This window comes from Pinus tabuliformis, chromosome Q, assembly GCF_031772625.1.
Source record: "Pinus tabuliformis cultivar Carrire ecotype Pingquan chromosome Q, CPIR1, whole genome shotgun sequence".
NCBI lineage: Eukaryota > Viridiplantae > Streptophyta > Pinopsida > Pinales > Pinaceae > Pinus > Pinus tabuliformis.
In genome coordinates, this window is record NC_142296.1 from 303,823,967 (window position 1) to 303,896,055 (window position 72,089).

Below are 72,089 nucleotides of genomic sequence, written 5' to 3' on the forward strand. Positions count from 1 at the left end.
AGGGCAGAATTGAGGTGATGTTTGGGAGACCTATAGGGCATGGATCAGATGGAGGGTGTGATTTCTGGTAAGTTGGTCTAACGCTAGAAGATATTTGTTGCATATAAACTGACAATCAACCAAGAAAATCAAGCAACCATTGAAATGAGTGCATCTTAGGAAAAACAGAGTTTTGCATTAAAATGGCGTAAACTATGATGTATAGAAGGAAATGTTGGGAAATTCTGTAAGAAAGGAAAGCATGCAAAAGGACTATTGTAAATCAAGAAGTGAAAATGATAAATAAGATCTAAATCAAATCAAAACTAGACTATTAACCTACTAGAGAGCTGCAAACACTTGAAGTCCTAGGAATGAGGAAAATCTGTGTTTTTGGGGAAGCAAGAGAGTCTTTGCCTCAAACCATGGTCCCAGAGGGAGGAAGAGAGGCCAAGGCAATATTCTAGCCTTTTGAATCTTCTCTAATCACTGATTAACCTGCTACAAAAATCACAAACGGAAGCAAGCTACTAAATCATCAAAAGCAACCCATTCTTAACCATAAGAGAAATATATCTAACAACAAACTAATCTACAAACTGAAGTAAAGCATACAAATACAAGTTAAGAGAAGCTTGGCTACTTGTATTGGGCCCTAATCCAAGAGCTTCATCCCTCTGAGGTAACTCAGTGCTAGCTCAAAAATGATTCCATCTTCATTATCAAATAATAACAAGATTACATAAAACTATCATAAAATATTAAGCTCAAAATATGAGCAGAGTTTACGCTAGCAAAAAGTTGACCCTAGTGATGCCCTAGGCCTCTCTACTTATACATCTAAAGCTACGAATGACTTCCTTAAAATCAAGGAGGCTTTGCTTCCAAAACTCGAGATAACTATCAATCATCTTCCACTTGCTCGGCTGCCTTCTAGTGCATGATTCGGCTGCTTGTACTCCAAGTTGAATGAAGGGAAATTCGAAGTGAGGAGAAATAAATGAGGGGAATTCCCTCCTATAAGTCCTCTCCTCTATCTACTTCGAGTTATTACTGTAGTTTGACAACTAGATCCTTGACATTGACCTCGAAATCCATCAATAATCTGCATTAAATACATGTTAGACCACATGGCATAATAACTAACTCAACTCACCATATAAGCATAAATATAATCAGAAAATCATACAATAAGCTAAGAGAATGGTTGATTTGACTAGGTCAGGAGGTAAAATGAGCCCATATAATTACCCATTTATGAGGCTCATCATCACCCCCTACTGAAGGTGTTTCTCATCCTCTGAGCAACCTAGTCAATCTCTTTATCTTTCATGGCCATGGTGGCCTCCCTAGCATTCCAGGCTTCTAATACAGTCTGCTCATGTTCTCCATAAAATCTTGCCTTTCTGTCTATGTCCTTCCACTTCTCCTTCTATTCTTATTCTCTTCTGCCTTCCAGCATGCCTAATATGAGTGGAGGACTCAGTTTGAGGCCAATCCAGTTGACCTTCAGCCTTTGCATAGAGCGCTTGTACATTGGCACTCTTTTAAATGCCTCCTTCAACCTCATGGGGGAATGGTACTATCTAATCTGTAAGCTATGGTGGGTGTCTTGGAAGGATATTCTTTCACCTTAGCAGATGGTGAATCTTCAATGTTAATGGCAGTCTTTGATGAGAGCTAAGGTTTTCCTATTTTAATTCTAGTACTCTTCCTTGCCTTGAAATACATGGAGGTTTTTCTTTTCTCTTCTGATTATGCTTGACTGGTGTACTGAGGGCAATGAGGGTACCTGCTGCTTCTCTTTCCAAAGTTTCAGGGGACTCTTCTCCTTGCTCTGCCCTCTCTGCCTCCTTTTCTCCCTCTTTTGTCTCTTTTTCCTCCTCATGTTCTGTCTCTTTAACTCTCCCCTCCTCTATTTCATTTCTTTCCTCCTTCCTCTCTTGCTCTGTTATGTCACCACTGGCTTCATCTTCTCCTCCTTGTTGTTCTCCCTCCTCACTAACAGTAGGAATGACATCATAGATTAATGCCTTGATGTCATCCTCAACTATCATATTTATGAAAACTTCCCATGCTATAGGGAGTGTAAGGGTATGGATGGCTTCTTCTACTAGGATATTGATTAGGCCATGGTGAGCTAGCTGCTGTGAATTTCCTTCTTGTACTTTGGTGCTGGAGTCAATGAGGGACTGAAGGAGAAAGTAAGGGATACTGAGCTTTTTAGGTGCTAGGGCATCCATGCCATATCTCAATTCTTGGAGGATTCTGAAATGATATCCATAAACAATGTTGTACCTCCCCTAACAAGAAATGTATTTGATCACTTGGTAGCTAACCTCATCCCAGGGATATGGTATACTAGCCCTCCTAATTCCATTTTTGTCTTCAACAGGGGTTTCATTATCTTGGAAAAATTTCTTCTTGGTAGCCTGGCCAATTGGTTTCTCATCTTTACTCCAAGGTAGCCCAAGAGGAAGGGTAGTGACCCTACTAATGAATTCGGGGATTATTTCAATGGAGAGGGCCTCTAATAGTTACAGTAGCATGAGTTCTTCTGTGAGGGACCAAAGAGAGAGCAAATTCATGGGCAATTTCATCATCAAACCCTATAAACTTCTCAAATAAATTCATCCAATTTGCCCTTGTAAATATTTCCACCACTTGAGGATGTGCATGGAGTCTAGTGGAGTTAATGGGCTCTTTTCTCATAAATTCCCTTGTCATGCTGCCTGTACTCCTTTTGACAAACTAGATATGGAGGTGGAGACAAAGAATTTTGAGTGAAATAGAAAAATGGAGGGGACTGTGGAACATAATTTTTTTTATGTATTTCTACCCTCTTAAAGACTCATCTCATCTTCAATTTAAGACCAAATCTTTCAAATTTTGATTTTCAATAGAGGTAATTCATGAACCCTACCTCTTCAAACTGAAATTCATGCCCAAAATCACATTTTCTCCCTTCAAAATGACTCACTGGCCCTCCTGTAGATGCCCATTGTCCCTCCTATAGATTTCCTGTAGGTGCTCCTGTAGAAAACCTGTAGGTATTCTGTAGAAGATGCCGAGAGCAAAAATATGGAGTAAATCGATGGAGGATGGTGGATACAAGGCTGTGGGGGCATAAGAATATTGTTGTGTGGTTGAGTTACGAGGAGAAGCTGAAGAAAAGGTGGTGAGAATGCATGGGGAGGAGTGCTCATTACCTTTTATGGGTGTTTTCGGTTAGGAATACTGAGCTGGCAAAGTGTATGTTGCCTAGATTAGGACCGTTGGTCCCCACTTGCTTGGTCATCATGACCCCACCTCGTAATCATCCCCTCATTAATGCATCAGAGTTAACTCTTCCTCCCACTACTTGTCCTTCGCATTTTTTTTGCTTTGAGTTCATTGTGCGCACGTGTGGGTGATATCTTGGTTAAGTGAAATCAATTAGATGAAGGTGGCCAAGTTAACCGGCCACCTTTCCCTCTTTCGATCTCAATCATATCATTTCCTTCGTATGATTCCTGTTGGAAATAATATTGAGAGGGGGGGTGAATCAGTATTATCAAGTCAAATATTTCCTTTTCCAATTTCAGATTATATACGCTACTTCTCTTAATAAAAACCGCGTATATACGCAACTATAGATAAAGAAACCCGCGTATACAAAGCAGACTTATAATTTTATTTATCTTTCAGATGTCAATTATTAATCTGTGATTCAGAGGAAAATAACCAGTAACCAGAAACAATAAAGCAGAGCAGAAAGACAATCGCACACAAGAACCCAAGATATAAGGTGGAAACCCAATGTGGGTGAAAACCACCTGCTGCAATTCGTTTCTATCTTTTCTTTAATTAGAAACTTCTTTTTACAAATGTACAAGTGCAGTCCTTTTACCAGTACACAGGCTGCAACCTGCAGAGAGCTACAACTCTCTCTCGTTTTCCAGCTTCTCCTGGAAGGGAGCTACAGCCCCCTTAGCTCTTGCACTAGCCAAGATACTAGTACGTAGGTGCTGGCCTACAGAAGGCTACAACCTTATCTTTCTTTCAAAGACCACGTTTCATAAATTTTCAGACTAGATCCACAAATAACATCAATCAACCATCAAGAATTTCTGCATCAACCAATCACCTTTTCACCAAAACTAAAATCAACATAAACAACTCTCTGACGACTGTACCCAGATCACAGTAACAGTACCACACACCAAAACTGAACCCAGAACAATGCAGCAATAAACAGAAGTAGCAAAACCACAACTCAAAATGTATACACTACTTTAATGGCCTGAAACCTGCGTGCATACGCTTCTGTGTATGGAACAACCTGCGTATACGCTGTTTTCGTTCACTGAACCTGTGTATATACGCACCTTAGCTGAACTGAACCTGCGTACAAATCTACAAACATAATTCTTTCAAGTATTCACGCACTGATTAACCCACATTATCAGATTTATAGATCACGCATGTGCCAGATATAACAGATCAAAATCATGCAAAGATATTATCATTCAAGCCAAGAGATTATGACCCATCAATAGAACTTATCCTTCTTTTCGCTAAGGTTCCTCCTTCATTCAGATCCAGATCTACTCCACAATGCTAATCACCAATATTTCAGATCTCGTACATTATCAAATATTCAATAATAATTCAGATGATACCTTGTCACATGATCTCCTTCCTCTTTTATAGTTTTAGGCCTTCCACAATACCATGGTCCAAAACCATAATAAACCAATACCAAGGGCCCAAAACCTGGGGTCAACACTTCTGACGAGATACCTTGGTCCAAAACCATAGGTTCAAATTCCAAGGACTAACAACCATGGACCAAAAATAAGTTTCCCACCATGTACGCGCTTTTCTGTGCATAAAAGTGCGTGTATACGCATACGCGACTTCTGAACGTATAACCCGCGTGTATACGTGTCTTCGGCAAGGTGAACCTGCGTATACAAGATTTCCTTCATTCTGAGCACCTGAACTGAGGTCTGACACCAAAGTGAGTTGCCATCAAGGACAACACCTGTACCATAGGGCCACACCTATGCCAAAATGCCAACAATCTCCCCCTTTGGACTTGATGGCAACCCCACGATCCTCAAAGTCATTCTCCCCCTTTGTCATCAAGGGCAAAGGGCTGTGCTCCCCCTGAGTACATGCTGATATCTCTGCTCTGCTGTGCTGAACATGCTCCCCGTGACTGTAGGCAAGATCTGCAAAAACATGTTCTTCAAGAAGAACCATATACATCATAAAAGACCTTCCTATCACCAAAAGACTCAATACATACAACCATCACCCAACCAAGTGGGGATCATCCAAGTGGGGATACATCAGAATTTTACATATGACAACCAATCACATCAATCATCCCAGGCATAGTGGGGAAACCAAAATAGGCCGTTACATGACCTTGATAAAATAATATACATGACATAGAGACGAAATATCAAGACTTATGCAAATGACCAATAACTACTATCAGCAGCTTCTGACAATCACTGTATATATCAACAACCATGTTCTCCTTCTGATCTCCTTTCTGCAGCTAATCCACCTGAACCAAAAACAGCTTGAGTACTAGAACCAAGAGCTTCTAAGGTAATGCCAACAATGCATTATTAGAAGATTATATGCTCCCCCTGAACCCGTGCCTGATGGTCTCTGACAGACCCATATCAGACTCTCTTCAACCAGAGTCTGTCCTTGCTGATTTTCTCGAGATACGCGACTGCACCTACATAAATCGGCGTATGTACATGGATTCCCCTCATCCAACTTGCTTACACCAACTTTTCTTTGATACAGACAAGCTTCAACAGCAGGATGAAGCATCAACTACTCCCAGCTTCTGTCTGAGATATTCAAAAGTTTCCCTGGGCAGTGGTTTGGTGAGGATATCGGCAATTTGTTCCTTAGAAGGAACATACTCCAACTTGAATTTTTGCTCAAGCACTTGTTCCCGAAGAAAGTGATATTTGATAGGTATGTGCTTGGTCTTTGAATGCATGACAGGATTCTTTGAAATGCTTATTGCACTTGTATTATCACATAAGACAGAGACAGGTGGAGTACATGTGATTTGAAAGTCCTGCAAGGTTTGCATCATCCAAAGAAGTTGAGTGCAACAAGATGCAACAGCCACATATTCCGCTTCAGCTGTAGATAAAGCAATCGAACTTTGTTTCTTACTGAACCAAGATACTAATCTGGAACCCATAAAGAATGCACCACCACTTGTGCTCTTCCTATCATCCACGCTTCCGGCCCAATCTGCATCTGTGTAAGCATGAAGTGTGAGATCTGTATCTCTAGGGTACCATAAGCCATAGTTTTGAGTTCCTTGAAGGTACTTGAAGATGCTCTTGACTGCCTGAAGATGACTTTCCTTTGGATTTGCCTGAAATCTTCCAACTATTCCCACTGCATGCATGATGTCTGGTCGGGTACCTTTCAAATAAAGAAGACTTCCAATCATAGATCTATAGGTTGGTTGATGCACTGCTACCGATTCATCATTTGCACTGAGGCTGCATCCTGTAACCATGGGGGTACATACTGGTTTTGAATCTTCCATGCCATACTTCTTCAGAATCTGCTTGAGGTACTTGGTTTGAGACAAGAAGATACCGCCTTCATTTTGTTGGATTTGCAATCCAAGAAAGTATGTCAATTCTCCAAGCAAGGACATTTCGAATTCTTTCTGCATCACCAAGGAAAAGTTTTGACTCATATCTTCTTCATTGCTGCCAAAGATAATATCATCTACATACACAACAAGTATTAGCAATTTGTTATTTTCAATTTTTATATAGAGATTGCTATCTGCTGATCCTTTTGAAAAACCTTGTTGATGAAGATATTTATCCAAACGATAGTACCAAGACCTTGGAGCTTGTTTAAGCCCATAGAGAGCCTTTTTAAGTCTGCATACAAGATTTGGATCATTCCCAAGGATAAAGCCATCTGGTTGCTCTATGTACACTTCTTCTTCTAAGTCTCCATTCAGAAAGGCTGATTTTACGTCCATTTGAAATACTTTGAACTTCTGGAAGCTAGAGAGAGCAAGGAACATTCTGATGGCCTCAAGTCTAGCAACGGGAGCAAAAGTTTCTTCAAAGTCTACTCCTTCCTGTTGAGCATACCCTTTGCAAACAAGTCTGGCCTTGTTTCTAATCACTTCCCCATTTTCATTCAACTTATTTTTGAAGATCCATTTTGTTCCTATGACATTTTTGTCTTTTGGTCTAGGAACCAACTCCCAAGTGTTATTCTTTTCGATCTGCTCAAGCTCTTCATCCATTGCCTTAACCCAACACTCATCTTTGCATGCTTCTTTTAAATCTTGCGGTTCAGTGGAAGAGAGCAATGCCAAATAGCTTGAAGCTTCTGCTATTGTTCTTCTTGTTTGTATACCTGCTTCTTTCTGCCCCAAAATTTGAGATTCTGGATGATTCTTCTGAACGTAGCTGGATGGAGTCTTTTCTTTTATCCTTATTTGTTCCTCTGGTGCCTCTTGGGGTTCTTCTTCATCATCTGTCTGATTTAGAGAGTAGTCTTCATCCTCATTGATATTTTCATGATTCACTTCCCTAGGGATGTATCCTTTTTCATCAACCACTACATCAATGCTGTCACAATTCTTCCAAGCCTTTTATTGTAACACTTATATGCTTTGCTGTAGGGAGAATAACCAAGGAGAATGCCTTCATCTGCTCTAGGTTCAAGTTTGCCAAGCTGCTCATCAGTATTCTTAATATAGCATTTGCTCCCAAAAATTTTGAAATGCTTTACCGAAGGAGTTTCACCATACCAGAGCTCATGAGGAGTTTGAGTGTTGTTCACTTGGACGTTTGTTTTGTTGAGAATAACAACCATTGCGTAAGCAGCTTCACCCCAGAAGGTTGCGGGAGTTCCAGACTCATCAAGCATAGCACGAGCCATTTGTTGGACTGTTCTGTTCATCCTTTCCACCACTCCATTTTGCTGAGGAGTCCTAGCTGTAGAGAATTCCCTTCTTATTCCATGTTCTTCACAGAAATCAAAAAATTCATTTGAGGTAAATTCCCCACCTCTTTCAGACCTGAGGCACTTAATTTTGTAATCTGATTCATTTTCAGCCAAGGCTTTGAAGGATTTGAATTTTTTGAATGCTTCGTCTTTGTGCTTCATAAGTCCTAACCAAACAAACCTAGAGAAGTCGTCAATGAATAGTATAAGGTATTCTTCTCCTCGAGGTGACCTTGTCCTAAATGGACCACATACATCTGTATGGACTAGCTCAAGAGGCCTGCTAGCTGATCCTTCCTTCTCAGGAAAGTTAGTTCTGGTTTGCTAACCCAACTGACATGATTTGCATATGGTGTTGTCTGGAATTTTGATATCTGGAAGACCACGAACTGCCTGGTATTTGCATGCTTTCCTTATTTGTGAAAAGCTTAGATGCCCCAACCTCCGGTGCCATAACCAGTGTTCATCATCCTTGCTTAAATAGCATTGTTGTTGTCCTTCTTCAAATATGTATAGATTATTTGGAGTTCTTCTGCCTTTGATCACTGTTTCTCCTGTATCAAGATCATGAACACTACATCCATTTGATCGAAATATTACCTCGGTTCCTTGATCGCACATCTGACTAACACTTAGTAGATTATGCTTCAATCCATCAACATACAAAACATTTCCAGCTTTGACCTGTTCTTTCAACTGAGCAGTGCCTTTTCCTTTTATGGCTGCAGGTGTATCATTTCCAAAAGACACCTTCTTTCCCTTTCTATTGCAGTATATGATTCAAGTTTTTCTTTATCCCATGTCATATGCTTTGAACATCCGCTGTCGATATACCATATATTTTCCTGTCCTTCTGCATAGAAGGCTATCCCACATCTTTCTGGTTGTGGTTCCTTCATTCTCCATGTTCTGGCACTTGAGGTATGTTCCTTCTGAGTTGTCTTCCAAAACCTGCTCCTGCATTCAGAATCTTCATGACCAAAGTTATTACAAATAGAACATTCAACTTCATTTTCAAGGGCCGAAAAGTTGTTATAAGTCCTTTTCGTGATTCCATTCATATTCCTTTGTTTTTGAGCTTCTCTAGTCATGATTGTCTTATAGGCAACACATTGAGCTACTTTGTGACCAAAATTATGGCAAGAGAAACATTGGCCATTGAAGAAACTCCTGCGATTATCAAATCTATCATCCAATCGATTGTAGTTTCTACTGACATCCATTCTTGAGGCAAATTGGGAAGATTTTACCTGTGGCTGATTGTAGCTTCTGTTTGTCCTTAAGGTAGCTTGTCCCCGATTTTCTTGATAGTCTTTATTCATTCTTGAGGTAAACTGTCCCTGATTTACCTGATGATTTCTATTAGGCCTTTGCTCGCTCTTCTTTGCTGCATCAAGATAACTTTTGGAGGTAGAAGCTTGAGATGTTTCTCCATTATATCCCAGACCTATCTTGATTAGTCGAGAACGCTGCACATTGATAATCTCATCTAGAGTTTCAGATCCTTTAACAAATTTAAGATTAATAGCTTTTGTTTTCTCAATCTCCTTTTTAAGACAAACAATTTCACATTCCAATTTTTCAAGATGTTTTTCCCTTTCAACCAATTGATATTGTAGAGACTCAATAATTGCACTTTTCTCCTCTAATCATATTTTGAGATTAGTCATTTCTTCAGAAAAAGCTTCTACATCTATAGCATCCATGTAGTCATCATCTTCAAAAGCCATTAAAAGTTTATATTTATTACCTCGTTCATCTTCGTCACTATTTGAAAGTCCATCACTATCTTCATGAGTGTAATAACTTTTCTTATTTGCATTATGTTTCTTGTTCCATCTAACAGGTTCCTTCCCTTTGTCAATCTTATCCTTGTTAGGACATTTGGCAGCATAGTGACCGACTCTTCCACAAGCAAAGCATTTGAAAGGTAACTTACCTCGGAACCGTCCAGTACCCCGTTGAAGATTTCTGACAAAATTTGATTCTTCTTCCTCTTCTGACACGCGTCCTAACTCATAGTACTCACCTTTGCCTGAAGCCTTGAAGGCAGCTTCTCTCCTATCTGATGGTCCTCCTTTCCTCATTTCATAAGTAGTTAGAATACCGTGCAGCTGTGACATTTTAAGGCTTTGTAGATTCTCCTTTTCTTCTATTGCAGAAACTTTAGATTCAAACCTAGGGGACAAAGATCTTAGAACTTTTTCAACCACAACAGCCTCTTTTATTTCTTCACCCAAATTTTTCATACAATTAACAATCTCATCTACACGAAGAAAATAGTTAGCCACGCTTTCATCATTATACATCTTGAGATTTTCATACTGAATCCTGAGGGTTTGAAGTTTTGCTCATTTTACCTGATCATCTCCTTCATAGCTTAGGACAATCTTGTCCCATATTTCTTTTGCTGATTTTAACTGCATAACTTTCATGAATTCTGATATTGGTGGCCACCTGCCAAGTCCACCTAGACCCCCACCATTGTCCCTCTTGACATTTTCAGTTTCCTTAATTATAGCACAATTTACTATTTTTAGCAGTTTTCGGGTCCTAAACTTCTGGAGCCGTTTTGAGGCCCTAAACGACGTTTTTTGGGAAATCCCGCTGCTGTGATATTTTAGATAAAAAATCGTTGTTTGCGTTATAGTCCTCAGAAAGATCTTTTCAACGGGCTATCATGCGCGTAAAACGGAGATCGTATGCCAAAGTTACGACCCCGGGAAGTTGATGTACCAATTTACCCAAACGGGGCCCATAGTTTGGCGTTTTCATCTTCTAGGGTTAGGTTTTGGAATGTTAAGGGTTTTCCATTGTTTCTCAATAATAAATAGGCCTTCGAGCCTCATTGTAAAGACAGTTCGGAACAGTTCAGAGGCATGTAGCCGACACATCTCTTCTCAGAGATAAGCTACCATCGCCCTAGCTGGGTCATTTCTATTTGTAAGCATATTTCAGTATTCTCCATTAGTGAAATGAAGTATTATTTCCGCTGCATCTCTATTTTTATGGTTATCGCATCTCTGTATTTATGGTTATCTCTATAATCTATTGCGTTCCTGCTTAAATCCGGATCAGTGGTATCAGAGCGGTCTGCTTTTTCTCTGTTTTTCTTTGCATGTCCCCGACGAGGTCGGGATATAAGGAGTTAGGGCTTGAGCTGGTTGAACCCTTGCAAGACCAGCCTCACAAATCTCGACGGCCTCCCATGGCGGATAAGAAGAAAGACGAGGGAGCAGGAGATCCCATCAAAATCTTGCTCGAAGAAGCCCTCGAGCGACAACGGAACGCGATGATGGACAACTTTGCCCAAATCCTTCAGCGGCTACCTAAAGGTGACGCATCAGCTTCCAGCAGCTACTCTGGAAACGCCACACCATTTAAGGTACAAGTTAATTTTGAAATCCCCATCTTCGAGGGTCAAATAGACGCAGATGCCGTAGATAAATGGTTAAATCTGCTAGATGGGTATTTTTCTGTTCATGAATTTTCAAGTCGGGAAAAGATTGTTTTCGCTCTTCTCAAAGCAGCCCCCCACGTCAAGGACTGGTGGGAGACCTACTGCGAGCAGAAGGATGAAACTACAGGCTCGCTATTCTCAGCCGCACCCACCTGGAATTCATTCCGAGATGCCATCAAGGAGCAATACTACCCTGTTGGAAGCTATGAGGATGAATACATAAAGTGGACCACACTGCGGCAGGGAAGGGATCAAGATGTGCCAGAGTTCACCAATCTTTTCCATACCCTTCGCACGAAGTTGGGTATCAAGGATTCGGAGCAGCATCTGATACTCAAATACCGTGGCTGCCTGCACAAGTACATCCAGGAAGAAATGGAATTCCTGAACATCTCATCGCTCGGCATAGCATACCGATATGCCGTCAAGATCGAGCAGAAGTTTAAACAAAAGAAGCGAGACTTTGGATCTACAAATCCAAAGCAAGGGAAAGGTGGTCCTAAACCACAGAACAAGGGACAAAGCCAAGGTGGGGCAGCCCAAGACAACCCGCAAAAGCTACAAGCAAAGAACAGTGCCGCAAAGCCGAAAAAGGACACGGGAAAATGGTGTGAGTTCCATAAGAGCTCCACTCACAACACAAGTGAGTGTCGGGCCAAGCAGTCACTGATGGCCGAACTAAAGGTTTCAGAATCAGATGCATGTTCTGACTCTGAGTCAGAAACAGACAAGGGGAATGACAAAGGGAAGCAGATCATTGATGCGGATCCCAACGCCACTGTTGCTACTGCCAAGATCCAGAAAAATGAACCCGAAGATCCAGAGGAGGAGGAGCGTCTCTTCCACTCCCAGATGTGGGTAAGGGGCTCCCCACTACAGTTCATTGTCGATAGCGGGAGCCAAAAGAACCTCATTTCGGCAGAGGTCGTGAAGCGGTTGGGCTTATCGACCACAGCACATCCACAACCGTACACTATCGGGTGGCTGCACCAAGGACGGGATCTTCGCGTGAGCCAACAGTGTCGCCTTCCATACAACATCAAGCCCTTCACAGATGAGGTATTGTGTGACATTGCTCCGCTTGAAGTTTGTGATGTATTATTAGGACAACCATACTTGTGGAAGCGACATGCTGTGTATGAATCAAGGCCCCGTGCTGTTATTATTACTTTGGGAAATCAGTTGTACAGGATACCAGAGGTAGCACCGCCTACTGCCATCTCTTTGATTACTGCAAAACAATGCAGTAAGCTCATTTCCAAAACTGGAAAATTTGTTTTCCTGATGATACGCCCTCAAGGAAAGAAGAAGACGGTGGCCACAACCTCCAGACAGGGCCCCTCTGCACGACAACTACAGATGGACAAGGTCGTGGAGGAGTACGAGGACATCTTCACCTCCCCCGTAGGGGTTCCTCTGCACTGTCAGGTCAAGCACTCCATCGATCTGACCCCAGGTGCACCCTTACCTAATGGACCAATTTATCGGCGCTCCGTTCTGGAGAACGATGAAATCAAGAGGCAGATTCAGGAGCTTCTGCAAAAAGGCCACATCCGTCCGAGTTCATCGCCTTGCGGGAGCCCAATTGTGTTGGTACAGAAGAAGGATGGGACTTGGAGACTCTGTATTGACTATCGAGCGCTGAACAAGATCACTGTCCGTAATAGGTACCCGATCCCGCGGATTGATGACCTCCTAGACCAACTAAAGGGGGCAAAATATTTCAGCAAGATTGATCTGAAGTCAGGATATCACCAGGTACCAATCGAACCCTCTGATGTGTGGAAGACTGCCTTCAAAGCCAAAGAGGGCCTTTTCGAATGGTTGGTTATGCCTTTCGGGTTGACAAATGCTCCTGCAACCTTCATGAGGCTAATGGATGACATCTTGCGGCCATACACCAACTCATTTGTAGTGGTATACTTGGATGACATTCTGATCTTCAGCCAGAGTTGGGAAGAGCACCTCCACCACATCCGACAGGTTCTCCAAACACTGCGGCAACACAAGCTATGTGCCAATTTGGAGAAATGCACTTTTGGCATGACCCAGGTTCAGTATCTGGGATACATTATTGATGAACAGGGGGTGCATGTGGATCCAGCCAAGATCAAAGTCATTCGGGATTGGCCACCTCCGACCACTTTGACAGAGCTCCGCAGCTTTCTAGGTCTTGCCAACTTCTACCGCAGGTTCGTGTTGGGTTTTTCTCACATCACTTGGCCTTTGAGTCAAGTCACCAAGGGCGGGGCGAAGGCAAAATTCTTTTGGTCTGAATCTCAACAGAAGGCATTCATAGAGTTGAAAGATCGCCTCTGCACAGCACCAGTGCTCGCTTTACCAGATTTACGACAACCATTTGAGGTCGAGACAGATGCCTCTGACTATGCTATTGGGGCAGTCCTTACTCAACACGGGCATCCTATGGCATATCACAGTGAAACACTTTCAGACACGGTCCGGAAGTATCCCACTTATGATAAAGAGATGTATTCCATTGTACAGGCTTGTCGGCAATGGAAGCACTACATTTTGGGGAAGGAAACGGTCATCCACACAGACCACCGACCCCTACAGTTCATACAGACCCAAGGGAAATTGCAGAATGATCGCCATCAGAAGTGGTCCACATACCTGCAACAGTTCCATTTGAATATCAAGTATAAGAAGGGCAGCACTAATAATGTTGCAGATTGCCTCAGTCGACCACCAATCATGGCGTTAACCACCGTCCTCAACTCTTGTGGGCATGAGACTTCTGATTGGCCACTGCTCTACAAAAGCGACCCAGAATTCGGCCACACATACCAGAACCTCTTGGAGGGTCAGCATGTTCCAGATTTTCACCTCCAGGACGACCTGTTATGCCACTTGGGTCACCTTTGTGTTCCTTCAAGCGAGCGTGCCAAGATGATTTGGGAAGCACACTATAGTCGAGTTGCTGGTCATTTCGGGGTCGAGAAAACAGTGGCAGTGCTGCAAAAGTATTTCTATTGGCCGAATCTTTGACAGGATGTTGGGAAGTACATCAGATCATGTACTGCCTGTGCCATTGCCAAACCGACCATCAAGAAGCAAGGCCTCTATACCCCACTGCCTACCCCTAGCCAACCTTGGGAATCCATCTCCATGGATTACATGTCTGGCCTTCCTTCCACTAAGCATGGAAATGACTGTGTTTTTGTAGTCGTCGACAGGTTCTCGAAGATGGCCATCATGGCGACCTGCAAGAAGAACATCACAGCAGAAGCCACTGCTAAACTCTTCTTTGAACGAGTTTGGGTGCACTTTGGGATTCCACAGTCTATCATCTCAGATCGGGACAGTCGGTTCCTCAGTACATTTTGGTCCAGTCTCTGGTCAATGCTGGACACCAAACTCACTAAGTCCACCGCCTTCCATCCTCAAACTGATGGCCAGACAGAGGTTGTCAATAGGATGATTGTACACATTCTGCGCATGTACAACTCAAAGCATCCACGCACATGGGACGAGAGCCTCCCCTATGTTCAGCACAGCTACAACCGAGCTCTTCACAGCTCCACTGGCCATAGCCCTTTTCAGGTGGGCTTGGGATTCCAGCCATTATGCCCCATTGATGTGGCCATGCCATTTGCAGCTACTCACGCAGATTCTGCTCATGTCCAGTCTGAAACAAACAAGGCAACCAGCTTCATTGAGCACATCCAACATATTCGCCAGCAGGTCCATGACATTCTGGAGAAATCAAATGCCAAGTTCAAGCAGCGACATGATCAACATCGAGTGCCACACAAGTTCCAGGTGGGTGACAAAGTCTGGTTGCATTTACAAAAGGAACGCCTTACTGGAGCCTATCGGAAACTGAGACCACTCCGATATGGTCCCTACACCATTACTAAGGCTGTGGGAGACAATGCATTTGAACTCAGCATTCCCCCATTCCTTGGCCTGCACCCAGTGTTCAATGTGGACCGCCTTCGGCCATACTTTCCACCATTGCTAGATACATCCGACATTGCAGAACAGCTCACCCCCACAGAATTAAATCCAGATTGCATGGAACAAGCTGCAACTGATCGAATCATGGACACACAGATCAAGAATACTCGCCGACAGAATATTCAACTGTATCGAGTTGTCAAAGCAGGCCAACTCCTTCACAATGGCAAGTGGCTCACCAGGGACCAAGTTCAGCAAAAGTTTCCCCATCTCATGGAGGAACTCAACGCAATGGGGACCATTGCTTCCTAAGGGGGGAGGAATGATCCAGGTGGATATTGGTGGCCACCTGCCAAGTCCACCTAGACCCCCACCATTGTCCCTCTTGACATTTTCAGTTTCCTTAATTATAGCACAATTTACTATTTTTAGCAGTTTTCGGGTCCTAAACTTCTGGAGCCGTTTTGAGGCCCTAAACGACGTTTTTTGGGAAATCCCGCTGCTGTGATTTTTTAGATAAAAAATCATTTTTTGCGTTATAGTCCTCAGAAAGATCTTTTCAACGGGCTATCATGCGCGTAAAACGGAGATCGTATGCCAAAGTTACGACCCCGGGAAGTTGATGTACCAATTTACCCAAACGGGGCCCATAGTTTGGCGTTTTCATCTTCTAGGGTTAGGTTTTGGAATGTTAAGGGTTTTCCATTGTTTCTCAATAATAAATAGGCCTTCGAGCCTCATTGTAAAGACAGTTCGGAACAGTTCAGAGGCATGTAGCCGACACATCTCTTCTCAGAGATAAGCTACCATCGCCCTAGCTGGGTCATTTCTATTTGTAAGCATATTTCAGTATTCTCCATTAGTGAAATGAAGTATTATTTCCGCTGCATCTCTATTTTTATGGTTATCGCATCTCTGTATTTATGGTTATCTCTGTAATCTATTGCGTTCCTGCTTAAATCCGGATCAATAACTTTCATGAATTCTGATTGAGATAGACATCCCAACAGAGTATTGACCACCTTTGCATTTGTTTCATATTTCTTCTTCTCAGCCGGATCTGTAGGAGTTGCTGCTGGAAAAGTATATCCTGTATCTATGATATCCCAGACTTCTGTACCCAACGATTGAAGATAGGCAGTAACTCTTACCTTCCAATATACGAAGTTTGTCCCATCAAAAACCGGTGGCCTGATTGATGCTTCCCTCTCGTAGTTGCTCATGATGAAGGATCTTCCTTCAAGCGATCAAGCTTCTTCAGAAGGACCTGCTCTGATACCAATTGTTGGAAATAATACTGAGAGGGGGGGTGAATCAGTATTATCAAGTCAAATATTTCCTTTTCAATTCCAGATTATATACGCTACTTCTCTTAATAAAAACCGCGTATATACGCAACTATAGATAAAGAAACCCGCATATACAAAGCAGACTTATAATTTGATTTATCTTTCAGATGTCAGTTATTAATCTGTGATTCAGAAGCAAATAACCAGTAACCAGAAACAGTAAAGTAGAGCAGAAAGACAATCGCACACAAGAACACAAGATATAAGGTGGAAACCCAATGTGGGTGAAAACCACCTGCTGCAATTCGTCTCTATCTTTTCTTTAATTAGAAAATTATTTTTACAAATGTACTGGTGTAGTCCTTTTACCAGTACACAGGCTGCAACCTGCAGAGAGCTACAACTCTCTCTCGTTTTCCAGCTTCTCCTGGAAGGGAGCTACAACCCCCTTAGCTCTTGCACTAGCCAAGATACTAGTACGTAGGTGCTGGCCTACAGAAGGCTACAACCTTCTCTTTCTTTCAAAGACCACGTTTCATAAATTTTCAGACTAGATCCACAAATAACATCAATCAACCATCAAGAATTTCTGCATCAACCAATTACCTTTTCACCAAAACTAAAATCAACATAAACACCTCTCTGACGACTGTACCCAAATCACAGTAATAGTACCACACACCAAAACTGAACCCAGAACACTGCAGCAATAAATAGAAGTAGCAAAAACACAACTCAAAATGTATACGCTACTTTAATGGCCTGAAACCTGCATGCATACGCTTCTGCATATGGAACAACCTGTGTATACGCTGTTTTCCTTCACTGAACCTACGTATATACGCACCTTAGCTAAACTAAACCTGCGTACAAATCTACAAACGTAATTCTTTCAAGTATTCAGGCACTAATTAACCCAGATTATCAGATTTATAGATCACGCATGTGCCAGATATAACAGATCAAAATCATGCAAAGATATTATCATTCAAGCCAAGAGATTATGACCCATCGATAGAACTTATCCTTCTTTTCGCTAAGGTTCCTCCTTCACTCAGATCCAGATCTGCTCCACAGTGCTAATCACCAATATTTCAGATCTCGTACATTATCAGATATTCAATAATAATTCAGATGATACCTTGTCACATGATCTCCTTCCTCTTTTATAGTTTTAGGCCTTCCACAATACCACAGTCCAAAACCATAATAAACCAATACCAAGGGCCCAAAACCTAGGGTCAACACTTCTGACGAGATACCTTGGTCAAAAACCATAGGTTCAAATTCCAAGGACTAACAACCATGGACCAAAAATAAGTTTCCCACCATGTACGCGCTTTTTTGTGCATAAAAGTGCGTGTATACGCATACGCGACTTCTGAACGTATAACCCGCGTGTATATGCGTCTTCGGCAAGGTGAACCTGCGTATACAAGATTTCCTTCATTCTGAGTGCCTGAACTGAGGTCTGACACCAAAGTGAGTTGCAATTAAGGACAACACCTGTACCATAGGGCCACACCTGTGCCAAAATTCCAACAATTCCTAATTACAAAAATGTAGATAGAGGAGTGACTTAGCTACTTACCTGTAATCCAAGTGTATTTGCTGCCATCGACTGTGAGGTGTTGTGGTTTTCTCTACCGCATGCCTTCATTTTCCTTCATGCATGTTGTCTGTGCTTGTTGATTGGTTGTTGTGTGTTGTTGTAGGTTCTTCTTTTGTTAGAGCTGAGCTGCATTTTCCTTTTCAACCTTCATATGTGCTATCCCTTGCTGCTGGTGCTAGACTTCTATGGGATCAGCTACTACAGGAATTCCTACAGGAGCTCCTGTAGCTGCTTCTCCCCTTGAAACTTTAGCTATTTTCTTGAGCTCGGAGCTCGAGAATGATGCCAGAGGTGGAGATGAATGATTGGGGGATAGTACGTAAGCTTTAGGTGAAGTTAATGGTGCTTTTTCCTCCTTGTATTTTTGTTTTTTGGTCAAAATCAAAAAACTATTTTCTGTGTTTTTTCTTGGGAAAGAAACAATATTGGTGCTTGGAGTGTGATTCAGGCTTAGAAATGATAGCAAGGAGGTTTGAAGATGGTAAGAGGGATTATAGGTTCCTCATGAAGCTTTTCTTGTCCCTAAAACTGCCTTCTGTAGACACTTTTGGCTCTCTGTAATTCCTACAAGAGCCTCCTCTAGAAAAAACAGAGCCTCCTGTAGGAAACACAATTTTGGAAGAAGAGGTATAGTGGGGTGAAAGAGATGCCAAAAATGATGGAGGAAGGTGTGGAGAAGATGAGATGGATGCTGGTATGAATGTCAAGGTCCCCTTGGCACCTTCTTCTACTCCCTGTAGTCCTCCTACAAACCTGCAATGCAATAAGAATTCATATTTTTTTTTTTTTTTTTGAAAACAACTAGGGTGCCTCAAAGAGGTTTTCACCTTCATTGCCTACACTGGGTGCCTCCAAGGGAGGTTTTCACCTAGGGATATTATTCTTTTCCCTTTTTTATTGACATCACTGGGCCGCCTCAAAAGAGGTTTTCAACCCAATAATGGGACTCAAGTGCCTCATGGAGGTTTTCACTTGAGTCCTTATTTTTTCTTTTTTCTTCAGTGAGTGGGTGAAGTGGAAGCTAAGACATGCTCCACTATCATCATTGTTTTATTCAATTCTTCAATAAACTCTCGCTTGGAGAGGTGTTTCTTGTAGACTTTCAACCGTTGTCCATTGACAAGCATGGGGATGGCTTCATCATCAATGGTTCTGATCAGAACTAAACCATTGTCATTGCATTTCTCCATAGTGTAGGGTCCCAGCCATCTTGTCCTCAGCTTGCCTTTGAAATCCTTGTATCTTGAATCATAGAGTAGTGCCCAATCTCCCTCTTAGAATTGCTTCTCCCTGATATTTTTGTCATGCCATATCTTTCTCTTAAGCTAAACTACCTCTGTATGGAGAAGGGTTTGCAATCTGTATTCATCCAATCCATTGAGCTGAAGTAATCTATCCTTCTGTGCATGGCTAAGGTCTAGGTCCAGCTGAGCTGCCATCCTTAGGGTATTGAATTCAAACTCTATTGACAGCAAAGCCTTCTTCCCATAGACCAGTTCATAGGGTGTGAACCCGATGGTGGTCTTCCATGTTGTGTTGTAGGCCCAAGTGGCCTCAACTAATCATTCCGCCCAATCGTTTCTACTATTGCTCACTACCTTAGTTAGGATCCCTTCCAATGCTCTGTTAATGACCTTCACTTGCCCATTGGCTTATGGATGGTAAGGGGTGGAAGTCCTGTGCTTGATCTTATGATGTGTGAGCAGGTCTTCAATCTGGTTGGAAGTGAACTGATTACCTTGGTCTATGACCAACTCTCTCAGACACTCGAACTTGTAGAATATGTTTTCCCACAAAAAATCAACTACTTTTTCTTCTGTCGCTGCTTTGATTGCTTTTTCCTCCATCCACTTTGTTAGGTAGTCGGTGCACACAATGATGTATTTCTCCTGCTTTGAAGGGGGGTTGATAGGACCCACCAAGTCCATGCCCCACTTCTCAAATGGCTCAAAGGTAACTTGAGGTTACATGGGCATTTCATCCTTTGGAGTGGGTTTCCCCATCCTCTGACACTGATCACACTGGCTCGTGTATCTCCTCACATCCTGATGAAGAGTGGGCCAGTAGTAGCCTGCTTGCAATATCTTGAAGGTGGTTCTTTTTGCTGCAAAATGACCTCCACAAGGCCCATCATGATAGGTCAGGAGGATGTCAAAGATTTCCTCCTCCCTGACACATCTTCTCAAGATCTGATCTGGGCCAAGTTTGAAGAGATTGCCTCCAACCTAGGTGAAAGGGGCGCTTTTCCTTACTATCTTTCTCTTCTCTTTTGAGGATAGGTGTGTGGGAACTATGTTGAAACCAAGTAGTTTTTTATATCAGAAAACCATGGAGGGAGTACTGATATAGCAAATAGGTGTTCATCTAGCATTGGTCATCCACCATTCCCTCTTCACCTGCAGGCAAATTTACTCTAGACAAAAAGTTAGCAACAACATTCTCTTTACCAGGCTTATCAATAATGGTCAGATCAAACTACTTCAGTAAAAGCAACCATATAATAATGCGAGCATTTACATCTGGTTTGTTCATTAAATATCTAATTGTAACATGATCAGTGTGCACAAAAGTTTGATAGGTTGTGATATAATGTCTGAATTTGTTTAAGGAATGCACGACAGCTAAGAGTTCCTTCTCGGTCATTGTATAGTTTAACTCTACCTTTGACAAGTTTTTGCTTATAAATTATATGGAATAAGGTAACGTTTCATCAATTTTTCCTAAGGTTGCTCCTATTGCTTTGTTTGAGGCATCTACGTTAATGTGAAAGGGTAGGGCACAGTTTGGACCTCTGAGAATTGGGGCAATCACTAGCTTGCTCTTCAAGGTATCTAGGGCTTGTTGATAGTTTTCCGACTATAGGAACTCAACATCTTTGCCTAGGAGGCCAAACAAAGGAGAGACTATCTTTCTGAAGTCTTTCATAAATCTTCTATAATATCCAGCTAAGCCTAGGAAGCTTCTGACATCTCTCAACTTTTGAGGAGGTGGGACCCTTTGGATGATGGCAATTTTGTTGGGGTCCACTTGCAGTCCTTGTTGAGATATTTCATGACCTAGCACAATCCTTTCAATCATCAAAAATTCACATTTTTCCAGAATGAGGGATAGGTTCATCTCAATACACTTATCTAGAACTTTTCCTAGGTTAGATAAAGCTTCCTGAAAGTTAGAGCCATAAGGAGTAAAATCATCCATGTATGTTTCCACTGCATCATGAACTAGTTCAAAAAATATACTCAATACCGCTCTTTGGAAAGTGGCTGGAGAATTGCACAAACCAAAAGGAAGGACCCAGTATGCAAAGGTACCCTAAGGACTAGTGAAAGTGGTCTCATCTTGGTCTTCCGGGCTGATTTGAATTTGATTATACTCGCTAAACCCATCAAGGAAGGAGAAATTTTTTTTCCCTGCTAGACCATCTAACACTTGATCTATGAAAGGTAAAGGAAAATGGTCCTTTTTAGTGGCTTTTTAAAATTCTCGATAGTCCACATAGATTATCCACTTACCATTTTTCTTTGGAACTAGCACCAAAGGAGAGACCCCTTCACTGTCAGAGATGGGATAGATGAATCCTGCATCAAGCAATTTCTTCAGTTCTTCCTTAACAATATCTTTAAGTATTGGGTTCACCCTCCTTTGAGGCTGCATGACTGGCTTGCAATCTTCCTTGATGTATATATGATGAGTACGTACTGAAGGGTGCACTCCCTTCATCTCCTTATAACTCCAGGCGAAGGCATCTAGATGTTTTCTCAGTATGTTCCATAGCTCCTTCTCCTGGGAAGTATATAGGGATGGATTGGTTTTCAATGTTCTTTCTGGGCCAAACTCTATATTTTTAACACAGAGAGAAGTGGGGTCGGCCACATAGAAAGCAATTGAGGGGTTGTTTTGGGTTTCTCTTACTATGTCATCTAATGGTGATACACTGGGAGGTGGATTCTGAATCAAATTTTCAATCATATCATCCTCATCTTGCGGTTTTGCCCCCATGGTGATTTCTAATGTACAAAGTGGTGTAGAGTAAACTTCATCCTCATCCTCCTCCTCCAACTAGAGAGGTAGGTCATGTTCTAGCAAGGGTTGGGCAGGAGGATATAGGATTAACTACTTGGACATGTGCCCATTCTTTATGGTCATGTTCCCAGCTCGGTAGCTGATGTAGGCGTTGGCTGTAGCCAACCAGGATCTTCCTAGAATGAGAGGATACCCATTGATCTTTTCCTTTGGCTAAAGAACTAAGAAATCAATAGGGTACTCCCAAGAATCAATGGATACCTTCACATCTTCCACAATCCCCTCAGGGGTCACTGTGGAGCAGTATGCTAGCTGCAACACTGTCATGGTCTTCCTTAGGGAGCCTTGGAGGTTAAGTTTGAGCATTGTGTCCTTTGTCATCACATTAATGGTAGCTCCCAGATCAATCAAGGTATGTGGGACCATTGTGCCATTGATGTGGACATCAACTACTGGGCTTCCAGGGTCCAAATATTTTGGACAGATTATCTACCCCAACATCAGGTTGGACAGTTGTCCTATGACATTGATGGTTGGGGCATCTCTCTTGCACCTTCCTAGATGCCTAAAGCACTTCTATTTTATCAACCTATTGTAGATAGGCACATCCTTTATGGCTTGGAGAAGTGGTATCTTCACACATAAATGTTTCAATTCTCCCAGGAGTTCAGTCTCTTCTGGGGTAGGCTGGATTGTCATGGATAGTCTCTCAGGAAAGGGTGGATTTGCTTTAGGTTCACTTTCCTCTTTATCTTCCTCAACCTCCCTGGGTGGAGGCTGGCTATCTGGGAGAACTTTCCCAGATCGCAAGTTAATTTCATGAATCTCCACAGCATAAGTTGGGCATGATGGTTCCCCACTATACACTTGCTGAGCCTGTCTGTTATTCGAGTTTGGATTTGGCTGGGCAGGCATTTGGGGTTGCCTTGGTGGAGCAGAAGGCAATGGTTGTGGTTGGGCAGGTGGCGGAGGAAGAAGAACGGGAAGAGAGTTGTATTGGGGCCTCCACCCCTGATGAGATGCATTCCACTAAGGTTGTGGCTGAGCATAGGATTGAAATGAATGGGTGGTTGGTTGGGCATAATATTGAGATGTGAAGGACCAAGGAGGAGGCGTGGACCAGGAAGGATGAGCAGGGGGGCCCCAAGAAGGTATGGAGGTGACTTTGTTGGGGTTGTAGTATGCCTGAGATGTCCCTTGCATCCCCTATTGGTATGGTCTAGGTCCATGCAGCATCCTTTGATTTATGTAATAGATCTGTTCAGTGACTCCTTCGACCCCTTGGCATACAACTTTAAGTCCGAGCAAGGAAGGGCACTTATCTATAGAATGATCTTCTTCACAGACTCAACAAACCTCTATAGAGTTTAATGGGCATTCATTCCTAGGATGCCTTTTGGTGCATCTAGGGCAAAAAATGGCCAAAGCCCTCTCTACTTCCTCTTGTTTTCTTTTGAAATGTAAGGTACCCATTTGCATGGCAAGAGTCTGCAACATCTCACTCTTGAAGTCTTCCAGCATGTTTCCAATTTCACCTTTAATGGATGAATTGGAAGAAGAGGTACTAGCTATGGGTTGACTCCCCCTACCTTTCTTTCTGGCTGCTCTAGAATGGTTTCTAAAAACAGTTTTTATGTCCTCATAGGATAGTTGGTAGATGTCTCCCTCAGCCAGTAGATGAAGGGTGTATAAAAGGTCTTCCTGAATTCCCCTGAGCAGGACCAACTTCAGAGACTCAAGGTCAAGTGTACATCTGGCCCTTTTGTAACTAAGCTGGAACCTCTCTTCATAGTCTTCCAGGGACTCATCACTTCCTATGGTCATTTGGAAGATTTCTTCTTTAGTATCTTTTGACCTACAATAGTCTCGATACTTTTTGTTAAAGGCCTGCTGCATCTGAGACGAAGTTGTGATGCTATTTCCAGGTAATCCCATGAACCAACATAGTGCCGCGTCCTTGAGAGTAGAAGGGAACATTTTCAACTTTTTCTCGTCTTCTGCATAGTCATAAGTTTGAAAGATGACATCAAACTTGAACAAGAAGGTGTCAGGATCTTTTGTAGTCAAACCATGGAAGTGAGGTAGCGTCGAAGAACTTATATTCTTCATTTTGGTGTCTCCATTGGTCTCCCGAATGGGGAAGGTACCCTCTATTCTCTCTCCATTTCCCCTAGCATTTTTGTTTTTAGCAATTGGCTCCAGAGGAACGTTTTCTTCTTCTTATTCCCCTATAGGTTATTCAAATATTCCTAGTTGTTCACCTAAGGGTTCTTCTTGATTGCAACCACAGAGGAAGAGAGAAGGTTGGCTGTGTAAAGTAGTGGGGGTGTTGGGAAAATATTTTCCAAAGTTATCTCTATTCCTACAAGGCATGAAAGGAAATATTTTTGGTTGGTTTTTTTGTTTCTTTTTCCCCACACTGAAAGTACCTGCAAAAACTGAAATTGTGATTGAACAAAAAAAATTGAAACTAGCTGAAATGAACTTGATGAATGGAAATTTTCAGAATTGAAAAGGAAAGCAAGGAAATGCAGAACTGAAACAAAATAAATAACTAGTCTACTTTTGTCAAAATAAACTATTAGCAGAATGGTGCAATAGGGAAATAGAAGAAAGCAGTAATCACAGAATACTCTTGACGCTTCCCTGGCAACGACGCCAAAAAGTGGTGAGCGCTAGTATTCCAACATGAATGCTACAACTCCTGGGCTGCCAACTTTACTTTTATCAACACCGTAGTTCGTAACAAACTTGGAAGCGTCGATGCTATATGCACAAGTACTAGTTCTCACTGCAGGTTGTCACTTGGTCAGTCGGCGCGAGATCACTAGAAGCTCAATCCAACTTCTATAGATTTCAGAAGAAGCTCTATGTGTGATGAAAGGAGAGAAAGATTACTCTACAGATGCTATTATAACTACAGAAAGGAGAAAGACTGGAATGTAAAGCAAAACCTGGTAAATCCTAATTAACAAGCTAATTCTATTTTTGCCAAAAACACTATGAAAACCATGAAATAAATGCCATTACCTACTCAAGGAAGTAAACAACATCTAACCATGCTATTTCTAGAAGTAAATAAGAAAACCACATATTTTTGGATTTTTATGTGTTTTTATGTGAATTTAACCTGCATCTAATTTATTGTGTGTGAGTGTGGCAGTGAACAGGTGGCGTTAGAAGGCGGTTTTGGAGTTTGGGAGGATGTTGGATGGTGTGGATGGGTCCTATTAGGTCTTAAGTAGATTTTTGGAGGCTTTTCCCACACTCGGCCTTCAAAAGAAAGCCTACAGGAAAAACTACAGGAGGACACAGGAAAAAGTCAGGAGGAAAACAAGGAAACTACAGGAGGCCTACAGGAGGAGGCTGAGAGCAATTTTCGCTATTTTAAGGGTGTGAGAGTGGGTGGAAAATGTGGATGAAGGTTGGAATGAGGTGCTAGGGCACCTAAGGTCTACCATGAATCACGAGGATAGAGAAAGATGATTGGGTTTGCTCAAGGAGAGAGGAAGAAGTTCTATGAAAAATGAAGGAAACTAGGGCTTTATTGAGGTGAGGTTTGGAAGACCTATAGGGCATGGATCAGATGGAGGGTGTGATTGTTGGTAATCTGGCCTAATGCTGGAAGATATCTGCTACATAGAAACTGACAATGAACCAAGAAAATCAAGCAACCAATGAAACAAGTGCATCCTAGGAAAACGTTTTGCATTAAAATGGCCTAAACTATGATGTATAGAAGGAAATGCTGGGAAATGTTGTAAGAAAGGAAAGCATGCAAAAGGATTATTGAAAATCAGGAAGTGAACATGATAAAGAAGATCTAAAGCAAAACAAACTGGACTATCAACCTACTAGAGAGCTGTAAACACTAGAAGTCTTAGGAATGAGAAAAATATGTGTTTTTGGGGTAGTAAGAGAGCCTTTGCCTCAAACCATAGTCCCAGAGTCAGGAAGAGAGGCCAAGGCACTGTTGATAGCCTTTTGAATATTCTCTGATCACTGCTTCACCTACAATAGAAAGCACAAATGGAAGAAAGCTACTAAATCATCAAAAGAAACCTATTCTTAACCATAAGAGAAATATATATCTAACAACAAACTAATCTACAAACTTAAGTAAAGCATACAAATACAAGTTAAGAGAAGTTTGGCTGCTTGGATTGGACCCTAACCCAAGAGCTTCAGCTCTCTAAGGTAACTCAATGCTAGCTCAAAAGGGATTCCATCTTCATTATCAAACAATAACAAGATGACATAAAATTGTCATAAAATAGTAAGCTCGAAATTTGAGTAGAGTTTACACCAGCAAAAAGTCGACCCTAGTGAGGCCCTAGGCCTCTCTACTTATACATCTGAAGCTACCAACAACTTCCTTAAAATTAGGGAGGCTTGGCTCCCAAAACTCGAGATAACTATCAATCATCTTCCACTTGCTCGGTCGCCTTATAGTGCATGATTTCGCTGCTTGTACTCCAAGATGAATGAAGGGGAATTCGAAGTGAGGAGCAATAAATGAGGGGGATTCCCTCCTATAAGTCCTCTCCTCTATCTACTTTGAGTTATTGCTACATTTTGACCACTAGATCCTTGACTTTGACGTCGAAATCCATCAATAATCTACATTAAATACATGTTAGACCACATGGCATAATAACTAACTCAACTCACCCTGTAAGCATAAATATAATCAGAAAATCATACAATAAGCTAAGAGAATGGTTGATTTGACTACGTTAGGAGGTGAAGTAAGCCCATATAATTACCCATTTATAAGGCTCATCAAGTATGCAAAATCTTCCTTTCTGGATCGATACAGTAGAGCTGGAGCAATCCTGGGGCGAGTTCACTCAAATGTTTGTGGACCCTTCTCTATAGCCTCCACCGCTAAAAAAAGGTACTATGTTATTTTTATTGATGATTTTTCTTGTAGATGCTGGATCTACTTTATGCAAAATAAGGATCAGACCTTCTTGAGATTTTGTTATTTTAAAGCCTTGGCAAAGAAAGAATCTAGAAATAAAATAAAACCCTTGCATAATGACAATGGTGGAGGGTATGTCTCCCAATAGTTTAAAGACTTTTGTGCTGCAGAAGGTATTAAACGGTAATTGATGGCACCCCATAACGCACAACAGAATGGGGTGGCCGAAAGGAAGAATAGATCGATTGTGGGAGCAGCTCAAGCGATGTTGCATGACCAAATCTTACCACTGCATTTGTGGGCTGAGGCATGCAATACAACAGTATACCTGCAGAGCAGAAGCCCGCACCGTATACTAGGGATGAAGACACCTATGGAGGCCTATTCCAGGAAGTGACCTAATGTAATTCACTTCCGAATATTTGGATCATCAGTTTACTGTCATGTGACCAAAGATGCCAGGAAGAAGCTAGACCCAACAGCGGAGTTGGGAATACTTGTGGGGTACAAGGATACACCCCACAACTATCGAGTGTACTTGCCTTCCACTCAGAGGATTGTGGTACATAGGGATCTAAAGTTTGATGAGCAGAAAGCCATGCGCTTATCACTTAAGAGGGAGCTCGAGTAGCATGCAGATGAGGAACTTTGAGTTCCTAAGAATGAGGAGCCTCAGATTGATGCGAAGCAGCCGCATGCAAAGGATCTAGGAGTGGATACATCCACTCATGCTGATACTTCCAAAGATGGGAGGAAATACTCAAAGGAAGCTGACATTTTGATGCTAGATGCATGGTAGAATGTGGGACATCCATCTTCTCAGTGCAAATAGAGGAGGTCACCCGAGTGGTACACTGGGTACATGGCCCTGGTTGGGGAGTGTGTAGATATCGAACCTTATTCATTCTAGGAGGAAGTGCAGAAACCAGTCTAGTTTGATGCAATGGTAGAGGAGTACGACTCTATCATTTGGAACAGTGTGTGCGATGTTGTCCCAAGGCCTCAGGGCAAGTTAGTGGTGAGTTCTAGATGGCTTTACAAGGTAAAGCAAGCAGCTGATGGCAGTGTTGAGAAACATAAGGCAAGGTTTGTTGCCCGGGGTTTCTCACAGGTCGAGGGGATCGAATATGATGAGACTTTTTCTCTAGTAGGAAGGTACTCATCGATTATATTGATATTGGCACTATCAGCTTAGATGGGGTGGAAGATCCACTAGATTGATGTGAAGACAACATTCCTCAATGGGAAGATTGAGGAGGAGGTGTACATTAAGCAGCCAAAGGGTTTCGAGACCTTCGATCGTGAGTCACATGTGTGTCGACTCAAGAGGGCTTTGTATGGGCTGAAGAAAGAACCCTGTGCTTGGTACACTGGGATCGATAGCTATTTCACTGGTTTGAGCTTCAACAAGAGTGAAGCAGATGCGAACCTTTACCACATCATGGTAGAAGGTGAACCATTGATCATTGTTCTTTATGTTGATGATCTGATTTCGATAGGTGATGATCAGTTGATACAGTCTGGCAAGGAGGACCTTGCAAGATAGTTCGAGATGAAGGACATGGGCCTTATGCACTACTTTCTAGGCATGGAGATGTGGCAAAAATATGGGGAAGTATTTGTCTCTCAAGGAAAGTATGCCAATGAGATACTCAAGCGCTTTCACATGGAGAAGTGCAAGCCCATGCAGACTCCTCTAGCTAGGAACTGGAGGAATGAGGATGCTACTTCAGGTGAGGTAGTAGCTGCTACTATTTATTGATAGCTGGTGGGTTCACTTATGTATCTAGTGAACACACGGCCCAACTTATGCTTTGCAGTGAAGTAGCTGAGTCAAGCTATGGTTCAGCCTACCAAGCTGTTTTGGAAGGCAGCAAAGCATGTGATGAGATAGCTCAAAGGCACATCTCAGTTCAGATTGTGGTACAAATGAACAGAGGGAGTGAAGCTTCAGGGCTTCACAGATGCGGGTTGGACAGGGAGTCCATTAGACCAGAAGAGCACTTCTGGAGGAATCTTCAACCTTGGTTCAGCTGTAGTTTCCTGGTACAATAGGAAACAAAGATCAGTGGTAGTTAGCTCAAGAGAGGCTGAATACATGGTTGCTAGTCAGGCTACATGTGATGCCATTTGGATGCGGAAGATTCTAGTGGGATTGTTTGGTCAGATGATGGATCCTACAGTGATCTACTGCGATAACTAGAGTTGTATCAAACTCTCTGAGAATCTAGTTTTTCATGATAGATCCAAGCACATAGATATCTAGTATCACCATCTTCGAGATTGTGTCGTCAATAAGATCATGTTGTTGTTGTATGTTTCAATCGAGGAATAGGATGCAGATATTTTGACTAAGGCATTGTCAAAATGCAAGCTCGAGTTCCACAGAGACAGGATTGGGGTTACTGACAATCCCTTTCTTGTTGAGAGGGAGTGTTCAAAATAGCAACAAGAAATGCTAAAAATAGCACTGCGATAAATAGCAGTTCAGTGAGTGTTGATCTTAGCAACAATGGATGGAAAAATGGAAGTGCTAAAAATAAAATTCTATAAATAGCATTTTGGGATACCTTCCTATTTTAGTCAGTCCCTAAACTAAAATAGTGAAGTAAAATTCGAATTTGATCTTAGCAGCAGTTTGTAAATTAATTAATTAATTCATCTTGAGTTAATTAGTTAAGGAAAATAAAACTTGAAGTCTATGTAGGGACATGCAACACTTTCTCCATTAATTGAGGAATTTTTCCATCAGTTAAAGAGACAAGGATGAGTTGTAATATTGAGTTGTAATTAGTTGACTTAGTTAACTGAGTCAAGTCTAGTTCGATTAATTCAAACAATTTTTTGAATTAATGTAAGTTCAGTTAGTTAATGCTTGCTTGCATGTAACTATTGTACTTCAAATAACTGAGTATTCTCTCATAAATAACTCATGCATGTCATTTCAGATAGAGACCCAGTTAATATTAGATGGAGGGGCAGTGTATTATCAGTTGGTAGAATATTCCATTGTGAATATTCCTTGCATGCAGAAGGAATTCTTTCCTTGAGGATTACGCAGTTATTTCTTCAGGTTTAGTGAGTGTGATGAGGCCAATTCACACATTTGACATCATTGGACCCCAAGAAAATTTGCGCAAGGAAATAGGAGGCTTGGAGGGCTTGGGGAGGACATATACTATGTCTGTTCAATCCATGAGCTGTATTGTTTGATTGCAGAGAGAGCAGGATAACTTGAGAGATGATTCTTTTTGTAATTTGAACAAGATTTCCACTTGTATGATAATACAGAGTTGGGGTTTTAAGCTGAGGCTTTCCCCGTGATATTTATTCTGTGTTATGTGTGATTGATTTCTCATTCTCAGTTATATGTGTTCTCTTGATCTTGCACAATTCGATTAAGCTTCTGCAAAGTGTTGTAGAAGTAGATCCTGTATTGTGTTCAAGTATATTGCATAATATGTTGATCTATAGTGAGAATTTCTACATTAACTACCATTTTCTACGAGAACAAGTGCTTGAACAAAAAGTTAAATTGGAGTATGTTCCCTCCAAAGAATAGGTTGCTGATATATTCACTAAATGCTTCCCAAAGAAACATTTGAATATCTCAGACAAAAGCTGGGAGTAGTTGTTGCATCATCCTACTATTAGATCCACTTTTCAGAGGAAGGTTATTAGACACAGGTTTCATGAAGTATAGTCGTGTATACTGTTATAGACATTTTTGTGCCTTACAGCATTGAGCATGAAATGTCCATAATCTTAGGGATCCAAAGTCCATAAACATGTTGTTCCTACCCCTAGAGGAACAAGGCTAACAAACCACAACAATTCACAGAAGTTCTCCACCTGAAACTGCTCAAAAACAAGTCAATTCAGGATCATGTCAACTGCTCCACTGACCATCTGCGCTGAATGTCAATGGCTACACTGGCTACCTGCACTGAATGTCAACTCCAACACTGGCTACCTGCGCTGAGCGAGATTGGACATGTGGCAAGTTCATTCCTCAAGGTGTCAAAACCCAGGAAGCTTCCAAAATGACACTTGCCTCAGGGAATTCGACTGGTGATGAGTAAGAGGTTCCAAATCTCCAAGTGGAAGCAAGAACCTCCAAGTGGAATCAAGAACTGACAGAGGGAGAGGACACTAGTCAGATCTCAAGCTGACTCATTCTCTCTCCAAACATCTATATATGGATCTCTCCTCCATGAGATCCAGAGGCTGGAATTTTGTTATTGCAAAGAATTTCTGTTGATTTGAGATTGGAATCATTGGGTGCTTAATGCTTTGAAGGGAGGTGAAGATAGGAATTCCATTCTGCTGGGAAGGAGATGCTAGATTGGAGCCCTCTAGGTTGTATCTCTTCCTGAACCTTGTTATTTATCAATAAAGCTATCTTGGTTTTCTCCTATATACTAATGCATCTTTGATGTATGATTGCATTAGTGTATTTGATTTATTTCTAATCCTGAATCATTTATGAATATGAATATCTGCCTTTGTGTTGTGTTCTTCTCTTGTCGCAAGTAGTTGTTCTCTTGTGACCTCGCAGGAATCAAGTAGCTGTTCTCTTGGGCGAGCGAGGGGGCAAGTAGCTGTGAACACCCAAAGAGAAGAGGATCTGGATCGAGGGACAAATGGAAGACACCGGTAAGTCCATTGATCTCTCCTCTTTCACATTTCATAAAGGAAGAAACCAGAATAGCTGTCTCTGTTTGTTGCTAAGGCACTGTCACACCTTAGGTGGATAGGATCGTCCTGCATAGGCATTTTTCCTCACAACAAATTGGCGACTCCACTGGGGAGATTTGTTTTAGTCATTTTATTTTTGTTTCTATCATTGTTTACCTCATAGACTCAACAGCAACAATCGAACTGCTTCTGCTATTCTCAGTTGCAAAGTAGACAGTTGCTGCCTTGATCCTTCACTGGATTTTGTCTATGATCTGAACAATGGACTCACAAATGATTTGATGATCCTTTGTGATAGATCTTAGTACCCTCTCAAAGCATCCCTTTGATTATACCTTGCTTGTGTTTCTGATTTGGCCTGAAACCGTTGATTATTGAGCAATCTGTGACCCAGAACCCAGTGAGAAACGAGAGTTTCTCCTTCAGCGCAACTGCTGTGAAGGCATTCTGCATTTCAACGCAGGTCCCGTGAAGGCTACCTGCACTGAATGTCAAAACCACAGTGTTGAGGTTGCGCTGAACCAGTCTTGCCTTGTGTAGCTAGGGTTCTCTGCTCTCTGTTGCCCTGTTTTGATCTCTGTTTTTTGCAGCCTGTAACCAGCATACGTACCAGTCTGATAACTCCTTTTCTCTGCTTAAATTCCGCCTCCTTTTGTACAAAAATACTGTGAGTGTTTTTATGTGTTTGTGGCATCATTTACAGTTTTCCTTTGCATGAGTGAAATAATCATCCTGTAGCCCTTGATTCAGATCTGTTGATTGTGATCTTAGGAGAGAGTTCATTGGCTGTTTGCAGTTGATTATACATTTACTTTTGCATTTGGTTTGAGTTTGTCTCTTTTAAGTGTCAAAACAAGTATTCATTTCGAGAATCGTTAAGTGTTCTAATCTCTTCTACCCTCTCTGATTTCGGAAAAGTAAACTTGTTTGTATTTGTCATTTAAAAGCAAATTCAAAGTTGTACAAAAACTTTCTTTGTAAGCATCAATACTAAGAAAGCGGAAAACAAACACCTGCATTGTGCATTTGCATTTTGATAAGTTTGCATGCTTGATTTAGGAACAGTGCATTAGAGTGTGCTGATTGCTCTTTGAGAAAAGATGGTGTCTTTCTTTTCCCTTAGTAGCTAGGATTTTCAAAGTTGAAAAGATATAAAGCTTGCTTATCATCTTAGACTGCATTTAGGAATTGTACCATACATCTCGTGGTGATCCAGAAAGGCAAACTTCTAAAAAGATCAACTTAAAATAAACTGAATGAACTTAACAACGCTTTGCAACATAACGCACAACATAGAGGTCTAGGCTAGAGACGTGTTCCGGCATCGTTAAGCCTAGTGACTGTCGATCTCGTGGAAGGTGGGTGATTCCTCCTGAGGGACGATAGCGCTAGTACGGATTGTGCTCCCACGTACCGTCGCGTATATATTGGGAGACCCCTATAGGCATATATCTTTTATCCTTAAGAAGCCGTGTCGGCCGCTCTACTGATCGCAATGCACTGAACACAGCATTCAGGAAGATCGACCGCCCGTACCTTAAAAAGTATTCTGCGGTTTTGCGAAAAGTTTGGCACATCCTCTGCCTAGAACTCCAGAGCAGTTCCTTTTGGCCTTTTTCAGACTCTATAACGGAAAAAGTCCATCTGAGCATTTGTCACTTCGGGCTCATTAAAACATCGAAGGAGACTAGAGTCATCTTTAGCTTTTTCTCGACTCTTTAAAATTGAAAAAGCAAGTTGTGTCTAAGCGTCGTTAAAATTTATTTTAAACGGAATAATCATCACCTTTCCCTCGTTGATCTTCGAAGTTAGTCTCCCTTCATCACAAAGTTCTTGTAGAATCGCTAAGAAATCTTTTGGATAGACTAAATATGTCTGAACAACCATCGACATCCAGGACTGTGTCATCCGACACAGCAGCGGCAGAGCCTCCTGCTGCTACTCCAACGATGTTCGCTGGTATACCATCTGTCCCGGCAAATTGTCAACAACAAGCTGGAGTCCAATCAGAGACTGTTTCGACGACATGGTTAGTTCCTATTTCTTCATCCGGATTATCATCTGGTATTTCTTATGTTGAAACTCAACAAATTGATCCAATGTGTCTTCAAAGGCCAATCTACCCTTTAAGTACTGGATTGCCACCATATGGAGGGCAGTATGCCTTTTCATTGTTCCCCCCGGAGAACAACCATATGGGATTTTACAACAAAGTTCAGGTCAAACTGGAATTACATCCAGCGGATGGGTACCGATACTGCCTTAGCAACCAAGGGTTGCATATTCAATGCAACCAGTCCACCTGTGTCGAATGTTGCCACTATACCTGGTATGGTGATTGCGTCGCAAGTACAAGCGCTACCTGTCGTATGTCAACCCCAAGTTTCTCAGGTTGCCATACAACAGCCTCTTGTCTCGACAACTCAATCACAACCTCCGGTTAGTGCCTCCTTATCTGGAGCAACTCAGGCTCAAACAAGTACTATGACTCCTCATCTTGGTCAATCATCCAGTATTGGACAACAGCAAATGGTCCAACAACCAGAGCTGGTTCAAACTCATCAACCCCCATTCCAGCAATCATATCGAGGACCTGAGCAACAAGTCTTTGTAAGTAATGGGCAATCGCATTTACAAAGCGGTTACCAACAACCATATTATAATGGTTATGCCCATCAACCTTGTCAAAGTTGCCAGCATCAAATACATTATGCTGGTATGCAAAGACCCACTGCTCAGGCGATTCCATCTTATCCTGGGTATGCTTCGTCTAACCTGAATCAACAGCTGCCCTTTGTAGCAACTCTAGAATTACCAGATCTAAACCGGCTGATGAATGATCCAATTGCTTATGCCCCTTGGTGGCCAGCGATTCCGCATAAACTTCCATCAGATATTCCTAAATTTAATGGAAATCCAGGTGAAGATCCATCGAATCACGTGATGACATTTCATCTATGGTGTTCATCAAACACCCTAAACGATGATTTGATAAGGCTTCGCCTTTTTCAGAGGACGTTAACGGGTCCAGCGGCAAAATGGTATATTGAATTGCCTAGAGCTTCGTTCGACAACTTCAGTACCTTAGCCACGACTTTCTTAACCCATTTTCAATTACCGATAAGGTATGAAACGGGAACGGAACTCCTAACCAACTTCAAACAGACAACGGCCACTCACATATCTGATCATATACATGAGTGGCGACGTCGTCGTAGGATGGTAAAAACGTACGTTCCCGATCAACTATTAGTTGAATGGTTTATCAAATCCTTACTTCCTACAATCACGGAAGATGTGGCAAAGGGGGGAGTCGTAACGGAAGAGCAAGTCATCGCTCGTGCGCAATATCTGGACTTGGTCTATACTCAGTCTGGCACGCTCTACGACAAAATACCTGACGCCCCTAAACCGGAATTCTCAATTCCTCCTCCTCCTAAATCAAACAATGACTCTCACGTCGGCGATGGCGTGATTGGCAAAACAGATACGAAATCGACAAAGGCTACATCTAAAAAGGCCTGTAAGATTTCTAGTCAAAATGCAAATGAGGAACTTCTTGCCTCGGAAGTAAATGTCATGTCGACCGACAAGGGCAAACAACTGAAGCAACCAGGGGGCAAGAAGAAAAAGAAAGGGAGAAAAAGGAAACCCCCTGCGGGGTGTCATATATGCGATGAGGATCATTGGACGAGAGATTGTCCACATATAGCTGAAGTTAAGAAACTCTTTAAGAGTTCAAAAACCCCAACGGTATTGACTGATCCGTTTCCAAGCCCGGGTACCAAACTAGTTGCTAATCAAAATGCTTCCCGATCCCAAGTGCTTATGTTGTCTATCTCAAAGCAGCAAAATGATGCTTTGGCAAGGAATAAAGATTACGGGAATCCACAGGTGTCGAATGAACAACCTAGCAGCTCGACAACAACTTTGACCAAAGTTGTGCCACCCACCATTCCTGAACAAATGATAAAGTCGCCAAAAGGAGTAATGTACAAGTCGACATTTAATCCTCGTGCAAAAATAGCACAGAACTATAATATAATAGAGGACCTGGCCCAATCTCCATCCGCTATGTCGACGTTTGAGGTACCACAAAATTGCCTCTCCCAAGAGCAAGCTTTATTATCAACAATAGGGGAAATTGACCCAATGGACTCCAATCTTGTGGCCTTTGATCATAAAGGATATGACCCTCAGTTACCAGCTCAACTAGCTTTCCTTATTCAAGTGAAAGCCCTCAACAAAACTGTTCATCGAACAATTATTGATGAGGGGGCATCTACGTGTATTATTTCAATGAGTTGCTGGAAGAATTTAGGCTCACCACCCTTGTCGAGATCATCAACGACGTTAAAAGCATTTGATGGACGATCATACACTCCATACGGGATTTTAAGTAACTTGCAAGTTGAACTAGGGGGCAAAACAATAGGAATTGATGTTGAAGTAATTGATGGAAACCTCGATTACAACATCCTACTGGGAAGGCCTTGGATATATGCCATGGCCGCAGTTGTGTCAACCTACTTCAGGAAGATTGCATTTCCCTTTCAAGGAGGAATTACAGTCATCGACCAACAAACTTTCCTCCCCGATAGTTCACAAGTTACGGGAAGCATTCCAACGATCCATGGAAGCAATCATTCGCTTCAAAATATTGGAGTAGGTCTCCTAAAAGACCCTGCCTTAATGGGTACTTTTGCCCTACCACCTGCGAGTAATCTGGCGGAAGTAGCCACAGTGGAAACCTACAATATGAAATCTTCTATATCTAATGGATTCGGAAGATTCCTAAACATTTTGTCAGCGTGGATCATCGCCCTAATAGAAATACTGTAAATACAGTGGGCTCTGAGGACGGTTCTTATCTCATGTCAACCTCGTTAAAAAAATGAAACAAGGAGTCATGAGGACAGTTCTTTTACTGTGTCAACCTCATTAAAAAATGAAACAATCCCCTTTCCAAATCTCAAAGGTAAACCTTCATTCCAACCACCAAGTTGAATGCAATGAAGCTTGGGGAGGCATGCACCTCGATTTGCATTATTATGCTGGGGGCATGCAAACTTATCATCAAGCAGTTTTAGCACACAGTTCATGCTCGTTAAAAAATAAACGCAAGATCCGAGCAGTTTTAGCACATAGTTCATGCTCGTTAAAAAATAAACATAAGATCGAGCAGTTTTGGCACAAAGTTCATGCTCGTTAAAAAATAAACACAAGATCCGAGCAGTTTTAGCGCATAGTTCATGCTCGTTAAAAAATAAACATAAGTTTGAGCAGTGTTTTTCCGCGTTCAAGCTCGTTAAAAAATGAACCTATCCCGGTAAATAACCACTGTGAATGTAACCTTATCAGCCATTAAAGCCTTGGTCGTGTTTGCACCGTCACCTCCACTTTTCATTTGGCCGATCGTTCACCTCCATATGATTGTTTACCCATTTTGAGGAACAGCTGCGAAGAGTGATTTCACCTAGCCATCCTTGTGACACTGCCGTGATTGGAAAATTCCAACCTGTACCTGGAATCAGCTGCTAACCCTGTTTATCACTTGTTCCTCAAAAAACGAGTCTTCTTTAAGCTCTTTTCAACTGACTCGTAAAATATGAAAAGATTGCCGAGTCCTTGGCCTTCCAGCTCGTTAAAGGGACAGGAAGAGCTATCCCTCCTCTAGATTTTAATCTTTTTGGACCTGAGGGATTATTGCACAAAAAGATCGAGCGCTTGTTTTGTTCGGCTCGTTAAAACTATCGAAAACTCATCCCTTCTGTATTGTTTTATACTTTTTCGGACTTAAGGGATTAGATGACGAAAAAGGAATTTTGGAGTTAACTTTACGTACCTTTTCAGACTCTCTAAAAATGAAAAGGGACCGAGTCGTCTTTGTCGTTAGACTCGTTAAAATCATTAAATAGCGACAAACTTGTCTTTAGACGAGAACGAGTTTCACTATCGCTAGGCTCGTTAAAACATAGCGATGGGCTTGCCTGAAGGGCAGGTTATAGAACAAGCATATGTTATCCTCCTCAAGCTTGACAAAAATAAAGAGGTACTGGTCAGCAATGACTGGGGAAAAATTGGGAGAAACTAAAGAAAACTTTGATGGTAGCAGGTCGCTCTTGAACATGACACTTTTCATCCATACCACAATCGGGTTGGGTTGTTTCATTCACCGGTCACATCACCATGGTCTCGCCATACCATCCATAATTGGGGTAATGCTACCGATCCATCGCATCAGTGTCACCATATGTTCAAGAGAAGTCGTTCAGAAAGAGTCAACCGGGTCCCATCCACTGCCATACATTATCCTTCATCCATTCATGACCGCCACCCTAAATCATATGTCACAGATCGTTTTCACCTCCATCAAAATCATTAGCTCCGTTTCGTGTCACTAATGTGGGATTCATTAAGGCCCTCCTTTGACGGATCGCTTCTTGTCGACATCAGCTCATTATCCAAGAAGTTGATCTAGGAACAACCCCTTCAGTACTTTGAAGCTTGCATGCCTCAATGGCAAGTTTCTCACTTCCGGCGACAGGTATACATCAATGACCTTCGACCAGAAGATTTTGCATGGTGTTCGACGCCAAGTCCTTTATTCACACCACGTGAATTGTACTGCAGTACCTTGAGGGTCATTATCATTATCAGTGATTCCTCTCGCGCTTGTTAACGGTTTACATCATTGACCGGTAATCAAGCGATGTCTTTCCATGTTCGACTTCAGAGCAATTCTCACATGGATCGACTTGTACTTAGAGTGAAGATCGAACGAGTTTGAAGACCCCGGATCTAGTTTCATCCATCCGGGCTGTGATATATATCCGGGAAAGATAAAGACATTTGACATGTACATCATTGCAGCAGATGATCATCCTACTCAAAGGATGATAATTTCATCAAAATTATCAGTCTACCATCAGACGATTGTCTGTTCTATGTACAGAAAATGAATTTATAAAGCTGAGCATGGGAATGCCCACCTCAGCTAGATCATGAAAGCAGTATGAAAAATAATGTATTGTATTGTATCTTATTACAAGTCTCCTCCCAGCAATTGGATGAACTTCGAACCCTCCTGGATAAAGCATTTCACCCGATAAACGGCCTCATACTTTAGGGGGCAACTGTTATAGACATTTTTGTGCCTTACAGCATTGAGCATGAAATGTCCATAATCTTAGGGATCCAAAGTCCCTAAACATGTTGTTCCTACCCCTAGAGGAACAAGGCTAACAAACCACAGCAATTCACAGAAGTTCTCCACCTGAAACTGCTCAAAAACAAGTCAATTCAGGATCATGTCAACTGCTCCACTGACCATCTGCGCTGAATGTCAATGGCTACACTGGCTACCTGCGCTGAATGTCAACTCCAACACTGGCTACCTGCGCTGAGCGAGATTGGACATGTGGCAAGTTCATTCCTCAAGATGTCAAAACCCAGGAAGCTTCCAAAATGACACTTGCCTCAGGGAATTCGACTGGTGATGAGTAAGAGGTTCCAAATCTCCAAGTGGAAGCAAGAACATCCAAGTGGAATCAAGAATTGACAGAGGGAGAGGACACTAGTCATATCTCAAGCTGACTCATCCTCTCTCCAAACATCTATATATGGATCTCTCCTCCATGAGATCCAGAGGCTGGAATTTTGTTATTGCAAAGAATTGCTGTTGGTTTGAGATTGGAATCATTGGGTGCTTAATGCTTTGAAGGGAGGTGAAGATAGGAATTCCATTCTGCTGGGAAGGAGATGCTAGATTGGAGCCCTCTGGGTTGTATCTCTTCCTGAACCTTGTTATTTATCAATAAAGCTATCTTGGTTTTCTCCTATATACTGATGTATCTTTGATGTATGATTGCATTAGTGTATTTGATTTATTTCTAATCCTGAATCATTTATGAATATGAATATCTGCCTTTGTGTTGTGTTCTTCTCTTGTCGCAAGTAGCTGTTCTCTTGTGACCTCACAGGAATCAAGTAGCTGTTCTCTTGGGCGAGCGAGGGGGCAAGTAGCTATGAACACCCAAAGAGAAGAGGATCTGGATCGAGGGACAAACGGAAGACACCGGTAAGTCCATTGATCTCTCCTCTTTCACATTTCATAAAGGAAGAAACCAGAATAGTTGTCTCTGTTTGTTGCTAAGGCACTGTCACACCTTAGGTGGATAGGATCGTCCTGCATAGGCATTTTTCCCCACAACATATACACACGGGTTTCTATGGAAGAAGAAGCATATATGTTTTTTGACAGAAAAACAGTGGGTTAGACTCTAATATGGGTGCTCTATCTGATATTTATGATTACAGTCTGACGATATGCTTTGTTCATTGATTTTTATATGACTAACAAAGATGCCTTAATGAATGACTTGTTGACAATGCACAGATAGCATAGGCTCAAGGGGAGCATTAGCCTTCAGACACATTCTGCATTGTTGGCATCATGGTTGTTGAGTTCAGTTATGACTTCAGATACTTATATCCTTTTTTGCATAAGTCATGTAAAGATCTAGGGTGTGATATGACTTCTTTTTTCGTGGTCTATATTTGAATGTGGTCTATTGGAGATATGATGTAATTTGTATCCCCACTTTGCATGGGATGGATGATGTAATAATTGTTGTATTTCTATCATGTATAAACAATTGATATATCCCCACTTGGTTGGGTGGATGAGTCAAATATGGTGTATCCCCACTTGGTTGGGAGATTGATGTATGTATGAGTCATTAGTGATAGGAAGGTCATACTCACATAGTTGAGTTATAGAGTCATGTTATTCTTTTGGAAAATATTTTTTTGCAGACTCTGCATGTGCTCAGGGGGAGCATGGATGGCTTAGTGCATCTCAGCATGTACAAAGGGGGAGTTTAATTAGAGAATTTAGCATGTGCCTAGGGGGAGCATGATCAATGTTCATATTCAGCTATTCAGATATGGAAGTCTTCAATTTGGTCAGCCCTTTTCCCTTGATTTCAAACGGGGAGAATATCTTCGTCGGCCTTTTGCCCTTGATGTCAAAGGGCGAGAGTATATTGGTGTTGTTGGTTATCTCTAACAGTTTCTACAGCTTGCAGTAATCAACACCAGCATGGTTGCCATCAAATCCAAAGGGGGAGATTGTTGGCATTATGATATAAGTGTTGTCATTGATGGCAACTCACCCATAGGTCAGCTTAGTTTTGATGAAAGGAAACCCACAATGTAATAAGTCCATACAAATGTAATAGAGCATTAGTACAGAAGAACGGGAAGATGGAACTAAAGTCTACTAATTAGAATGAAGAAGTTGAAGGTAAAGGATGGTGAAAAACAATTTAATATGTATAGGTAGATCCACTTAGTCAAAACGATGTATACACACTAGTTCACAAAACAAAAAGAGCATATACGTATACATGCACTTTCACAAGAATAAAAGCACGTATATGTTGGAAAATTAACGAAATTCAAGAGGAGACAATACTAGGGGGTCAATTCCATGGTATTAGCCCAAAATATTAAGCGGAGTAATGACTATTTGATCCCGTCAAAGAATACCACAAGTCCTAAGTGGTTTTTGTCTGAGTTATTGAGAAAGGCCTAAAACTATATAAGGAGGAGAATATCATAAGACCATTGTGTGCAAGTGAAAGGGTTTCTAAGGAATACTTATATCTGAAGTATATTTTATGTTACAGGGGCTATGTTTGTGATTTGATCTGAAATATTTTGTGCACCTTTAATTCAATGTTGGATCAAGATCATGAGACCTGAAATGACTTATCATTGAATGATTTGATATTGATTGGGCTAGATCTAATTGTGTACACCTGTTTTATTCTTTAAATGTCATGATCTGGGTTTGCCTGAAGCCCAAAATAGCAATGAAGTTATGAGTTAATATTTGTAGATCGGTACATTGGTTTGTCATGGTAAAAGCACATGTACATGTAGGTTCTACTCTTCCAAGTAGAGTATACAAAGGAAAAGCCTTTTCTTTAGGTCTGACTGATCTATCTGATCAGTTATGTTGTTTTACTATTGTCTTTCAATGAAGTCTTCTTAGATCTTAATGTAAAAATAGATGCATAAGGAGTTTGATATCTGATTTATTGATTGTATAAGTGAGAAGGGTGATCTTTGCTACTGCCTATGTAAAGCTCTGTAAATTGACAATAGATGTTCAGTATATTGCTGTTTGGTACAGACTTGATTCAGAAGTTTTATGTTTCAATAGTTTTGAAGGTATACATAGGTTTGATTAAAGGAAGTAGCGTATACATGCAGGTTGGGTTCAATAAAGTAGCGTATACATTGTGATGCATGATTTTTGAGGTTACAACGAGTTCTAAATGATGATGCAGGTTTTTGGGTTCAGCACAGTGTTCTAGTGATAGTGATCTGATTGTTCAGATTAACTAAATGTTGGTTGATGCAGTTTAAGTTTCAATGTTTTTGATGGGTCTAGTATGAAAATTTGATGAAACGAGGCCTTCATTTGTATTGTTGTGTGCCAAGAGTATCCAGTCTGAAAAATTATGAAACATGGTCCCTGGAAGAAGAGAGAAGGTTGTAGCCTTCTGTCGGTTGGTGCCTACATACTAGTAAGCACATTGGCTAGTACAAGAGCTAGGGGGTTTTAGCTATATTCCAGTAGAAGCTAGAAAATGAGAGAAGGTTGTAGCCTTCTGCAAGTGGTTACCTACGTACTGGTATGAGACTGCACCAATACAAGATTGTAAATATATTTTCTTATTATTAAAAGAAGAGAGAGACAACAACCGCAGGTGGTTTTTCTCCACATTGGGTTTCCACCTTAAATCTTGGTGTTCTTGTGTGTTGCTTATATGTGATGGTTTATTATGTTTCTTTTACTGCACTGTTTAATAAGTTACTGATGTACTGCTTAAAGATCAACACATGATAAATTGACTAAATCATATGTTCTCTGGGTATACGCTGGTTTCTCTAATCATAGTAGAATGTGCACGCTAGTTCACTTCACAAAAGTAGCGTATATATAAATCTATTTGGGAATTGAAAAATTATTGAACTGATAATAATGATTCACCCCCCCAACTCTCAGTATTATTTCCAATAGAAAGACATTTTCTCGCACAGGAAAAAATTGCTTCACTGAATCTGCAATTCAAAAACTCTGAAGGAGAAGATCTATTGATTGGTTTCTACGTATACATGGACTTTCACAAGAATAAAAGCACGTATATGTTGGAAAATTAACGAAATTCAAGAGGAGAAAATACTAGGGGGTCAATACCATGGTATTAGCCCACAATATTGAGCGGAGTAATGACTATGTCATCCCATCAAAGAATACCATGGGACCTAAGTGGTTTTGGTCCGAGTTATTGAGAGAGGCCTAAAACTATATAAGGAGGAGAATATCATAAGGCCATTGTGTGCAAGTGAAAGGGCTTCTAAGGAATACTTATATCTGAAGTATATTTTATGTTGCAGGAGCTATGTTTGTGATTTGATCTGAAATATTTTGTGCACCTATAATTCAATGTTGGATCAAGATCATGAGACTTGAAATGACTTATCATTGAATGATTTGATATTGATTGGGCTAGATCTAATTGTGTACACTTGTTTTATTCTTTAAATGTCATGATCTGGGTTTGTCTGAAGCCCGAAATAGCAATGAAGTTATGAGTTAATATTTGTAGATCTGTACGCTGGTTCGTCACGGTAAAAGCACATGTACAGGCAAGTTCTACTCTTCCAAGTAGAGTATACAAAGGAAAAGCCTTTTCTTTAGGTCTGACTAATCTATCTGATCAGTTATGTTATTTTACTATTGTCTTTCAATGAAGTCTTCTTAGATCTTAATGTAAAACTGGAGCATAAGGAGTTTGATATCTGATTTATTGATTATATAAGTGAGAAGGGTGATCTTTGTTACTTCCTATGTAAAGCTCTCTAAATTGACAATAGATGTTCAGTATATTGTTGTTTGGTACAGACTTGATTCAGAAGTTTTATGTTTGAGTAGTTTTGAAGGTATACGTACGTTTGATTAAAGGAAGTAGCGTATACACGCAGGTTGGGTTCAATAAAGTAGCATATACATTGTGATGCATGATTTTTGAGGTTACAACTAGTTCTAAATGATGATGCAGGTTTTTGGGTTCAGCACAGTGTTCTGGTGATAGTGATCTAATTGTTCAGATTAACTAAATGTTGGTTGATGCAGTTTAAGTTTCAAAGTTTCTAATGGGTCCATTATGAAAATTTGATTTAACGAGGCCTTCATTTGTATTTTTGTGTGCCAGGAGCATCCAGTCTGAAAAATTATAAAACGTGGTCCCTGGAAGAAGAGAGAAGGTTGTAACCTTCTGTAGGTCAATTCCTACGTACTAGTAAGCACATTGGCTAGTACAAGAGCTAGGGGGTTCTAGCTCTCTTCTAGTAGAATCTGGAAAATGAGAGAAGGTTGTAGCCTTCTGCAAGTGGTTACCTATGTACTGGTATGAGACTGCACCAGTACAAGATTGTAAATATATTTTCTTATTGTTAAAAGAAGACAGAGACAACAACAACGAGTGGTTTTTCCCCACATTGGGTTTCCACCTTAAATCTTGGTGTTCTTGTGTGTTGCTTATATGTGATGGTTTATTATGTTTTTTTTACTGCACTGTTTAATAAGTTACTGATGTACTACTTAAAGATCAACACATGATAAATTGACTAAATCATATGTTCTCTGGGTATACGCTGGTTTCTCTAATCATAGTAGAATGTGCACGCTAATTCACTTCACAGAAGTAGCGTATATATAAATATGTTTGGGAATTGCAAAATTATTGAACTGATAATGCTGATTCACCCCCCCACCCCAACTCTCAGTATTATTTCCAGCAGAAAGACATTTTCTCGCACAGGAAAAAATTTCTTCACTGAATCTGCAATTCGAAAACTCTGAAGGAGAAGATCTATTGATTGGTTTCTAGTGTGATTTATGCTCTAATACCATATAGAAATTAATAAAAAATTGTTACTAATGATTAATTTGAACTGAATATAAGAGATTACAAATTTCCTCTACAATACCACAGAACGAAAATCACAATTTAGAAACACATGCAATGACATGCAACCATGAAAACCAAAAGAACACAATGATTTATAGGGGAACCCAACTCATAAAAACACCTCTACTAATTTTCATTAATTAGATGAGAATGAGAAAATATTATAATTTCTTACTTCAATCCTGAAGCACACCTTGCACTATAAACCTATTCTCCTACTGATTTTCCTTCTCTAGCCAACACTTAGCCAAATCAAGGCCCCAAGTTCCTCCTATTTCCTTACACAATTCAGGAGAAATTAGGCTCCTAAATAATAGAATAATTCCCTATTTCCTTGCACAAATCCCAAGGAATTGATCACCCGCATCAATGGCAATCCTATACACTCAAATAGTATATAATTGATAATTACAATGTGCCTTTTCTTCCACTCCATCTAGGAAATTCGAATTCCAAGCATGTCTGGGCTATTTTTAGCTGATTGAATAGTTTAACTGAGAGATCACTGAGTTAGCAACAATTCTACTACAACTAACCTTCAACTGACTCAACTAATGACTTGAGCTTAGTTAACTGAGTTCAACTAAAAATAACTAAACTGGATTGCTAAATTTTAGCAATCACTACATGCATAACTCTACTCCAAGCCTATAACTTGAATTTACTGAGTTAACTAGTAGACAAAGCCATGTCACTCTAGGTAACTATTTTCCAAGTCATCTTGCTGATGTGGAAAATCAAATTATTCAATTTGACTAACACAAAAGTCAAATTGATCCTTTCTTGCTACAATTTCTAAGAGAGAGACGAAAATTTGAGGGAATTTTTTGATATTTTTTCAGAATTACGGGCGTGGCTAGAAATAATCAGTTTTGGTAAGGTTCTACACTCTTGGTTTATTTTAATCCCCACATTGAGGACCTAAAGAAATTTTTTTCCCAGTGTTGAGGTATCATGGCTACTCCTAGGAATGAGAGAGTGATTTTCACATTATTGAGATCATTGAAAATATGATATGTCATTTTCTTAGTGGATGAAAGACATTCCAATCCCTTCAAAATTTAATTGCAAAGTGTTGGATCTTTTATTTCTCTAGTGTTATTTTTTTTTGGATTGAATGTTTGGGAAACAATATTAGGTTCAACTAACACCCCCTTTGATTTAACCATTTAATATGAGATATGATTATTAGCACTGAATTGATTTTCCTATAGTCTTAGTCTACATGATATTTTCCTGATAATGTAAATCCACTTTGTATCAAGGTACACGTCTTTATCCATAAATTCCTTCCCATAAGTACACATGATTCAATCATCCTAATGAGTGGAGTCATATTATTGAAACATGACTCCACCATCTTTTTCTTGTTGGTCAACACATTCATTGTATTCAAGTTGGTATTTTTCATTTTGATATCACCAAGAATTCTAGTGTTGTGTTGGAAAATTTCACTTTTCTAGAACATCAGATGGTCCCTATCCTTCTAGGGTCATTGTTAATCCCATTCCTATGTTTATGTGATCTAATCATTGAGAATAAAAATCATAGCCTTGGCTTCATATCTTGTCCCCTCTTCAATTGCATCACCTTTCTCTAGAGCTTTTAAACCATCGAGCTCAACTCCCAAAGCTCCATATCATAGTCGTGGTGGGATGCCTTGTTATTCTTAGGAAATTTGTACACGAGGGGGTTTTCCATGAAAAATCCTCTTCAATACAGTTTCTCTAATTGTCATTTTAACATCTTTTCCTCGGGTAGGGGAATTATGTGGCGAAGGAGATATGGACAAGAAGGGAGGTGACCTCAAAAAGGTTAGCACCATAGAAATTTTATCCACAATAGTAATACTAAAAAAATTTTTAGGGCCTTCTTTGACTTCTAATGAGAAATCCTTGGAATATTTATGGAGTGGCTAACTTAAAACAATGTCTTAGAGTCTCTTGAATCATTACTATTAGAAAATTGGTTTCAACCAATTTTGGGTGCTTGCCCCATCACCTAATTTTCCCCTTCTGGGAGCATCTTCCAAGAATGCATGAGCTTAGGTTAGTCTTGGGATATTCCCATAGTGAGATTGAATGATTTAATGTGTTACATCGATCTTCTAAGCCAATGTGTTACATTGATATTATATCCTTGGTCTCATATCTTGATCCCTTTTAAATGTATGACTTTGCTCTAGAGCTATTAAACCATCTAGTTCAACTTCCAAAGCTCTATATCGTGATTGTGGTGGGATGCCTTGCTAGTCCTAGGAAATTTGTACATGGGTGGATTTCCCATGAAAAATCCCCTTTCCCACAGTTTTGACATCCATGCGTCAAGAAGATGTATAAGGTATTTCTCTTGGATTAATAGGCCAACCATACATTTTTTAATTTTCCCTAATATGATATCAATATTGTCATTACTTTTTAGTGAATCTTCCTCCATTTCATGGGCCTCTCACATGATTTTCTCTAATGTCATTATTAAAGTGTATTTTCATGTTCACATTAGATGGCATAACATTCATATGGCATCCAAAAATCACCAAAACATTTCGACCTTGGCAAATATGTTTTCATTGTACAGCTTTGAAGGGTATCTGGTCAAAATCCTTGGTTCTTTCCCCCTTCTTGAGATTATTTGAGTGAGCTAAGTGAGTATGGTATGATATGTGGTTGGTTGGGCATGCCAATTTTGTAATACCTCCTCAAGGTCATTAGAAAAATTTATGAAGCGCTCTAGCATGAACCAAAAACAATCTAAATTGGATCCACCAAAGGTTGAAGGAAGATCCCACTATGAGTCATGAAATGCATGTCAAACTTACAAAAAAATGATCCATATTCATTTAAGGACTACCAAAGCTATGATCAAGGAGTATGGGAGACTTCAAGGTAGTGTTTGTACTAGTTGTTGTTCTTCCATCAAAGTTGAAGGGCTCATCCGTAGCCTTCTTCTTCGATTTCATTATTGCTCTCTATTGGATGGTCACCTAACCTTAGGTCTTTCTCTACTTGTCATTTCAACCTATTGTCCTCATGTAGGGAAATTACATGGTGAAGCATATGGGGACAAGAATGGAGGTGACCTCAAAAAATAAAGTCTATGAAACAAGAAGTGAGGTGACCTCAAAAAAATTACACTGCAGTATAGTTCTTAATTTTTCTCTGATGGTGTTTTTTCTTTACTTCGAGTGAAAAATATTGAAAATTTTCTAGAGTTGCCTACTTAAAACAATATCTTATAATCTCTTAAATCATTACATCTAGAGAATTAGTTTCAACAAATTTGATGTACTGCCCCTCACCTAATTTCTTCATGTAAAAATATGCTCCAAGAATGATAGTCTTTAAATATTCCCATAGTAAAATTTAAAAGATGATTTACTAATAAAGTTAAAATAAAATAAAATATGTTACATTCACCTTCTAAACTAATGGTTAATTACAATTGTATTGGATCCCCGTAAAACATCAACTAATTATTAATTGTAATTGTATTGTATCCTTGTAAAACATCCCATTGCTAACAAAGTTGCCAAAATGTTGAATTATTTTCTAACCCAATGGTTAACTGTAATTGTATTGGATCCCATCAAACATCTAAGTGCTAATAGAGTGTTCAAAAGGTTGATTTATTTTCCTTTTAGAAATGTTGCCAAAATGTTGATTTATTTTCTAAGCCAATGGTTAATTGTAATTGTATTGGATCCCATCAAACATCTAAATGCTAATAGAGATGCCAAAAGGTTGATTTATTTCCTTTTAGAAAGGGCAAAAGGTTGGTTAATTTTCCTTTTAGAAAGGGCTCAACATTGAGGAAAATCCTTAGGAAACTCAAAGAGCAACCTTGGTCTATTGAGTTACAGAACTTAATAGTTTGATGGCATACGGAGTACGGAATGGTTGAGTTCATGATGGCATACGAGAGTACAGAAAAGGCAAACTACCTCAAATTCAAAAAGAGTTTGTATGATCAATTTTAATGGCATAGGGAGTGTTAGAAAGACAAACCACCACAAATGCAAACCTCGCATGACAAACTTTTAGGGAGGGAATAAAATGAAATAAAATATTCTTGCAACACCAAATAAGACTATCTTCTAAATGTTGTTCAACTACCCTAATGCTCAATGTGAGATTTCAAATATCCATGGAAGAATGATGGTCTTGGTATAGCATTTCTCCCTGAATCCTAATTATTTCAAATATCAACGCTTTGATTATAATATTGTCACAAGTTTTGTCACTGAGCGCGTATTGTGTCTCCCATTATACAAAAATTCTCAATGGAGTAGGTGAACCGTGACACCTCGCCTGGAATTTTATATGCAAACCCACCCATCTTTCACACATTCTATTTACATTAAACATTTGGTTTCCAATATCGATTCCCCTTGGGCTGCAAGTTGCAAGGACAACGCCTTCTGTCGATTAGGAGGGCGACTTTTGAAACCGAGTGAATGTGAATGAACAGGTCAACACAGCTGCAAAGCGTCCAAAGACAACTACCACTGTCCTGCAGCCATTGTACTTTACCCAAGTAGAATGGATGGGGGCCATGCCTAGTGGCCGGGGTCAGGTCGGGTCCAGTCCCCCTCTACCACTTGCGCTTGTGTTTTTTTTCACCTTCATAGGACAAGTTTACTGTCTGATTTGTGCTTGTCTTTTTTCACCTTCACATGACAAGTTTGACTGTTTGAGTTGGGGTTATAATCAACATAGATCTATCTTAACATAAGGGGAGAGAGGGATCAATTTTTTTGGGTGTAAATTTATTTTAGAACTCAAAAAACAATTGAGTTGTTTTTGGTGTAATTTTTTGGAAATTTTTTTATGGGTTTTTCAGGGCTAATTTATCTAAAATCCAGCAAAAAATTATTGAAATCACGACGAGTTTTTCAGGTGTTAAATCCATATATACAGTGAAAAAACCATTTTAGATAACACAAATCAAGATTTCACCTCAAATTTTTACGCCCGATTCCAGTACCGAAAATTCCAAAAAGTCGCATTAAATACACCTTCAAAAACACTATGTAATTTTCTATTATTTAAATTATATTTTGAATATTTTAGAGATTACATAACATGTGCATTGAATCATTTTATCACACACATTAAAGTCACATTTTTGTTATTAATATATTTTTAAGTATATGTCAATATTAATTCATATTAAAATATTTTATTCATAACCCATATTGGATATTTTATTCTATATAACATCAAAATATTTTCTCCTTACATTTTTTTTTTATATAGAAATATATATGAAGTTGATATAAGTGTTAAAATCTTACTCACATATTTAATTTTTTAACTTATATATCAGATATGGACAACTAATTAAATATGCATAACATATTTTTGTTTTTTTTCTTATCTCAATGAAAAGGTATAAAAAATGTGATCACAAAGATTAGGTAGTTGAAGGGTTAATACACGTTTAACCTAATTATATAAAAATTTGGAATATAATTATATAATCATTCATTTATATTTTAATAATTTTATTGTAAATTTCAAAATATTTTGAAAATACGATGAATATATAAAATATTTTAGAAATTGAATAAATATAAATCCAGTAAGCATAAGTGGAAAACATCATTCAAATTTTAATAATTCAAACCCAAACTCCAAAATATTTTTAAAATGTAATAGATACGAGATAAGTAAAGTGATTATTAATAAATTATCTCTTTTACATTTTGGAATGTTTTTGGGATATTTTTGGGTTTAATTTTTTCTATATGGTAAGAATTTCTTGGAATCACAAGTTTGAGTTGTAAAATCTCTATAGTCAGAGTGCCCCAAAGGTTTTTTAGGGTCCTACAATACATAAATGCACTCAAAAACCCATTTAAAGAACACAAATCAAGATTTAGGCAAAAAGAAAAAAAAAATGTCAAATTTAACAAAAAAAACTCTAAAACTTAGTACATTTAGACAACTCTTATATGTTACTTTAATTCTAACCATTTAGAGCTATTTAAAAACCACAAAACCCTTGTCCACGGGGTTTTGGATAGATGGTGATCACGTGTTCTATTAAGGCACTTCTTGATGTGAAGTCACCAGTGTAATTCCATGCCCCATCAAAGTGATATATTGAACATGATGAAGATATAATCCCACCAAACTTAAAACAAAAACCCACAAAACCCTTAAAATTAAATTATAATTTGAACTTAACAAAATTTCATAATTTTTGACATTCTTACAACCAGCCTCAGAAAATTTGAAGCAAGGAGATTTCTTCTGAGAAGTGAGGAGATTTACAATGACATACTGCAAAGCCATTTCATCGTAACCTTCTTTGAAAATCAAGAAGTCAAAATTTCTAAATTATTTGAAACTGAACAGATGTTTAAAAAAATACCAAACAAACCAGAAATCAAAATTTCTAAATTGCTTTCAAATTAGGAGAATCTTAAAAACACCACCAAACAAATATCAAAATTTCTAAATTGCTTTCAAATCAGAAGAATCTTAAAAACACCACCAAACAAATAGTTGTGAGAATTGGTAGAGTAATTGAAAAATGAATCCAGATAATTTATGAGAAATTCTGTCAAAATTGACACGGTTCAGCGAAATTTTTCCTCATCTTACTTTCGAACTTGTACTGTCCACGTACACGGAATTAGCGCCAGAAAACATAAATCATGATAATTTATGAGAAATTCATGTCAAAATTTTCACTCTTAAGTGAAAATTTAATCTCGAACTTGTAGTGTCCACTTGCGAAGTCAATAGCTGCGGTTTTGATCTCGTATTACTAAGTGTTGATTTCTAAATCATTTTAATAATAATTTCAGATTCCTTTACACAAACTATATTTATATAAGTGTATATTTAATCATTTTAATAATAGTGTATATTTATTGGTGTTAATTTCTAAATCATTTAAAAATTATAAATTTATAAGTGTTTATTTCTAAAGCATGTTGCTTTTTCTCTCTGAAAAAAGTGTTTATTTCTAAATCATTTTAATAATAGTTTCAAATTCTTTTAAGAAGACTAAATTAACATAACAATTATTTTATAAAAATATCTATATTTTCTGTCTATATTATTTAATAGAAAATTTTGTATTTGAGTGTGCATTCATATTATAATAACCGAGCAAAATAAAACATTCATATATGCTCCCAATTCATACAATAACCATAAATAGCAAAATAAGACATTCACATATGCTCACAATTCATCCAATGAGCAACACACATATATGGACACATGTAGTTTTACTTGGAAGCCCAAAGGGAAAAAACTACCAATTTATTTTTTATTATGATGTAATTTAAGCACCCACTTAATTACATCAAGTTGTTTGTGAGCACCCACTCATAGGAGGCCCCAACCCCCTTCAGATAGCAAACCACAACTTGCCAAGAGGTACCAACCTCTTAGGAACGCAAGCCACTACTTGCCCAAGCGACTATTCTACTTTTCATACAATTTTCAAATTGAAAACATAGGCACATATATATACAGAGAAATATAAATCTAATTCACTGCAATGCTAGCCTCTTCCCTTTAGCTTTGGAGATCTCCTATGAACTGTTCTCCTTGCTACTCCTCAAGCTCTAATCACAACCCTCTACAACACTATATATCTCAATTAAACACTTTGCCCACTAACTCTACTTTCACACTCACACCGCTGCTCTCTTCAACCCTCTCAACAATTATGCATTCACATCTTTTGCTCAATTACTTTGTGCTATTTTGTTCCTCTATTACACTAGGAACAACGTTGTCTTTGTTATACATTACACATTTCCCGATAGTATACTCCTCATGGCTCTCCACGTTGTTGTTACATCGAATTCTTGGCCACTACAACTACATTAAACCAAAAAATGAGCATCTGTGTGTGTTCTTCACTGTAACGACTACAACTGCATTATAATTAATGCAGAGAATGGCCACTTGATTGTTTCCCATACTAAGAATCAATTCTCAGTCAACCTACACACTCCAACAAGGCCCCCCACGCTCCTTAATTCCTCATAGTGCTCCAAGTACTCAAATATGGCTCAGTTCTACATTTAACTCAATGAAGAGTGTCAGAAAGATTAGAGATGACTCGCTTCATGTCATTACGAGCTCATTAATCTTCTCTGTAGATCGTGGCCCTCTTTTCCTTGACTCATAGGTCTCTGCATACGCCATTACTCTAGCGACACCAACGCTTATACACACATTTACTATCAGATTCCAAAGTCTTAACTCTATGTTGAAGTCCCATATGTCTACACTCCCATAACTTTTATTGATAGTGATTATCAAGTTCTTATAGGCTCACGAGATTCTGTTCTTTGCCTCTAGCCCCTTTTGCTTTCCCCCTATTGATTTTCTACCATAAGACTTGGTCTGATGACCGGCGACAAAGAACTTAGGTGTTAATCCCTTCAGGGTCCAGTCGGGGGACTCTCTCCATGGGTAAATGCTCTATGCCATCGATTCTCAAGATTACATGAACAAGCGCTAACACAATGCCCCAAGATCCTGGTCCCGACACTTTCTCAAAATGAAATTATAAAGAAGTTACGAGATTTACGACCTCCAAGTTTTCTTTGCTGCTATGATAACGTCATGTTGAAGTCATCCATGCCATATGTCAACCTATGATAGATCCATGTGTCCACCACAAATGGGCCTTTTAACTATCCAAAAACACCAAAACCAATTGCCACATGTCCAATGTTATGTCATGCTGACATCATCTCCTACCAATAGTATGTTTCCATGTGCCATGTCAGAGGAGAGAGAAAGGGTCCTTTGATCCTTGGTTTTGCAAGTGATTTCCTTTGTAAATCCCTGCTCTCTACAACCTCGGAACTTTTAAGGAATTCAATTAATAAGAAGTTACACGGTTCCGACCTTTTAGGGTTCTAGGTTTTCAGGCCTTTGGGGTTCCGGGCTTCCTGCTTCCTTGACTTACTATAATCACCTATCCCTTTTTAAATAAACATATGGGCTCTGAATTTCTGGGATTTGATCCAGCAACCCCTACTCAAGGCAATCCCTTGTCTATTTTAAATAATCCTTTGGGCTTTTGTGATTTCGGGCTTTCCGGGATCTCGACCATTCAAGTTTTCAACCCTTCTAGGCCCAAATTTGACTACCTCAATCTATTGATCCATGAGGCCATTTATAGACTTATTTATACTATCAGGGAGTTATTTTAGAGTGCTTTCCAGTTGAGTAGGTCTGAAGTAGTCTTTGAACCCATTTTCTACCTGAAAAATAACTTCAAAATATGTTATTATTTGCATCTTGACCCTTATTATGCCTGGAACCTTCTCTTTTGAGGAATTTTGCAAGGTTCCACATATCATTGGAGATATCTTTCCAGGAACTCACCAACTATGTCACTTTTAGAAGTAACAAAACTCATCTCTTGAGACATAATCCTCTCCAAACTCTAGGACTCCCCAGCCAGAATAGTCATCTTTTTATGGATTCTCCACTAATCTTGCTACTATGATGATTCTCTGTAGAATACTCTAACAATTATGGAACTCCCCCTGAACAACATGCTCCTCAATGCCAACAATTGGTTCTACTATCCTTGTTACTAGGATAGTTTCCATTAATACCAACATACTTGTTGCCATTGGGCAACTAGGAAATTCCAATTGTCCAACAATCTCCCCTTTAAGCATTGATGGAAACAAACCAAGCTCCCCCTAAGACCAGGCATGGCTTCCTTCAGCATTGTTCTACCCTTTGACATTAGTAATCTTCTCCCCCTTTGTTATCAATGGAAAATAATCCTCCTGAAAACTCCCCCTGAAATATTGTAGCCTACCCTTCAATTGATCCCACATGATGAGTAGCTTCCAACACTCATTATAATTGAGTCATTGGGAAGGAAGAGTCACAACTCCTATTTGTTGTCTGAGATGTTCAACGAGAGCTCTTTGCAAGTGGCTTAGTAAATATGTCTACAAGTTGGTCTTTAGTGGCCACAAATTCAAGTTGAGCAACACTAGATTCAACATGTTCTCTTACAAAATGGAACTTGATAGGAATGTGCTTAGTCTTTGAACACTTGACATGATTCTTAAAGATGTTGATGGAACTAGAATAATCACACATGATTGGAATTGGACTAGTCAATTCTACCTTAATATCCTTCATGGTTTGTGTCATCTAGTGAATTTGTGAGCAACAAGTGGCAACTGCAATATACTATACTTCAGTAGTTGATAAAAAATGGAGTCTTGTTTCTTACTAACCCAGGACACTAAGAAATTTCCAAAAAATAAGGTTGCACCAGTGGTGCTCTTCCTGTCATCAATACTGCCTGGCCAATCAACATCAGTATACGCCTTCAACTTAAACTCTTTGCTTCTAGCATACCACAATCCATAATTCATTGTCCCTTAGAGGTATTTCAAAATCATTTTGATAGTAATGACATGAATTTCATAGGGGCGGGCTTTAAATATGGCCACAAGACCCGCAACTTGCATAATGTTTGATCTCAATGCTGTGAGATACAACAGGCCTCCTATCATTGATCTGTAGATATTATGATTTACCAACAGTGTCTCAGCTTCTTTACATAACTTGCAACCTGTAATCATGGGGGCTGTAATCGACTTGCAATCTTTTCGTCCAAATTTCTTCAGAGTTTCTTGCAAATATTTTCACTGGGAGATAAATACCCCAAATTTCGATTGAGAAATTTGTAATCCTAAGAAAAAGGAAATTTCTCCTATCATGGACATATCAAACTCTAACTCCATACAATTTGCGAATTTCTTTTCCAAATGTTCAAGATCACTGCCAAAGATTATGTCGTCCACATACACTACCACAATTAGTAGATGATCATCTTTAGATTTTATATATATATATATATATATATATATATATATATATATATATTGTGTCTGCAATATCTTCTTAAAGCCTTGTTGTTGAAGGTATTGATCCAGTCTTTCATACCAATTTCTGGGGGCTATTTGAATCCATACAAGGCCTTTTTCAGTTTGCACACAAACACTTCATCTTCAATGAGCATAAACCCCTATGGCTGCTCAATATAAACTTCTTCTTCCATATATCCGTTGAGAAACCCTAACTTCACATCCATCTCATATACTCAGATGTTTTTATGACTAGAAAAGACAAGAAACATTCTGATAGCTTCTAGTCTAGCTACTAGTGCAAATCTTTCCTCAAAATATATCCCCTTTATTTGAGCATACCCTTTTCATACTAATCGAGCCTTGTTCCTGTGGTCTGATTTTTACTAGTAGATTCAACAACTTATGTGATATGCTAAAACACAAGACATGAATCTACTCTACTCTTCGACAGAAACGAAAATTGATCGAAGAAAACAATAACAAGAAAAAGAAAAATATCAATCACACAAAACACAATATTTCTCTAGGGAAAGAAATTACTAAAAACCCCGACTATCTATATTGCATTAAAAAAAAGATCTGAGAAGAAAATATAATGATTTTTCCTCCTGAACAATTCCTGCACTAGTACAATCTATCTATGTGCCTCACAAGCCATCTTAAGCCAACACTTAGCCACATATGTTGTCTTCCGAGTCCCTACATCCTTGTGCAATTCCTGAGATAATTAGCCCATATTTCATTGGGAAATCCACTCTCCATAATTATGCAATCCATCCATATGCTTTCAATTGATTACATGCACCATCTGTACAACTCAGAAAATTATACAACTGGTAATACAATGTCCTTGAACTCTAATATCAATTGGGTCTTCCTATGAACTGACATGCATGAGTTATTTATGAGTGAATCTTCAGTTAACTGGTATGATTCTGAAGATGCACTTGTGCCCGTCCCCACTACTAAACAGTTTGAACTAGTTTAACTGACTATAACTCAGTTAGACTAGGTTATCTAATCACAACTCAAAACAACTCTACCCAGGCCCCTAAAATTTAGGCATCACATTACATGACTCTAGATAGACTTCCAACTCGAAATTCCTAAGTCAATTAAGTCAATTTAACTTAATTAACTATTGCAAGTTGCTATGAGAATATAATTTCAATTTAATTCAAGGACAAATTAAATTGGAATTTCTTATTGTTATTTTTAACACTCCCTCTCAACAAGAAAGGGATTATCTGATACCTTGATCCTTCCTCTGTGAAACTCAAATTTACATCTTCACAAGGCCTTTGTCAAAATATCTGCATCCTGCTCCTCTGTGGGAATGTACTCCAACAACATAATTCTCTTCTGCACACAATCTCGAAGATGATGATACCAGATATAAATATGCTTGGACCGATCATGAAAAACTGGATTTTCAAAGAGTTTGATACAACTCTGATTGCCACAATAAATCACAGTTGGATCCATCTATTGACCAAACAAAGCAATAAGAATCTTCCCGATCCAGATAGCCTCACAAGTTGCTTGACTAGCAGCCATGTACTCTGCTTCTGCTTAAACTAAGTGCGACTAATCTATATTTCTTGTTGTACCAAGAAAAAGTTGTTGAGCCAACACTGAAGACCCCAGCTGATGTGCACTTCCTATCAGATGGAATCCCTTCCTAATCATCATCGGTGAAGCCTTGAAGCTTCACTCCCTCTATCCATTTGTACCATAATCCATACTGAGTAGTGCCTCTGAGGTATCTCAACACATGTTTGGCCTCCTTCAAATACATCTTGGTCGACTTAACCATTCCTTGACTAGGCTGGTTAACTGCATAACACATGTCTGGTTGTGTGTTCACAAAATACATGAGTGAACCCACAAGCAGCCTGTAAATAGTAGCTTCCACTACTTCACGAGAAGTAGCATCCTCCTTCCTCTAGTTACCTACTAAAGGAGTCTCCATGGCTTTACTTCTCTCCATGTGAAACCTTTTGATTATCTCGTTGGCATACTTTACCTGAGAGACAAAATGTTCATCATAACCTTGTCATACTTCCATACCTAGAAAGTAGTGCATGATCCTCAAGTCCTTCATTTTGAACTCTCTTGCAATATCCTCTTTGCAAGACTTGATCAACTTATCATCACCTGTTAGAATCAAATCATTGACAATTTACCTTAAATCACAATATGGTAAAGGTTCTCGTCGAATTCAATTTTTGTGAAGCCCAACCCAGGGAAGTAGTTACTGATCCTGGTGTACCAAGCACGAGGTGCTTGTTTAGGCCCATACAACACTGGTTTGAGTCGGCACACATGAAACTCTCTATTGAAGGTCTCAAATCGTTCAGGATGTTCAATATACAACTCTTCCTCAATCATTCCATTGATGAATGTTGTATTTACATCCATCTGATGTATCTTCCATCCCATCTAAGCTAACAGTGCTAGAATGGACCTGATTGATGAGTACCTTGCAAAGGTCTCATCGTAATCAATCCCCTCCACCTGAGAAAAACCTTTGACCACAAACCTGGCCTTGTGTTTCTCAACACTACCATTTGCTACTTGCTTTACCTTGTAAAGCCATCAGGAACTCACCACTTACTTGTTTGTCGATCTTGGGACCACATCCCAAACATTGTTCCTGACAAAGGAGTCATACTCGTCAATCGTGGCATCAAGCCAAACTAGTTGCTACAATGCTTCCTCAAAAGAGTATGGCTCAGTCTTTACACATCCGCTCATCAAAGCCATGTCGCCAGTGTACCTCTCCGGTGACCTCCTCTACCTGCGCTGTGATGTGGGTGCTCCCACATTCTCTCTAGGATCATGCAATAACCTATCAGCTTATCTAGTGTGCTTTCTCCCATCTTTGGAAGACTCTTCATGAGTAGGTGTCTCCACTCCCTGATCCTATCCATGTTTTTTCTCCACATCATCTTGAGGTTCCTCCTTAGGCCTATAAGCTCCTCAACCACATGTAGTTGAAGCTCTCTCTCAAGTGAACATCTCATGATCTTTTCTTCATCAAATTTTACATCCCTGCAAACCATTTTCATCCTATTGGTTGATAGATGCACCCAACAGTTGTGAGGCGTATCAGTGTACCCCACAAATATCCCCAAATTTCTTGTCAGCTCAAGCTTCTTCTGTTCACTTTGGTTACATGGTAGTAGATTGATGAACCAAAAATCCCTAAGTGTCCCACATCTGGTTTCTTCCTTGAAAAATCCTCTTCCAGTGTACTCATCCCAAGAATTCAACGAGGTCTTTTCTTCTTCAAATAAACAACATTTTTGTAAGCTTCAGCCCACAAGTGTAATGGAAGACCCTAATCATGAAACATCACCCGTGCTGCCCCTAGAATGCTTCTATTCTTCCTTTCATCCACCCCATTCTGTTGTGGGTTACGAGGTGCTATCAATTCCCGTCGAATTCCTTTTGATGCACAAAGTTTTTAAACTCATTCGACACATACTCTCCACCATTATCAATCCTGAGATTTTTAACCTTCCTACAAGTATCTTTCATGAACAATTCTTTAAATTCACAAAACTTTGCAAAAGTCTGATCTTTCTCCTGCATGAAGAATATGCAACACTGGGAGAAGAATCATCAACAAATATAACATAATACTTGTGCTTGGCCATGGATGCTGTTGAGAATGGTCCACACACATATGAGTGAACTCAATTGAGGATCACCTATGCTCGACTGTCTTTGTCATGAAAGGAAGCCTTGGTGTACTTTCCAAATGTACACCATTTTCATGTGTCAACCTTCTCTAGTGTATCGTTGGGAATATCGGTAGAAATTTGATGCATGATTTTTAAAGCGCCATGATGGAAGTGACCTCATCTCCCATGCCACAACTCACTTATGTCTTGACTCTTCACCTTTTCTACTTTCGTAGTAAAGGAAGCACAACCTTCTACCTCTAACTTGTAGAGATTCTTCACTCGAACCCCTATCCCCTTCACCTATCATGTGGCTATGTGATGAAGAAACACCTTTCCCTTACTAAATATCACATCATAGCCTATATCCTCAAACATGGAAATAGATACCAAGTTCTTCTTCAAACCAGGAACATACATAAAATCTCACAAAGTGAGGGGAGAACCTAATTCCCTTTGAAAGATAACTGTACTAAGTCCGGTAGTGATATACCTCCCATCATCACCCATCTCGATATGCATCTGGAGATCCTTATCCTCCAAGTTAGTGAAGAGCTATTTGTTACCAGTCATGTGGAACGAAGCTCCATTGTCCAGGTACCATACACTACCCTTCATCAATGACGCCATGCCTGCGATGAGGGTAAAGTCCAGTTTGAATTGTGAGGCAAGAGCCTCACTTGTCACTCCTCCTGAGGGCTTCTTACTAGCTTTCTTAAGTGGAAACTTTATGGAAAAATGTCCCAGCTCGTGACAGTGAAAACACTTTACTTTTAACATGTCCTTCTTCTTGCCACCTTGACAAGAATCTGATTTGAATGCGACGACTTCCCCTTCCCTTTCTTTGCCTTACCTACTAAGGCACAATTCTCCTTATCACTAGCCTATGATGAGGATCCGTCTTTGGTGTTCCTCTGAATCTCTTCCTATACAAAATCTGACCACATTCATTCCCAATCTGGTAATTCCTCCCTCCCATTAATTGAGTCCTAGTAATTGTGCCAGCTCTTGGGAAGTCCCAGAAGAGCTAGGTTCACCATATCATCCTCAAAAACAGTGATCCCGACACTTCCAAGCTCATATCGACAATGGGTGAACTGGGTCAAGTACTTCGAAATCGAGTCACCCTTCTCCATATTTATCTTTCCGAGTTTCTATTTCAATGCCAACTTCCTATGGTCACTGATATTTTGAAACAGGTTTTTCAATGCCTTCCACATTGTGTATGGAGTGTCCTTACCATGGAGACTCAAAACAATGTGGTCTCGGACTCCTTTCATGATAATCCTTCTCACTTTCACCACACACTTTCTCTATTCAGCCAGATCTTTAACATCAGATGTTGGAGGCTTAGCAATGTCATGATCTATGAATTCCTTGAGGCCATTGTCTTCAAGCACTGCCTCCATCTTATCCTTCCAAGCTATGTAATTCGAGTTTCCCTCCAAGGCATACTGAAGTCTTAGGTAGTAGAATGACATATTGCTGACTTTGAAGTTTGAACTTGCAAATTCGATTTCAGCTGCACACCAAACTCAAATTCTCCTCTTCTATATTGTCTTCAGCTTTGATACCATGTAGACTTTTACTTGTAGATTCAATAGTTTATGTGATTATGCTAAAACAAAAGACAAGAATCTACTCTACTCTTTACTAGAAACCAAAATTGATTGATGAAAAGAATAAGAAAAAAAGGAAGAATATCAATCACACATAACACAATATTTCTCTGGGGAAAGAAACTACTAAAAACCCAAACTATCTATATTGCATTAACTAGAAGATCTGAAAAGAAAATACAATGCTTGTTCCTACTGAACAATTCATGCACTAGTACAATCTATCTCTTTGCCTCACAAGCCAGCTCAAGCCAACACTTAACCAAATATGCTACCTACCAAGCTCCTACTTCCTTGTGCAATTCCTGAGATAATTATCCCATATTTAATTGGGAAATCCACTCTCCATAATTGCACAATCCATCTATAAGCCCTCAACTGATTACATGCACCATCTGTAGAACTCGGAAAATTATACAATTGATAGTACATTGTTCCTAAACTCTAATCTCAATTGGATCTTCCTCTGAATTGAGATGCATGAGTTATTTATGAGTGAATCTTCCATTAACTAGTGTGGTACTAAGGATGCACTGGTGCCCATCCACACTACTAGACCTCCTACTAGTTCTTCCAACAGTTTGAACTAGTTTAACTAACTATAACTCAAGTAGGCTGAGTTATCTAATTACAACTCAAAATAACTCAACCCGGGCCCCTAAAATTTAGGGATCACTCTACATGACTCGATAGAATTCAAACTCAAATTTCTTATGTCAATTAAGTCAATTTAAGTTAATTAACTATTACAAGTTGCTATGAGAATAGAATTTCGATTTAATTCACAATTTAATTCAAGGACAAATTAAATTGGAATTTCTTGTTGCTATTTTTAACAGTTCTTGATTACTTGACCTTGCTCATTTAGATTATTTTTGAAGATCCATTTTGTGCCTATGACATTTTTCTCTTTGGGTCTTGGAACAAGCTCCCAAGTTTCATTCTTCTCAAATTCGTCAATTTATTCATTCATAGCTCTCACCTATTGTTACATGGGATTTATGACTGCAGACAGAAATATCTCCCCTAGGTTTGGTGGCTAACCTAGAACAACATAACGACAAATGACCCAATGTTTTCCTTAAAGTAAGTAGATGAGGGAAAGAAATCTACTTGGAATCTATTGTATGTTTCGGTCCTTCTTTGGCTTGAATAATCCAATCTTAGCTCCAGCTGCTAAAATTAGAAACTACACAACCAGAGAACACAAGCCAAGAAACTACGTGACCTATGTAGCATCATCTATCTCCTTTCTTCAACAGATCAACATGGTATTGAAATGTTTGAAATAATGACATCACATATAAGAAAACAAAATAACTCTTTGTATTGATATAAATGGAGTGAGTTACAACCATAAATAGGTGTTGATCTTATAGAAGAGCTTCTCCAAGTAGTTGACTTGTCCTTCCTTCGTTACAAAGTGTACCTCCAATCACCTTAAATGCATGAAAGGATAACTCTCACAACAACAAAATAAGGGTATAATCACTCTCCAAAATCCAACCTCTTGCATATGGAAGGCTGTAAATATATAGAGGAGTGAGGTAAGTTCGGAGTTCTTATCGTTTTACCAATCTTGGGATTGAGATCCACCCTTGATGGGAGGATGAGATCTAAGGATAAGGGATGGAAAATCCAAGGTAGGATAGGATGGGATCAAAAGTTTTATCTAAGGTAAATGGTTACAACAGATCCTGGAAGCTTCTGGAAATGGAGGCTTGAGGATTCTCTCTCTTTTTCTTGGATTTCTAGAACCAATGTAGGCGCAAGGAGAGAAACCTGTAGGCGATCAACGTGGGCCATAGTGGAGAAAACTGTAGGCGAACATTGTCCAACAATATTCCAGGGTACATTGGTCCTAAAACTGGCTAAGATGATGCAGTTCAAGGAAAAATTGTGGGGAATGAGAGAGTCATGCATAGGGATTTGTGCAATGATGATGTAAAGTGGGAATAGGATGTTGATTGATCCCATTAGGAGGCATAATGATCATGTGTGACAAAATAGCCTATAATAGAGTGCCCCTTAAAGCACAAAGTTAGAGATGATTACTGATAACTAAACTACTTTACCTTGTGACAAGTTAGGATCAAGAATAAACGACAAGATTCATCTTCTGTTATAATACATTTACATCATGACATTATTTTGTTGAGGGAGGCATACCCATACTCAGAAAATAAGCTAAAATTACATGTATAATGATCAAAATACATGTACAGTGGTGACTAATGGTGGACCCATGACATACATAGTGATCTCTATATAATCCTAAAATCGTAGCTTGGATGTCGGAAACTAGATCTAGGGTCCTCTATCTTGTTCACACAACCAATCAACGTACAAGTCTAACCATGTGAATCAATTAGCTGAAGTCGAACACAGTAGACACCATCTTATTACCTACCAATGATGTAAGTCGTTAACAGATATAAAAAACCACAGATGATGTTAATGGCTCTCAAGGTACTCAATTACAATACAGATGGTGTGAATAAATGAGTTGATGTCAAACACCACGCAAAGTATTTCAGTCGAAGGCCATTAATGTAAACATGTCACTGATAGCAAGGACACTTTCCATTGATGTATGCAAGCACCAAGGTACCAAGGGGTGTTTCTAAGTCAACTTCCTAGATAATGTGCCGATGTTGACAGGAAGTGATTTGTCGCAGGAGGGTCTTGATGTATCCCCCATCAATGACACGAAAAGGGTACGATTATTGAGATAAAATGATGGTGTTATGGAACTAGATCAAGAAAGGAAAACATGGAATGAAGGCTTAAGAATATTGTAACAGATATCAACTAAATGACTTCTCTTGAATATAACAACGACATTGAAAATGGAGTTGGCAACATTGACCCAAAACGAAATGGAGGTTCTCTGAAGGTATGATGAACCAAAAGAATAGAAAATTACCCAACTTAACAGCCATGGAGATGAAGTGAAAAAGTGTCATGTTCAAGAGTGACTCACCACCATTAACAAATGGAGTACCCCATTTTCCCAATTTCCCCAACCATATTGGTGAGTACATTTTTTATGTTTTAACAAGATTGAAGAGGATAACATATGATTGATCTGTAAGTCCATCCTTTGGATGCATCCCTCCAAGTATATTTAATGAACCCTGAGAAGGATTGGTTTGGCCTTGTCATGTTCGACAACTCCATCATTGTTTGATGTTTTAACGAGTCCAACAAAGGTAAAAATTGACATCTTTTTCATGTTTAGAGAGATTTAAGAAGATGAATAAAACAAAACTCAAGATGTCCGTTTTCATAGGTAGTCCCTTAGGTCTGAAAAGGTAGAAAACAATACCTAAGAGAACCTCTTAGCCATGTTCGACTAAGGTATTCCTTTTTTGTAGTTAGTATATTTCAGTCTATAAAAAGGTTAAACTTATACTGAGTAGATGTATTTTCATTTATTATTACAAGTTTGAAAAGGCAAGTGCTCAACAATCTTTTCATGTTTTGGGAATCTGAAAAGAGCCCAAAGAGGACTCCAAGGGGTTCCTTTTTCATAGGTTTAAAGAGTTTGAAAAAGAGATAAAAGTTTACTATTTAGTCAAAATCACTTGTCTAAAGCACAAAAAAGATCTATTAAAAGTTATCGACCTTCTTAGAACAACACAAAAAGGATTAAACATACCTCTTTCATAGTAAAAAGGAATCATTACTAGGTTAAAACATTAAATATGAATAAAATAATGAACAGTATGACCATATCTACTCAAAATGACTATTCATCTTTACCATTTTATATTTACCTCTAACAGTGAGAGTTCTGATTAATTTTTCCCTCGATCATCTGTAGCTGATTGCGGTCAATCCAATGGATGATTTCAAGTATTGTTTCTTCCAGGTAGGAGATAAAACCCTTATGTTTCTTTCAGTGGTTCCATTATGTGATTTCAAGCAAAATTTCTAAGTTTTTGAGGGTCCTGAGGTTCCAAAACTTCTCCCTAGTACCAACACAAGCCTATAGGGTCGAAAAGTGCATTGCACCTAAGCAGTCATGCACTGCAGGAAGAGGTGAAATGCTCTAGTTTACTCTCCTGGGGTGTGTGGGCATAAATATAAAGGTTGTTTATCAATTTTCCCTCAAAATTTGACAAGTTTTTTTGCATGAAAATGATCCTAGTGAATCTCTTGTTGATGTTTTATGGGTTCACCATCAAAAAATGGCTTTTGTATGGAGAGAAAAAAAACATGAGGAACATGATTTAAATGTGGCAAATGATCCTACTACCATCCAGGCACTAAATAACTATAGATTACTAAAATTCTTCTGGCTTCCTGCTATGAGGCAACAAATGGAGTTGTTGAAATACCTTGTTTGTTCATGGGATGTTCAGGCACAAGCATTAAGGTTTGGGGAACATCTACTCAAGATAAAGGTAGAGGACATCTACTTTCTGATAGGACTTTCCATGAGGGGTTCCCCATATCTCTTCTAGGTGGGAGAAGTGGTGGGGATACAGTGAAATATTATATCACCACCTATTGTAGACCTTGATCTCAGCCAACAAACGATGGAAAGATCAATATAAAATATGTGAACTGATTATCTTTGATAACGATCTTATTCATTATCGCAAGATTGGGAGGTAGTTCCACATTTCCTGTGGAAAGTTGATCATATATGCAATATGGATTGGAGTGTTCAGAGCCAACACTCTTCAACTAGAGCGATGGGTTTCTGGTCAACATGAAATAACAATTGACTAAGGTAAAAGAGGAAAAACTAAACAACTTCAGATACAGTGTGATCTTAGTTTCCTTTGCATTAGAAAGGGTTCCATCACTTCAACCTAAACATATCATACTTGAGCCTATTGATTCGAGGGTGCCACGGATGAGGAGGTGGATAGATCACATGTCCCGACATGCAGGGCCACCAGAAATCAACTTCTCACCAACCTTCTTCAGATGGCTGCGTAGACAGTTTATCATGATCAATTACTATCCTTACATAGGCATGGATTTTCTTGATGACCCTGAGCTTGTGCTTCCCGAGGGTGAGGAATCGGGTGCTGCAAGTAATACATTTTGACCTTTAAAGTTTTGAAAGTTTTACAATTTTTTTGTATTTCTTGATGTTTCCAAGAATAAAATATTGATGTTTCATGTAGGTGTGGGACAAGTTCGACCTATTGGTGCTTCATATCTCCATCTTGCACAAGAACGAAAAAAAACAGGAGGTAGTATAACCATCATGGTTCGTTGTGGTGGGAAGGGATATGCTACGGGATCCAAATGTAGCAGAGGTCCTATCAGAGGTCAAGCGCCACATGGAAGGGTTGACACATGGAATTGATGATTCTGCGGTTGACCAAATTCCATTGTGACTCCAACGATACACCACAGGAATTCCCAATCGTATCAATTGACTACCGTGCAAGATGGCTCGTGCAGTATCATTCTATCATGAGCACCATTGATTATGTCTACTTAGATCCTTGCATGTAGTTTTTTGCATGGGTGATACATGCCATATGTTTCATGGACATAAATTTTTGTAAAACCAAACTTATATATATTCAACCCTTTTAGGTTTCTATTGTATTTTCGATATGATGTGATGTGAACTTAAAATTAATTACATTCGTTGAAAATGTCTATCTAGAAGACGTACCCTTAAAACCATGTGTAAGATGGTGGGACTTCTAACTGAATAAATACCGTCAAGTTGTAGTACTACGAGTTGTGAGTCAAGTATGACAACTAAATGACTGATACCATGTGCCATAGCATCAAATAGTAGCTCGGCCAGTGTTCTATACTCAGCGATATTATTGGTGGAGTGACGAATACAAATCCCTTGCAGACGCACTAATTCGTCATTTGGAGCAAAGATAGTCCATGTTGCAAAAGAGAGGTTATAAATACTATGATTGACACCATAAACATAACCAACGAAAGTTTCAAGAGATACTGATATCTACAAACCAAACGTAAAAGAGAATCAACAGAAACCATGTAATACTCTGAAAAGACACACTTCAAACACACTCAACTATAGATAGTATGTATACAATGAAAAGTACACATGAGATCAAGCATAGTATTTTTTGAGGTACAATCGATTTCTAGGTTGTGCCAAGGGAACTCCATCAATATCTACTAACTCGGGCCCCTTTTGCAAGGACTTGCTTGAGAATGTATGTACCTAACCACATCGGTTGAAACTTCCCTAAAACTAACTGATCAAACTCCTGGTCATATAACTGAACAATGTCTCCTTCTGAGAAGACACGAGGCTTAACGCTCTTATCATATTTCACCTTGATGTGTCTTTTATGAGCTTCATTAGCTATAGCAGCATCACATCGGGTTTCATCTAAATGATTCAAATGTAAAAGATGCTCCTCCTCTACGGAAGTGGAAGGAAGAACTTCGATAGCTAGTTTAAATGATGGAATTTTGCATTCAATTAGGATAGTTTTCAAACCATACACCAACTAAAACGGTGTGAATATGGAAACCATCCCGACTAAGGTTAGGTATGCCACAAAGCAGCGTAAATGAGCAAATTCCAGTCTAATTTTTGGACCTCTACCATTCATTTAAGCATCGTCTTAAGAACTTTGTTGATGGCCTCAACCTGTCCATTAGCCTGAGGATAGTAGGGAGTGGAAATTTCATTGGAAAGTCCTAGCTTAGCAGTTAGTTTAATCATCATATGATTCTAGAAATGCTTTTTGTGATCCCTAATTGTTTCTTGTGGAACACCAAACCATGCGATGACATGGTTGAAAAATAGGTATGAAACTATTTCGCCAGTGTTGTTAAGTGTAGGCATTGCCTCGGCTCACTTAGTAAAGTAGTCAACAACGACAATAATATAGCCATGCCCCCAGTTCGAGTGAGGGTTACATCTCATGAAGTCCATACCCCATTTCGCGAAGGTACCAACATCGATAACGAGATGAAATGGACCAAGCAGAGCAAGGGTCTTACAATCATATATCTGGCACGAATGACTCTTCTGGACAACAAGGATGCAATCTTGAAAGATGGTAGGCCAGAAGTAAACAACACATAAAATTTTCTAGGTGGTAGCATAAATAGATAAATGTCCACCACATGCCCCTGGGTGGCATTCATTTAGGAATTTATCATCCTCATCAAGTGTGAGGCACCTTCCTAAGATCGTATCGATACCACGACCATAAAGAGTGTTGCCGAAAATGACATAATTTCGGGCTTGGTAATGAATACATCGTTGCTCCAACCGAGAGGTATTAGACCAAAAATTTTGGGTCTGGATATAAATTAGGAAATCTCCATACCATGGGTCAAATTATGAGATCATAAATAAAGGATATTCGGGAATAGAATCTTCATATGTAGATTCTGAAGCAAGGGAAGAAATATCACACATCAGCTCCGCGAAAACTAGGGATTTCTTTGACTTGGATTTGATGAACTCTAGGTCGAATTATTTTAAGATTAAAATCCATTTCAAGTACTTTCTCCCCAATAATTGACATGACGAAATGTATGTCATAGGGTTATAATCTGAAACAACTATAGTTTTCTGAAGCAAGATGTAATGGAAAAATCTTTGGACAGCTTGAACGACCGCTAAAGCCAACTTTTATACGTGGGAATATTGAATTTTGATATCGTTAATATTATGAATTAGATAATAAATGGTTTGTTTATTCCCTAAATCATCTTCTTGGACCAATACCATTACTATAGTAGAAATGTTAGCAACAAGATATATGAAGTAATCACATTGACAGTCACGGGGATATAGAAGAGATGCTCGAACCAATACATCTTTCATGACGTCAAACACTTTTTGAGTTGCATCATCCTAATGGAAGGGAACCCCATTTCTCATTAAGCGAGTGAATCCTTTGGTCAATTCAATGTAATTAGGAGTGAATCTTCATAGGAAGTTAGATTTCCCTTGAAGTCGTTGAAGCTGAACTAATGAAGAAGGTGCAGGCAAATAAAAAATTATTTGTACTTTCAATGGATTGATATGAATTCCTTGTTTCGATATAACAAAACCTAACATTCGACCACTACTGACACAAAACACACATTTTTGTGGGGTAAGGCGAATATTATAATGTCTAAAACGAAGGAAAATAGCTCAAAGATGCTTCTGGTGATCAGTCTAATGTTTTGAGTGAGCACGGAGGTCATCCAAATATAGTTGAATGAAGTGTTTGATAGCATGAAAAGTGTAATCCATGGCATGTTGAGATGTGAACCTAGCATTCTTTAAACCGAATGAGAGTTTCCTATAGGTGAAAGTGCCCCAGGGAAAAGTAAAAGCAGTTTTAGGTTGTCTGTCAGTAGAATCTTGGTTAGATTATAGCCCAAAACTCCATCAATAAATGAATAAATTTAACAGCCAACACATTCATCAATAATTGTGTCAATAAATGGGGTACGCTAATTATCCTTTAGACATGCACGATTCACATCCTAATAATCGATGCACACTCAAATGGTCCCCTGTTTCTTCATGACATGAACTACATTTGACACCCAATCAGTTAAATGAACGAGATACATGACACCAGTGCCAAGAAGATTTTCAAATTCAGATTTAATACCAGTATCCTTCTTGGGATGGACCAGATGGAGGTGCTTCCAGGCTAATTTGGCATCAAGATATGTCTTAATTTCATTTATAACTATGTTTGGGTCGATACCTAGAATCTCCTCATAGGTCCAAGCAAAGACGTCTCAGAACTCATGAAAAAGGGCTTGATAAGTATCGATTTCAGATGGAGAACAAGATTCTCCAATGTGTACATTTTCGACAACACCTGGCTTGATGGAAATTTCAAGAGGTATTGTCTCTTTGATATTTGAAAGGTTCTCTTCTGAATCAACGTGATGAATAGATACAAAATTCATAAAAAAATCGAGAGAATTGGGCGAGTATACATCAGTGAGACTATTCTCAATGGAATTAGGTAAGGAGGAATGATGGTGATGTTCATCCCACGACACATCATTTGACATCATGATTTCCATGATGCTTTCATCGGTAGGGAATACATGTGAGAAAGTATCAAAAGATGTACCATAGTCTAGCGATATGTCTACCCAATTAGGTAAATCAAAAGAGGAAACCACATGTTATCACCAAAATAAGAGTTTACATTTTTCCTAATCATGGTCTTAGATGAGTGTCAAGTCATCCTATGTTTTAATGGGTGGGTGATAGGTTAGGAGTCTCTTGAGTCTCATTTCCATCACTAAATAAAGTCCATCAGCATTGTCTGACCCCTTATGGATCCCATATCATGTTTAAAATTTCATGTGTCTGGTCATTTCAAAAATTTGAACGCGCTACGAAATTGTCTAGGTGTTTTCTTAGCACAAAGTCCTGAAATTACACTCCATGCGCTACAAAATCACTGAAGTAACCTTTTTTAGTGGAAAAACTATTTTAAGTAGTCAACTTCCAGGAGGTTTTTTGAGAAACTGAAAGCATATTTTGGAAAACTGAAAGAGGTTCTTTTTCCTAACATACCTCTACGAAAACCCCTTTCAGTTTCTTCAAATTCATTATGAGTTGGGAGAAGCTGATGACTCAAATTGCGCTACGAAACTGTTGTAGGAATCGTTTTTCAGAATTCAGAATTTTCTAGTTTACACTTGATATTCAAAGATAGTTTCTGGGCAGTAGGAAAGGTATTGAAAACAACCAAGAGAGGTTTTTGTTCAAAACCGAATGGTCTACAAAAGCCTCCTTTAGTTTTGAAAAATACATTTTTGATGAGGAGATAAAAGCTTTGTCCCAACACCTATTTTTCAGCCAGAACATAGCAGGGGACAGTTTCCTAGTTTTCAGGGCAGATGAAGGAGAAGCTATTGAAGGCCAGCAAGAGGGTTATGGACATCACCAAGGTCGAATTTAAGGAGGAGAAACTATCAAATATCAAATTTAATTCATAGTTTAGGTTGTTACTATCATAAAAGGAGTTGTACTCCTAATTGTATTAGGACTCTAGGACTGTTAGTTAACTGTCTCTTGTAATTAATAGTCTGTTTTAGGTATGAGTAGGTGTTAGGTCAAGAAAATTAGAATTCCACTCATGTTGGAGGAAGGAATCCAAGATTTTAATGAACTCTATGAATAACAAGAGGTGTAATGCACCAAGGGTTGGAAATTTTTGAAAAGAACACTCATACTATGTTATTGTGAAAGACTGTGTTTTTTATGTAATACAATGATTTGGCTTTATTACTTAGGATTCAGAAGAGATTTTAATGTTTGATTGTCTTATGGTTGTCCTCATTTCCTCACTTGCAGTGGTATGAATGCATGTTACTGAAATATTGAACTCTTGATGCCCTGACTTCCATGTAGAGCTAATTTTGCTGTGATACTGAAACATTTTCTGACTCCATAAGCCCAATGGATGTTTATCGATTGTGTTCAACAAATTATATATATTCACTTATTTTTCATATAGTTATCCATCTAATATTTAATTAAAATCTTTAACCTAGTGAGAGAGCCCTCTCAGGTTGAGGAGGTTAAGCCTCAGCCAAAAGTTGGTTTGAAATAGTTACTCGAGGTCTTCCTGGTTAGCAACCTATTAGGAGAAGGTTTTGTGATAACATTTTGGTGCGTCTGCTGGGATTCTGAAGATTATTCATTCCTGAAATCAAGAAGCTAAACTCTGAAGGTAGCAGGAGCTCAGAAAGTTTTCGAGACTGCAATCTACCTTGGCGACTCCACACATCAAATAACAAATTGGAAGGTGACTACACTGCTAGAAGATCAGTAGCTTGATGAAGTTTCAAGATGAGTGCCATTGCAAGAATGAATGCCAGGTATGCCCATATGAATTGGTCTCATATCCCTAGTTTTCCAAATCCTATGCCAAAGGTCGAATGGTTAGATGATCTTCCAATATTCAAAGATGAAAAGA